Source organism: Macaca nemestrina, chromosome 16, assembly GCF_043159975.1.
Source record: "Macaca nemestrina isolate mMacNem1 chromosome 16, mMacNem.hap1, whole genome shotgun sequence".
NCBI lineage: Eukaryota > Metazoa > Chordata > Mammalia > Primates > Cercopithecidae > Macaca > Macaca nemestrina.
In genome coordinates this window covers 45,569,437-45,641,525 of record NC_092140.1, presented here as the reverse complement: position 1 = coordinate 45,641,525, position 72,089 = coordinate 45,569,437, and the positions used below count along the sequence as shown (strand labels likewise).

At 35.0% G+C, this 72,089-nt stretch overlaps 1 long non-coding RNA gene across 1 annotated transcript; it reads left to right on the top strand.

Moving 5' to 3' along the window:
* The first annotated feature begins 21,787 nt into the window (after window positions 1–21,787).
* On the top strand, window positions 21,788–50,319 carry LOC139359219 (uncharacterized). Its single transcript, XR_011615134.1, has 3 exons — window positions 21,788–21,852; window positions 35,865–35,905; window positions 49,638–50,319. It is a non-coding gene; the product is annotated as an uncharacterized lncRNA (long non-coding RNA).
* Window positions 50,320–72,089: the final 21,770 nt, after the last annotated feature.

The following is a 72,089-nucleotide window of genomic DNA, read 5'->3' as shown; positions in this document are numbered from 1 at the left end:
GCAAGGAGCTCAGATGTCTTGCTGGCCTGCAGTGTGTAAGTGCATCCCCTTCTGGAGAGCTGCTGAGGACTGCTGGTCACATGTATTCTGAATTGTATTTGCAGGGTTCTTGGATGAAAATATTTTACTCTTAGGCATTGTATCTAGGATAGGTTCTCCAAAATGTCACCCTTTTTTCAGGCACGTTTCCTTCTTCTAACTGAATCTCAAGTAAATTCTTATGTATTAAAGTCTTCCTGCTTGGAATTAAATTCTTGTGGCTCTGATGAGTTTCCTATGCTGGGGTCACCATTTGGAGGAGCTTCACATGTAGGGTGGAGATGTTGTCATGGTTGTCACCTGTGGCACTACTCCTCCCACAGGCTCCTCACCTCACCTCATTGTCATCATCTAAATTCTCCAGCCCCACCTGCTCCAGCTCCATTGTGGCCTCTACAGCCAGTGCCACAGCTACAGCTGGTGTGCTGCTGGGTTGCTTAATTTTGAGAAAGAAAACAAGCAAACAAACCTCAACAACTTCAAGATATTTCCTTCTGGAGTACACAGATATTTAAAAAGGCACAAATATTTATGCATGACAGTTACTTTAACAATTCTTTCTAGAAATAATCTAAATCTTTCTTAATCAATAGATGTTTTCATTTTGAGTCAATGAACCTGAATGTATTTAAATAAACAGTTCCAGGCTGGGTGTGTTGGCTCACACCTGTAATCCCGGCTCTTTGGGAGGCCAAGCCAGGTGGATCGTTTGTGTCCAGGAGTTCAAGACCAGTCTGGGCAACATGGCAAAATCCCATCTCTACAACAGATACACAACTTAGTGGGGTATGGTGGCACATGCCAGTAGTCCCAGCTACTCGGGAGGCTGAGATGGGAGGATCCCTTGAGTCCAGAAGGTGGAGGTGGCAGTGAGCCAAGATCTTAGTACTGCAGGCCAGCCTGGGTGACAGAGCAAGACCTTGTCTCCAAAATAAAATAAAATTAAAATAAATATAGTTGATATCTGGAGGATTAATTAATCCATAAAGCTTTTGAACAACCTAAGTCATATTAGAAACTATAGATCTGTACACAACAAGAATGGTTATTGAGAAATATTCATGCCACACACTCTACCTGAGCTATCAAGCAGAAATTCACTTAAGTGTTACTCTCTAATAAGTTCCTTTTCTTTAAATTATTTATTTTAAATCATTTTTTGAATAATTGTAGTAAATTTCTAAGAACTCTGATAAACTCTTTGCTAGATAGGCATACATTGTTGATACCATTGTCTTCAATTTTTCTGACATGATTTATCAGTGAGATTAGGCAATATTCCATTTCTGGAGTATTTCAGATATTAAGCTTAATACAATTTCATTTTTTTAAGTTGCATAAGCAAATTCTATGAGAACATTTTCTCACAGTGCTAGTATCCAGAATTATAACAGCTATTAAACAGTGGCATATTTCTTGCAACAAATGGCACCTATCACATAGTAGCCTTCATGCCTTCTAACCTTCTGGCCTTCCCAGAGTGTTTTAAACTGCAATTAAATTATATTCCAATTCTGTGCTTTTTTTTGGAAAACTAGTTTATTAGATACTCTTCAGTTATGACATTTTTTTTTTTTCATTTGTAGTGACTGCCTTAATTTGGATAAATGCTGAATAATCATTAGACAAAGATACTCAGGATATAATGATTTGTACAAAATGTATTTCTTTTTATTTAATAATATAGAGCAGAAGCCAGCAAAGTTTTTCTCTAAAGGACATATGGTTTCTGTTACAGATATTCAGCTCTGCTGTTGTAGCATGAAAATAGCAGTAGATAATAAGTAAATAAATGAACATGGCTGTGTTCCAATAACACTTTATTTACAAAAACAGGCAGCAGGCAAGATTATGCTTGCAGGCTGTAGTTTGCCGACTTGATGTAGAGGGAAGCAGGCCAGGGCTGACAGGGCAGCTCTGTCATTCTCAACACAAGGCTGTTGTGATTTCTCCAGACATCACCAGTCCCAGCAAATCACTCAAGTATTATCTGCAGCAGGGAAGGGAGAAAGAGAGCATCTAGGGCAATCATCTATAAAGACAAGACGGCAATGTTCTTTTCTTTCTTCCCCCTGGTGCATATTTAGCCAGTGATCCAAAGGAATGAAACTCTAACTGGGTACTCAAAGGCATGAGGAAAGATCCAGGATTCTATAACTAAAAGAATGAATTGGAGAATGGATGCTGGGAGGCTGTTATCAGGTTTTACGTCACTCCACATCTCCTCACCTTGAGCACACTTATTCTTCCTCTAAGGGAGACAATCCAAAATCTCATTCAGTCAATGCATCTGGTTGGAATTCTGGAATGCCTGCACAAGGCTAAGTTTTCTCTCTTGCACATGAATGCGGCTCTTTGAAATCCAGCTACTGTAACTTTACTATAACTTACTAAGTTATCTTGCTTCTCTTCTAACTCAATATTTAAAAAGAAGTAGGAACAGGATAACTGCAATGAATGCTCTCATTATAGACTAAAAAAATAGGAAACACACAGCCAGTTATAAAATATTGCTTGTCAGGGATTTTGAATATTTCCTGAAATAGTTAAACAGAGCCTGAAAAATTGTGGGGTCAAGGACAAGAGTACAAAAGGAAGACCACATATCTATTTATATATAATTATTTTACAGTTTTACCATGCAATTATTTAAAAGTTATATATAGTGCTAATTGTTAAATAAAATATGTCCCACGGCTCTAACTTGAAAAATACACAACAAAATGTTTAAAAATGCAAATCAATAACCTTTGTAATGTTGAAGGTCAGTTACTTGTTAGAACTGCAAAGTGTAAGTACAGTATTAGTGTACAAGTTTGGGTGTTCTGTTAATGGATCATTGGTGTTTGGATGACAATCTAATAGAAATATTTTCTGTTGGCAGTGTGCTTTGTTAGACAACTCTTCTTGAGTCACTTCAGATTGTAGTTTTGGATTAAAATCAAGTTGAGAAAAAACATCCCTCTGCTCAGTCAGTAGCAACTGGAATTATTAATAAAATTTATAGAGCCATATTTATATATAGAATTGTAACACGACTTTTCCATATGTTTAAATTATGTCTCGACATTGCAGAAAAATTTCAAAAATACTTTGAATTTATCATATAAATTATTTTTTCTTATATAAAGATTCTTAAATGAACATCGAGAGCCATGCTATATTTCTTGTATTATTTTTCATTCAAAATATTCACTGCTAAGATATTTTAAAGAAAAATGAAAACAATAATATGTTGCTTAATTTCTTTTATGCCCTCTTCAATGAAGACTACGTCTTGAATTATTGTGGTCCTACAAATAATCTTTATGTAACTTTTGAAGGTTTATTTGCATATGAATCTTTTCACTTTTGTATTTTTATTTCCTTGTTTTAAGCTCTCTATATTATATTGAGCCATCACGCTTGTTGAATACTTTACATATGCTTTCTTTTGATTTAGCTAAACTAGTTTTTCTAAATTATTAAATAGCAGTTAAAAGTAGAATAGTGAAACATAAATATATTTTTTAATCTTTTGCTAGTAATATTCACAATAAGCAAGAGTTCAAAGATATAACTTGAATATTCAAAATTAATTTTAATATTTGTCATTGGCTAAAATTTCCTTTTTATGTGAGTGTTTTATTATTTTTTTTTTTACATATTCTGTTTAGGAGAGAGAGAGAGATCGATACATGGGGCTTCTGAAGCCCAGGGATCCAGGGCAATGCCCTCCATGACTAGGTCTAAGAGTGCAATTCACAAGTAGCAAAGTTGCTTCTTGGTGGCCTCTTAGGCAGCCCATAGTAATGCTTTATAATAACTCCTCTGTGCATTTTATCATTTGCAATACCTGGATTTTTTCCCACTGTTTGGGTCTTTCTTAGCTATTGCCCTTCATGACCATTATCTAAAGTGGATGTTAAAAAGTATGCTTTTCCTGGAACTTCATAATATTCATAACACACTTCCTGCTGCTGTAGATTTGGAAGACTAAGGCATACTTTAAGAATTAAATAATTGTAGGCTTCTGTTGTCTATACTGTGGTTTCTTTAACAATGTGCTTTCCTAAAAAAAAAAAAAATTACTCTTGAATTATTTGTTTGAATAATCATGTGAAAGAATCAATAGACAAAGATCCTTTCTGGACATAATTCTAACCTACAAAATTTCCAATTTTGTTTGCTGAATTTTCAGGCTATTATATCTGCTGCATCACAACATGCTGCTTAAACACTAAGTAAATGTTACACATTTTAGGATTTTCATTACAGCAACAACAAACTATTAGTTGGAATATGTTCTATGCTGTTGTAATACAAAGAACTTAATCTATAATGGTCTTACAAAAAGTTAATGTTTCTCTTACATGTAACAGTCTAGAGTAAGTAGTTCAGGCCTGATGGAGTGGTCATTCTACACCCAGTACATAATTCTCAAGGTTGTTTCACTTGTTGCCATTTCCCTGCCAGTATAAATAAAGGAAGAAGTGGTCTAAAGGTGGCACTGAATTGTCAATATAATCTGTAGATATGTATTAGCTCAATTTTTAGCCTGGTTTAATTTTTGTGGTTATTTTTGTCGTTATTGTTGCCTGAAAGTGTAAATGCAAAGAATGGCAGATATTTTTTACAATCAAAGAGTGAGCATTAGAAGACGCTGTTTATATTTTTCGGAAAGACAGCACCTTTATCTGCTACACTTTCTATGGCTTCCTCAAGTAAGAAGCTAAAACTCATTTTTCCAGTTTTCCTTGCATCTACAGCTCAGCAATGCAACTTATCCTTCTCGAATTAGATGTATTTGTTCAAGATGCATGTGTAGAATAGTTACAACAGCAGATTTCCCTCAATCATTTCCCTCTTGTGAGTGTGACAAAGTATGATAGAAGTATTCTTCTTTTGAGGCAGTAATGCCCAAGGTGGTAGCAGAATTAGCCCACACCCTGTATCAGTGGTGCAAACTGAGACTCCTGGGTCTCTAGTACTGTCAGCTGAATCTCATCATGTATATTTTTATTTCTGTAAATCACTGGGGAAATATAATTAAAACAAAATGTTCTACTAACCAGAAAATCTCTTGATAAAGATAGTAAAGACAGCAAGCAATTTTATTATTAAATAATCCTTCAACCAGAATGTGTTGCCCATCACAGATAATCGCTAAGAGATTGCAAAAACCGAAAGAAATCTCTTTGTTTTATATTAATAAGCAGATAAAACTTATCACATACATATTGTCAAGATAAATATTACTAGTCCTTAAGGAGGAGGACTTGAACACACCATTGGTCCTACATAATTTATCCTAGATTCACCTGGTATTTGGGGTGTTCATCTATGTTAGTCAATTGGCTTTATACAGAGGAAAAACTAACTTGTATATCTTGATAAAAGGAAGTAGTTTTGCAACTTAGAGCAAGGTTCCCCTTAAAGTTAGGCTCCTACCCTGCTACAGAGACTGGGAGATAAGTGTGCTATCTTCCTTGATACTTACATTTCTATTTCTGAGTCCTTGTAGTTTTCAAATGGAATTATACACATTTCAGAGAGAGGAAAATGTACTTAATAATTAGAAGTTTTCTAAGGTAAATGCTTTAAAAAAATGGAGGGAAAAAAGTGTCTTTTGTTATTTTCAAAAGAGAGAAGTAAGCCTCTTATTTTAAGTCTTTATTTGTTCTTACAATCTGTAGTCTGTGGTCCTAAATCTTTTGTCCTCCCAATTTTTGTGAATTTTCTAACATACAGTAAAATACTTTTTGTTATACATTTCATAATATAACTCAAGTGGGTTCTCTTACTTGCAAATAGTTACCTAACTGACAATCATATATCATCACCTTATTTAATCCTCATAACAACTCTAATGAATACTAGCTTATTTGTAGAAATTATAATATCAAAGATAGTTACATAGCTTACCAGTTTTATAAATACTGAGTAAATTGTTGAACTGTGATGTGAAACCAGCTCCATTTGATTCTAGACCATTGCTCATAATCAAGACATTCTTTCTTACGTGTTTCTTTTCAAAGTATTTGACTAACGACCACTTAGGCAATCAAATTATGCTAAGGCTGTCTCATTTGATCAATTCCCTGTCTTTCATTTAAAAATACCTTGGAGGTAACATTCAGATGACAGTGTGCAAGTTTTAGTTTCCCTGAAAAAGACATGTGTGTGTGTGTGTGTGTGTAGTGGATGTTGATTGTTATTTGGCCTATGAAGCATCCATTCCCATCTTACGTTAAGAGCCTGACAACTTTATCAACTTCATTTGACGTGTTATCTCTCCACAGTTTGATTTAAGTGGGACGGTAAAGAAAGGAGTTTTTATTATAAGGAAGATAAAGAAATGACACTTAACAAAATCTGTAACAATTGGACTTTGTCTCTTGAAATCTGGAGTCCTGACCAGGATATAGATTTAAACATGTATCAGAAAACCTGCCCAATATATCCATGTAACAAACCTGCACAATGTATCTTAAAAACAAACAAACAAACGAAAAAATTAAGGAAACTCGAAAGAAAGAAGACGTAAAGACATAAAAATATATATTTCAAATCAAAACAATTTGGGGGTAGAGAATGGGCCTGACATGGTGGTTCTATAAACCCCAGGAATCAGATTCTTTCTCCTTCTCCTATGCTCTCTCCAGCACATGGCTTCCATTCCCAATAATGTTTTAGGATCAGGGATAGAGCTCCAGGCATCCCATTTGCTTTTCATGTAGTAGCACAGAAAAAGGCGAGGAGGACAACAGATACATGCTAGATAGCTGAGACAGTAGCCTTTAAGAAGTTTTCCAACATTCTTGTTAATAGCATTTCCATTGTTACGGAATTAGCTAGAACATAGTTACAGCACATGGTTCAGTGATTACAATAAAAACAAAGAAGGTTGGGAAATGTTTAATTTAGTTTTAGGTGAAGAATTTCAACACACACACAAAAAAATAAGAGCCTATTACTAAGAATAAAAGAAGAGCTATTGAGTATGAAATTAGAGGGACAATAGTTGAAGATGATCATTTCAGTGGCAACACTTTGCTTAAACTGACAATATTTCCTGTCTTTCATAAGAGATAATTTGGCTCTGTCCTTTTCTATGCCTGGTTCTCCATGTTGCCTGATGATTTCATGAGCTCAATAACTTTCAAATAAATTTATATTCTAATTAAAACAAGATTATAAACTATGTCTAACCCAGGGCAACTTAGGATCCTATACCAAATTTAAAGGAATTTCATCCTGATTGTATGGACATGTGTGGGCTTGCTATATTGCCAAACATTGTGTGGCAGCCAGACATCATAGCAAACAAACAAACAAATTTGGATATACAGTAAAGTTCAGAGGCACACAGATTTACAATTTGAATATGAACACTTAACAACACTTACTAACCTATCAGATACTAGTAACTGACCTTTGGAGAGTAGAGTATTAGCAGTTTATGAAGTAAACATCCTTTAATAAAAGCTTAAAAATGACTTGTATATTTTATATCATTATATAAAATATTAATGCAACATTTGTGGAAAACCTGAGGAGCATGCATCAAAGATTGAAAAATACTGCTTAAAAGATAGTAGAGAATAATTACATTTGAGGAATGGTAGAGATACTTAAATTTTATCAGCAACATCTTAAATTCTTGGTCCTCAATTTCACGGTTACTTTCTTTTTTTTTTTTTTTCTTTTTCTTTTTAATAGAAGGTGAGGTGCTAGAAAAGTATATGATAAAAATTGCACTGCCTCCTAGGGATATTTTCAAGCCATAAAATAAAAATCAGTATAAACATGGACATGGCTTAGTGACTGCAGATATTTTATTTTTCTAGAATAGAATGTTATGATTTTATACTGAAGTCTCTGGCCACAAGTCATGTAAAGAAAACATAAAATCATCCCTTCCAGAAGACTCTATCTGTAACTCTTAATAAAGCAGAGTACGTATGTTTAGACAATAATTTTCCAATTTTTGTTTCAATTTTTAAAAATATATATATGTTAATGCTTTAAATGTTTAAGAAATAATTAATAGTTTAATGGTTCTATGCACTAAAAAAATAAGTACAGCCTTAGTCAAAGAAAAAAAAAAAACTTGTTACCACAATATTTCTTGCATATTCACAGATTGCTTCATCAGTTTTTTCCACACTTACTAATGTCACATTTGCATCAATAGCTGTGAATACTGGGAACTTGTTATATCTGATTAATATTCTGTGGTTACTTTAATTGGATAATATATATGAAAAGATTCTGCTCTTGTTGTCCACATGCTGTAACAGATCTTAAATATGATGGTATATTTCAAAGTACTTTATAGTTTAAAAATGAAATATAATCTATCTAAAGACAACATTTTTTTCCCATTTAAATTATTATACATTCTTACATGATATAAATTTTAATACCTTAGCCTTTAGTAACAACAACAAAAATGCTAAGCAGAAATGCTTATTATACATTGCTGAGTTACATAGTGGATGCAGAAATAACTAACTTTTATGTAGAATTCTCAATAAAAATATTCTGAAACTCAATTTTTAAATGACATCATTGGCTTAACTTCCTTTTGTGAAAAACTTGTGTTAAAATGAAATTATTCTAGAATTATGATGACTATAAATCATTGTCAGTAAGGGACACTTTAAGACAGATAAGAATTGAGTGTATTTAAAAAATTTCCTTGAATATTTGAAATTATGTTTTAAAAATTTTCGAAAAATCATAGAAATTCACACACAGAAAAAATCAACATTATTAAGAAAAAGGCAAAAAAGTTTTAGAAATGTGTGTGTATACATATACATATATATACATATATATAAACACATATATATGTACACACACACACATATATATATAATAGATACAACTGAATATTTCAAATGCAGTTTTCTTGAATGTGTTCAAATTTTTCCTTCCCAAACCTGAAGTGGATTGCATAGGGAATGAATTTCCTCTACCCCTTGTAACTATCCTTACAGATTAGCAGCATACACATTTTGTTCCCACAGAGTCTTTGATTCTATGTACATTAGAGGCACATTCTCCAAGAAAAACTTATGTATATAATAGGTTGAGAGAAGTTTTGATTTAAAATTGGAAAATAGTTCTATTAAAGCAATACTCTTTCTTTAAATAGAGTTTCCTATAGCCCTAAATGTCCTAATAAAATATTTTAATCAACAATTACTAAGTTTTTAGCTAGTATAAAACTGGCAACATGAACCCTTGAATCCAGGTGTGTAATTCAGAAATTAAACCCTTATCACAGTTGGAGTTAAGAACCATTCTGGTGTATTTGATAAATTGCCACTCTCTAACAGGAAGGACAAAGAAACCACTAAAAGTGTGTGCATTCATATATATTAAGTAGCCACCAATGGATTTGAGATATAAGGGGAAAAACTTAAATAATATTTTCACAAAGCTAATCTGAAGATGTGCTAGACGGTGTCATTGGCCTGATTAATGAAAATTTATCCCATATTCTTCATCTAGAATATCAGATTTTTTGGATATACTAAGGACTATCTAAACAATAATATGCCAAGACAATCCTCAGCCAAAAGAACAAAGCTGGGGCATCACGCTACCTAACTTCAAACTATACTAGAAGGCTGCAGTAACCAAAACAGCATGATACTAGTACCAAAACAGAGATATAGACCAATGGAACAGAACAGAGCCTTCAGAAATAATACCACACATCTACAACCAGCTGATCTTTGACAAACCTGACAAAAACAAGAAATGGGGAAAGGATTCCCTATTTAATAAATTGTGCTGGGAAAACTGGCTAGCCATAAGTAGAGAGCTGAAACTGAATCCCTTCCTTACACCTTATACAAAAATTAATTCAAGATGGATTAGAGACTTAAATGTTAGATCTAAAACCATAAAAACCCTGGAAGAAAACCTAGGCAATACCACTCAGGACATAGGCATGGGCAAGGACTTCATGTCTAAAACACCAAAAGCAATGGCAACAAAAGCCAAAATTGACAAATGGGATCTGATTAAACTAAAGAGCTTCTGCACAGCAAAAGAAACTACCATCAGAGTGAACAGGCAACCTACAGCATGGGAAAAAAATGTTTGCCATCTACTTATCTGACAAAAAGCTAATATCCAGAACCTACAAAGAACTCAAACAAATTTACAACAGAAAAACAACCCCATCAAAAAGTGGGCAAAGGATATGAACAGACCCTTCTCAAAAGAAGACATTCATGCAGCCAACAGACACATGAAAAAATGCTCATCATCACTCGCCATCAGAGAAATGCAAATCAAAACCACAATGAGATACCATCTCACACCAGTTAGAATGGCGATCATTAAAAAGTCAGGAAACAACAGGTGCTGGAGAGGTTGTGGAGAAATAGGAACACTTTTACACTGTTGGTGGGACTGTAAACTAGTTCAACCATTATGGAAGACAGTGTGGCGATTCCTCAAGGACCTGGAGCTAGAAATACCATTTGACCCAGCCATTCCATTACTGGGTATATACCCAAAGGATTATAAATCATGCTGCTCTAAAGATACATGCACACGTATGTTTATTGCAGCACTATTCATAATAGCAAGGACTTGGAACCAACCTAAATGTCCATCAATGACAGACTGGATTAAAAAAATGTGGCACACATACACCATGGAATACTATGCAGCCATAAAAAAGGATGAGTTCATGTCCTTTGTAGGGACATGGATGCAGCTGGAAACCATCATTCTTAGCAAACTATCGCAAGAACAGAAAACCAAACACTGCATGTTCTCACTCATAGGTGGGAATTGAACAATGAGAACACTTGGACACAGGAAGGGAAACATTATACACTGGGGCCTGTTGTGGAGTGTGGGGAGGGGGGAAGGATAGAATTATTAGATATACCTAATGTAAATGATGAGCTAATGGGTGCAGCACACAACATGGCACATGTATACATATGTAACAAACCTGCACATTGTGCACATGTACCCTAGAACATAAAGTATATAAAAAAAAAATTTTAAAAATCAAAAAAGCATCTCAATAGTTGTTGTGAACACTGTTGAGAAAATTTAATGCCCACTACTGATTAAAAAAAAAAAAAAAAAACAAAACTCCCAGCAAACTCCCACTAACATCATACTTAATGGAATAACCATATTATATGTCATTGCATAATATTTTCACTGTTTCTTGGAACCATTGTTGTATAGAACATTATTTTTCTTCTGTCTTCTACCAACTTAGCTTCAAAAATCGTCTCTTCCTAAAATATACTACTTCCTTTAGAACCCAGGCAAAGCAGAGGAGGTCCCCATCACCCTATATTTCATGTATCATTAATATATGAGCCGTCAGATATTTAAAATAGCTTTCTGTTAATTCAGTGACAATTTATCAATAATTACTATTCTCTAGTCTCAGATTGCATCCTTAATGTCTGGCACTTATTTCTGTGCAAAGGAGCAAACCTTGAGTTTTCTGCTTTTTAAAATAATTTGCATTTTTATTTATAATGGTTATTGAAACTGTTTTCTTTCTTGAAATTTCTAGATTTCACCAAGATAAAGTCAGCTTGATTACTAATCCGAGAGGTTTAACCTGTTTTCTATTCTACCAGGTTCAATGTATCACATTATATTTTTATTTTTGTCCTTTCTAAGTTCTGGAAGTTGTATGTTCTGAATTGATACTAAAAAAAAAGTTGATGTTTGAAAGTAGAAAAGGAAGTCTTACCTTTTTTGTAAAACAAAACATATATATTCAGCGTCATGATCAGACTTTTGTGTTTAGCAACCAACAACATGGGAGAAAAAAATATATAGGTATGAGAAGCCTTTGTTGGAATGCTTTACACTTTCCACAGAACAGAAACTAAAATAACTTGTTATACAATTTGTCACAAATACAGTCCTTGAGTTTTTTTCCCCATACACATGAGTATTGTCTAAAACATATCTTTTTTGCAGCAGTGAGGTCCTGCCACCACTGGACTTGGCTGACGCCATAAATCTGTTGTAACTTGTAGCTTCCCTCACTTCTCTCCTGCTAAGCTTTGTTTCCTGACAATAATTAAAATCTTCTGCCACTGCCATAGATACTGCTGCTACTGAAACCATCATAGCCACCCTAGTCCCATAGTTTGGCAAAGTATAATATTACCCTCCACCATCCTAGGGGTCAGAGCTTCTGCCTCTAAAGTTTCTGCCCTTCATGTGTCCAAAATTTGAAGATCGGTTATTGTAATTGCCAAAGTCATTGTAGCGTCCACCACCTTCAAAACTTCTCTCACCATTACTAAATCTGTTATAGCCAAGCTCATTGTCACTGTATCCACCATCACCATGGCTGCCACCAAAACCACCTGGACCACTGAAGTTTCCTCAACAACCAAAGTTGTCACACCCACCAAAACCACCTCCACGGCCACTTCAAGAAAAGTGTTAAGAGCCACTTAGACCTCTTTGGATGGATAAAGCACCAACCACCTCTTGATTCCACAGGGCTTTCCTTACTTCACAGTTGTGATCATTCACAGGATTGTATTTCTGAATAACAATATTATCCAAGGAGTTATGGTCATCAAAAGGTACAAGTACAAACCCCTTTTCTTGCCACTACCTTGGTCAGTTACGATTTCAATCACTTCAGTTTTTCCCATCCTGTTCAAAGTAAACTCTTAGGTGATGTTCTTCAATGTCCACCAACAAAGATCTTCTTTTTAAATAAAATTTATCAAAATGAAGAGAAATGAAATATTTATGATTATTAATCTTCCCATTTATAAGCACAATAATTAGATTTTAATAATAAATAATAATAAATAAGAAAATCTAATAATTAGATTTTTCTAATTATTGTCTCATTTATTGTCTTTCTATCTACTTATGTTTTCATAAAGGTCTAATATTTCTAGGTGTTTTCTTTTTTTGCATATTGAATCTTTTTTTCTTCAACTTTTATTTTAAGTTCTGAGGTACATGTAGAGGATGTGCAAGTTTGTTTCACAGGTAAACATTTGCCATGGTGGTTTGCTGTATAGATGAACCCATCACCTACGTATTAATCCCAGAATCCATTAGCTATTCTTGCTGATGTTCTCTTCACCCCCAACAGGCCCCAGTGTGTGTTGTTCCCCTCCATGTGTCCATGTATTCTCATTGTTCAGCTCCCAGATATGAGTGAGACTAATTGGTATTTGGTTTTCTGTCCCTGTGTTAGTTTGCTTGAGAATAATAGATTCTAGCTCCATCCATGTCCCTGCAAAGGACATGATCTCTTTCCTTTTTATGGCTGCATAGTATTCTATGTTGTATGTGTACCACATTTTCTTCATCCGTTCTATCATTGATGAGCATTTGAGTTGATTCCATGTCTTTGCTATTGTGAATAGTGCTGCAATGAACATTTGCATGCATGTATCATTATAATAGAATGACATATTCCTTTGGGTACCTACCCAGTAATGGAATTGCTGGATTGAACGGTATTTCTGCTTCTAGATCACAAAGATCTTTTTTCACAGTTAAGTGGACATTTGGTCTTTGAGAATTTTATCTCAGGGCAGCAGCTCTCTTTGGCCGCACAACTCTTCCATCCACTTTGTGTGACCATGCATTCATGGCTGCATCTGCCTCCTCCATGGTGGCATACGTGATAAACCCAAAGCCCCTGGAGTTTTTCGTGTTTGACTCTCATACTACATCGTCTGTGAGCATTCTGCCTTGCTCAGAATGGCTCCTCAGACTCTCTGATGTAGAACTTCCACAGCTGTCCAGGCTGTTTAGGAGACTCTGACTTAGACATGATGACAGTGGAAAAGAGACAATAATGCTTTCCCAGCGACGTCCACAGGCAGAATGGATATAAAAGGTTTAACTTTTTGGTCATACCTTTTGGATTTTGGTTTTATATACTAAGGGGATCAGTTCCTATCATATTTTCTGACTAGACAGGTTACTATGTTTTTTTTTAAAGTGAACCACATATTAGCAATAATCTATTATTTTTGATTTAAAAAATTATATCTCATAATACCACAGTTACAGGATATTCCTTTGATATATATTTTTGTAGATGCGATTTTCTTTATTAATGATAAAATTGTCTTGAGAGGCTTTTAGACAGCCTTAAATTGGATGTTTATGGTCTATTTGTCTTCTTATAGATTGGATAGATATTGAGGGGAACTAGTTACAAAGGTTGAATTGGAAGTTAGAATATAAATGTAAGACTCTACTTTAAAAACTGAAATTAACATATTTAGTAATATCATAATTGCTGTCAAGTTGAACTGTGGGAAATATTATGATCTGTACTTGGGAATCAAATATTTACTAGTTGTACGAGCATGATAGCTTTCCTTGATTCTTTTAAGCCTTAGTGCTTAATCTAAAAAAACGGGATAAGTAGTATTACAAAATCAGAGTGTTTTGACAATTAGATGATATAATTAATGTAAAATGTGTAGTAGGATTTTAGTGAAGTGTTTTTAATAACAATGGACTATCAGTATTATTACTTTAAAAATAATCTCATAAATCTTGAATTATTCATGTAACTAAATGTAAATACTGTTATTTTAGTGCAACCAAATATAGCATTTCTAAATTAAGTTTGCTGAAAATGCGAAGAGAATAGGATAACATAGAAAGTTGCCCAGAGCAACTTTCATCTCCAGTTTGCAAATCTATGACCAGAAACCTCAGATAATTGGAACTTTACCACCTAGAAGATTTTAACTCTCTATTAAGGCCTTAAGATAATCTAAAGTGTAGGTCAATAAACTGCTGAGCTGTTGTAATTGGACCTTTTAACTGATAATCATTAACTTGGAAGCAAGACAGTCCTTCTTTTATCCAAACAGAGAACAAACAAACAAAAAATCCTCAAAACCAAAATCCAAAAACAGAAATGAAAAACCAAAAACATAAAGAACTGAAGGAAGGGAAACAAGTGTCTGATTTCCATTTTATCCTCCTCCATTAGGTGGCAGTGTGACTGTGGAGTATGAATTCCCACTAACCTTTTGTACATCAGGGAAAATTTCAAATTGTGTCAGTCATTAAAAAATGGCTTTTTTTCAGTGAGGTCTAAGAAATTCACCATTTAAAAAAAATCAGTAGCTGAAAGCATGCATCTCCAATTATGAAATGTTTTCTTACCCCTCAACATAAAATAGCTTAGATAATACTGTGACATATTGTATACCTAACAATTATATACATTACATAAATAGGATCCTTATTTCCCACACACCATATACATGAGCATTTCTACAACACAAAACTTGAAATTATAATTTCACTTATTCGTCAATGAATAGTAGAGAAAAAAATGTGATTTATCTCTTAATCTTTGGTATTCAGAGATTCTTCATCTTTTTTTTTTTTTTTTTCTTTTTTTTTTTTTTCTTTCTAGAGGAGAAAAGCCCTCAAAAGAGTGCTACATTGGCATGGGTATTTTTGTTTGTTTGTTTTTGAGATGGAGTTTTACTCTAGTTGCCCAGGCTGCCATGCAATGGTGCAATCTCGGCTCACCGCAACTTCTGCCTCCTGGGTCAAGCGATTCTCCTGTCTCAGCCTCCCGAGTAGCTGGGATTACAGGCATATACCACCACACCTGGCTAATTTTTTTTTTTTTTTTTTTTTTTTTTTTTTTGAGACGGAGTCTGGCTCTGTCGCCCAGGCTGGAGTGCAGTGGTGCGATCTCGGCTCACTGCAAGCTCCGCCTCCCGGGTTCACGCCATTCTCCTGCCTCAGCCTCCCGAGTAGCTGGGACTACAGGCGCCCACAACCGCGCCCGGCTAATTTTTTTGTATTTTTAGTAGAGACGGGGTTTCACCGTGGTCTCGATCTCCTGACCTTGTGATCCGCCCGCCTCGGCCTCCCAAAGTGCTGGGATTACAGGCGTGAGCCACCGCGCCCGGCCAAATTTTTGTATTTTTAGTAGAGACGGGGTTTCTTCATATTGATCAGGCTGGTCTCGAACTCCCTACCTCAGGTGATCTACTTGCCCCGGCCTCCCAAAGTGCTAGGATTACAGGCGTGAGCCGCCGCGCCCGGCCAGCATGGGTAAAATTTTAATAGTCAGTTGATAATATAAACATACTGAGTGAGGGGTAAAGAAGACCTCCCCAAGAATGGGGAAAGGAAGTGAATGGGAAGCATTCGCTTAGAGTCAAGATACAAATTTATTATTATTATTATTTAATTTTAGTACAAATTCAAATGAGTCTTAAGCTAATGCTGGTGGGGGTATCAGGTGGAAAAGGATGCACAGATATACCTCCTGGGGTATGTGGGTCCAAATCAGGTGCTTTAATAAGGAGTATATAGGCGTATAAATGAAGGAAAATGAATTTCTGGGGAATCCAGAAAGAATGAGGCGGAAAATGAATTAAGGGAAGAAAATGAAAACAAGGCAGTTCACACTGATGTTTAGGTTACCTATAAATATATTTGTTTTAATTGATATTGTCCATTGTATGCTATTGAAACCCTCTTTCCATAGCATAATTAATTAATTAATTTATTTATTTTGAGATGGAGTCTTCTCTGTTGCCCAGGCTTGAGGGCAGTGGCATGATATCACCTCACTGCAACCACCACCTCCTGAGTTCAAGCCATTCTTCTGCCTCAGCCTCCCGAGTAACTGAGATTACAGATGCCTGCCACCCCGCCAGGCTAATTTTGGTACTTTTAGTAGAGACAGGGTTTTGCCATGCTGATCAGGCTGGTCTCGAACTCCAGACTTCATGTGATCTGCCTGCCTCGACCTGCCAAAGTGCTGGGATTACAGGCACAGACTTATTTTCTTGTCTAGAAGTATCTTTATTTTTTCCTACGGCATTCGTCAGCTCCTTAATAGAATATAACTTAATTATTATATTTATTATCCACTGACTACTGTAATTGAAGTGTAAGCATCAAGAAGCAAGAGTTGGAGGCTGAGGCCGGAGAATGGTGTGAACCCGGGAGGCGGAGCTTGCAGTGAGCTGAGATCCGGCCACTGCACTCCAGCCTGGGTGACAGAGCGAGACTCCGTCTCAAAAAAAAAAAAAAAAAAAAGAAGCAGCAAGAGTTTTGCTGTTTTGTTCACTAATATATCTGTAGTTCTAGGAAGGGTGCCTGGCACATTGAATTTGTTTTCTTAAATCTCATGAAAATTAAAAGTATTTTTATGTAAATATAAAGTGACATGGGTAATTGAAAAATAGGTCATTCTAGAGGAAATATTTTCTATAAGAAAAATTTGATTCTCAATTATTTATTGTGAAACAATGTAATTGAAATTATTTCTAATCAGCCCTGGAGAAAAGTCAATACATTTGAAAAATCTACAGAGATACAGGTGTAGACATTATCTAATGATCTCCACACTGTTTTGATTGCTTTTTTAGATTAGTTGAATTTTAAAATTGTTTTTATTTTTAAAACTAGATACAGTATATGGAAGTTTATGACAACATATCATTTTGTTCAAAAAGATTTTTAAGCGTGCTACCTGACACTTTCATTTAGTTTTGAAACATGGTTCTTTTTTTTTTTTTCTTTTATACTCTACCTATTCTTTTACGATATTAGTCTTTTTTGTAAGTCTGTACATATTTCAATTCCTGGCCTGAACTAAAGAAAATAGCTTATGCTGATTAGTCAGTTACTCAACTAGAGCTTGGAGTAGCACTCAAGTCCTTGTTGAACAAATGAATTGCTAAACACTAGAGAGAATGATGCATTCAAAGCACACTGAGCTTGATGAACCTAGAATAAAATGAGGAGAGTAACCACAATTATTAAAGGTCATCAACAGTTCAGCAAATGTGGAAGTTTGTCCCTTTGTTTCACCTTTATAACCTACAGACTTATTTTCACAAAAGGAGTCTCATTAGGTATTTTTAATAGGTGTGTAGAGTCATTAGCCTTCAAAATAAAAACAGTTGATAAAGTTGTCACACATAGAAAATCACTTTAAGAGAGCCATGAGGTTGAGAGTATACAGGTCAATTACTAACCCAATGAACTACATAATCCCTTGGCAATCTTTCCTTTTTAGATATTTAAAGAAACGATCCAAGTCCCAACATCAGGAGACGAAAATCCCTTGGCAATCTTTCCTTTTTAGATATTTAAAGAAACGATCCAAGTCCCAACATCAGGAGACGAAAGTCAGAGGATCATGTAGGGACTTACGGTAAGTGGGAGAGACTGGCTAGAAAAAAAAAATGTAGAACAGATTTTTAAAAATGATAATCCACTTGAAATTTTATTGATATTTTTCTCATCAGATAATACTGTATCAATTTGCAATTTCTGGCACTAAGTGGCTGCCAATAAATGTTTGCTGAACAAATGGGATATGTAAACACATAAGGGGATACAAAAACCAAAAATATTTTAGTTGCTTTTCTTCACAAATTTAATCCAACAGAATTGCACATTTTACTTACTTATGAACAAAATTCTTGAATGTATACAAGTATAGTGAATATATTACTTTCGTTTTATTACTAATATTTCATACTCAGTAGTTATGATTAAATTAATAATATTTTGGTTGTTCTAAGAAATTATTTTCTTCTTTTCAGTTTTAATTCTGTTATGCTTCATATTTCAAATTAATACCATAGATAATCACTTTATACTAAAACTATACTAAAGTATTGTTATAGGATAGTTGCAAAAAATTAACATATAATGTTGTATATTAAATTATCTGTGCACTCATAAAGAAACATAAGTTCCAAATTGGCACACTTAATTATACATAGAGAAATGCATGTTTTTTACTGTACAAAATACAGGCACTATCATTTTAATTCATGGGCTTTTATATCATTCACATATCTGCAAGTTACCGAATTGTTTTCTTAAATCTAATGAAAAGTAAAAGTATTTTTATGCAAATATTAAAAGTCTTAGGTAATTTAAAGATAGATAATTCCAGAGAAAATATTTTCTGAAAGAAAAATGTGATTCTCAATTAATTATTGCAAGCCATATAATTATTTCTAATCAACCTTGGAGAAAAGTCAACACATTTGGAAAGTCTACATATGAGATAAAGGTCCCAGAATGTGTTATTAATTGTTTTACATTGTGGACTCTAAGTTTATGTTAAAAATAAAGATTAACCATGCATGTAATAAAAATCTTTATTACAAACAGCAGGAATCATATGACATAATAATTGTGTTTAAATTATACTTTTCTAAATTTTTTAAACAGAATCCAATTACACTATGGTATAAACCAATGTTATAAGCAAATTAAGTACCTCTTTACAAATAGGCAATATGAATTATAACTGATTATTTTCAGTCATGTGAAAAGTTAGTTTTAGAAAGCTCTGAAAAATATACAAATATTTCACTTGGATACAGATATAATCTATCACTGAGTTATATTAGTGAGCTGGAAAATGTATAAAATGTATGCATTGTTTTCAACATAACTCTATTTTTAGGTACATTTGGTTTTAAGCAGTATGCAGTTTGTAGCTTTGTGTATATGTTCAAGAGCACAAAAATTTATGAGTGAATATGCCTGATGCAAGAAGAAAACAGAAATATATAGATTTATTTCAGTACCATTGATCTGATTATTTTAGTAGTTTCACCTGATAACTAACTTACAGTCTGATGTTTTTATGCCTAATTAAAAAAAAAAAAAAAAAAGAAAAACATTATGAGGTGCATTACTGTCCACTGTATAAGTGCTAAGATGTCTCTTGGGATGATTATGGAGACAGACATGATTGACATGACATAATCACAGAACACTTAGTGTCCTCTAAGGAGGGATGGAATTTTGAGATGCTAATAGTGCCTATCAGTTAAGTTTGATTAACACCTTGATCTCTAACGGATTCATGGAAGACTTCTAAAGGAATAAGGGTAGAAGAACAATCACAGAAAAAAGGAAAATACTGAAGTGTCATTTCACTAAATCTCTATAATATATTTGACAAAAAAAGAGTAAAGCACTCCATACATGTCACAATGTATAATACAAAAAAAAAAGAGATTTTTTATTGTTGTTTTTAGTTGTTTATTTTTGTTTTTGCTCTAGTTTTCAAGACAATATTACTTTACACAAGCATACCTTCAAACACTAGCAGTTTTACTTCAGTTAATTGAGAATTAAAGCACAAACATGTTTTTCATACAGCTAGATGGGCCCTCAAACTTACCATGTCTTAAAATTTTCTACTTTGGTTACACCTTATAACAAGAATTGGACTTTGTATTATCTAAAATTTATGTATTAATATGATACATTTTCTAATTTTTAAAATTTATTTTCTGGTAGCTTTGTTTGTTTGTTTTTAAACAGGATCTTACACTGTCATTGAGGCTGGAGTGTAGTGGCACAATCACAGCCCACTGCTGCCTCAACCTCCCACGCATAAGCCATCCTCTCACCTCAGCCTCCTGAGTAGCTGGAACTACTGGCTCATGCCACCTCGCCCAGCTAATTTCTTAATTTTTGTAGAGACGAGTTTTTGCCATGTTGCCCAGGCTGGCCTCGAACGCCTGGACTCAAGCAATCTGACCACCTTGGCCTCCCAAAGTGTTGGGATTACAGGCGTGAACCACCATGCCTGGCCTTCTTGTGTATTTTTTTTCAAAATATATTAATGATTAAAGTTGCTAATGATATAGGGACTTTAAGGATGATGTTTAAGAGACTCCAAGGTAAAATATGTCTCATTTCTCAGTATCATTTTTTATTACTCCAGTGGTACACTAAGTTTTTAATGTAATTCACAACTAAAGTACATCTAAGAAATATAACGGAAAAAAAAAAATCCACATTGCTCTCGAAAGGGTAACAGAATTAAAGACTATACCTAGAAAGACCCCAATAATTTTTGGTATTCCAATTGGTTAAAATCTTCTGAGATTTGCAGCATGATGAACGGAAGTATATTTTACAAAAGGTTTAAAAATAAATGCTTCTTGACTATCATGTTCAAACCACATCATTAGAAATTTAGGACTTAAGTAGTATTAAATATTTGAAAAATAACACATCATTTTGAATTGACTCATATTAAATAAGCTACTGCATTTTGCCTTTGCTAATCTTTTATGTCTTTTTTCTATATAACTAGATATACATATCTATGTAAACATTATCATCAAAATATATATATATTTAACCAGAAGCTAGGTTATTTTTTAACCAGAATCTAGTTGTTTGACAGATATGTTTTCCCATCAAGTAATAGACATACTGAATAATAAAACATATATTATGACATGTTAAAATGTGTACTGCAAAGAAAAATATACAAGTATTTAATTTCCTTTATAAGAGATACAATAATGGATGTTATGTCTTTGAATACAAACAGAATATGTTCTATCTTTAAAACACACTAATTGATAACTGATATATTTGCATTACTTGATTTAAATTCGTCAAATTATTTTGGTGAAGAGAAGTATGTGTGAAAGAGTAAAAAAGGACCAAATGCAGAAAGGAAAAAAATAATAGGTGCACAGTGTAAAATGTTTACTGTATAAAATTCTATGATATAATTATAGTGATGATGATGAGGAGGAGGAATATTATTCTTTTTACACATTCAGAGCATGTAGAAATGTTAAGTGATTTACCAAATATTATACTTATAATAAGATATAGAGCCAGAGATTGAGCCCAAGATTTTTTATTATTTTCTAATTAACATTGCATAGTTCTGCCTCTTGTTTCTTACCTTAGTGTGCATTTTATACATTTATCAGGAGGACTACAATCATCTGAACCTCATATTTCAGAAGATGCAGAACAGACAAAACAAACTATATGGTACAGTTTTTCTTTTTACAGGTTTATTTTACTGGGGGAGTTGGTAGTTTTACTCTCTCAGATGCTAAGTAGGTGTTTTACATACATTTTGGGATGATATGACATAATACTATACAATGCAATTATAATATGATATAAAATAACAGCTTAACCATTAACGCTTTTTAAATTTAATGATAATGAAACCAATGAGATATGAGAAAACAACTTGTTCATAACTTATGAGAATTTTATTTTATTTCCCTTGTGTCCCCTTCATCAGTTAAAATGGTTGTGCTTTACAACTTTTTCGTTTTGCTTTGGGCTATTTGTAGGCAGTCCTTTTGCAGTGATTAAAGTGCTGGATTTTAGTGAATCCATTAAGGAGAAAGTGTCTAATTATGAGCATTAACGGTAAAGATTATGCGAAGGGCCACGTGTTTCATTGTGAATATAGAAAACTGTTGTGTTAAAGCTGTAATCTGAAATAATAAATGAATATAACATGTAATAGAAAACAAAAAAATATTCAGGGAAGACATGCAGGCTATTATCTCTGAAAACAATAAAGAAATTAGATAGGAAACAAAAAAAGAGTTTTCATTATGCTACTTAGCTTTGAATGCCTGCTAGAGAACAGATATGAGATAGAATAGCTGGCCTCTCACATTTGATCACTTGCCATCTCCCTACAAAGTTTGCCATCTTTCTGATATAGTGTCATTTATTTGTTCCTTACCAATAATGACCTTCCTCCTCTTCTTCCTCTCAGTACCTAATGACGTTCTATTCACTTTTTAGCATGGAATTCAAAAGGCATATTTTTTAAAAATCAGCTTTCATGATACTATATTATTCTCTGAAATACATGAATCTTAATATTTATTATATAAACTACTATAATTAGTAAAACATCTTACTTATAGAACTGTCCCACTGTATTGTAAGCAAATACGTTCTCTAGAATTAGAACTAGAGAAATGAAAATAGAAAAATCACATGAACAAACACTGAAACCAACATATCCAATATATTCTAAGAATCTAGCACAGTACTGGCACAGGCTAAGTATTCACTAAATATTTAGTAAGGAAAAGATAAATATTTGCCACATTTTATGACATTTGAATACCTCTACGCCCAGAGACTAGAGAATCTAGAAGAAATGGATCAATTGTTGGAAACATACAACCTTCCAATATTAAATCAGGAAGAAATTGAAATCCTGAGCCAATAATGAGCTTCAAAATTGAATCAGTAATAAACAGCCTACCAACAAAAGCAAACAAACAAACGAGCAAAAAGACCCTTGGCCAGATAGATTCACACCCGAATTCTACCAGATGTACAAAGGAGAGTTATTACCAATAATACTAAAATTATTCCAAAAAATTGAGTAAGAGTGACTCCTGTCCAACTAATTCTACAAAGCCAGCATCATTCTAGTGCCAAAACCTGGTAGAGACACAACAAAAAAGAAAACTTTAGGTGAATATTCTTGTTGAACATAGACACAAAAATCCTCAACAAAATACTAGCAAACGAGATCCAGCAGCACATCAAAAAGTTATTTTACCATAGTTAAGTAAGTTTTATTTCTGGGATGCAAGGTTGGTTCAACATACATCAATAAATATGATTCATCACATAAACAGAATATTTAAAAACCATATAATCATGACAATAGACACACAAAATGGTTTTAATAAAATTCAATATCCCTTCATGTTAAGAACATTCAGCAAATTAGGCATTGAAAGCACATACCTCAAAATAATAAGAGCCATCTATGAAAAACCCACAGCCAGTATCATACTGAATGGGCAAAAACTGGAAGCATCACCCTGGATAACTAGAACCAGATAAGGATGTCCACTCTGACCACTCCTATTCAACATAGTACAGAAAGTCCTAGCCAGAGCAATCAGACAAGAGAAAGAATAAAATGCATCCAGATAGGGAGAAAGTTAAATTATCTTTTTTTATTTTCAGACAATATGGTAGAATACCTGTAAAACCCTAAATATTTTCCCAAAAGCCTCCTAGAACTGACAAATGACTTCAGTAAAGTTTAGGATACAATAAGCAGTAGCGTTTCTACACATCAATAACATTCAAACTGAGAGCCAAATCAATAACATAATCCCACTTATACTAGCCACACAAAGAATAAAATAACTACGAATAGAGCCAACTAGGGAGGTGAAAGATTTCTACCATGAGAATTACTACACACTGCTGAAGGAAATCAGAGACAACACAAGCAAATGGGAAAACCTGCTCATGGTTAGGAATAATCAATATTGTTAAAATGGCTATACAACTGAAAGCAAATTACAGATTCAATACTATTTCTGTCAAACTGCCAACATCATTTTTCACAGAATTAGAAAAAAAAAAAAAAAACGTTCTTAAATTCATATGGAACCAAAAAATAGCCCACATGGCCAAACAAAGCTAAGCACAAAGAACAAAGTCAGAGGCATCACACTATCCAACTTCAAACAAGGCTACAGTAAGCAAAATGGCATGGTACTGATACAAAAACAGACAAACCAGTGGAATATGACAGAGAACTCATAAATAAAGTCACATATCTAAAACCAACTGATTTTTGACAAAATTGACAAAAGTGAATAATGAAGAAAGGATACCCTATTCAGAAAATGGTGCTGAGATAACTGGCTAGCCATATGCAGAAGTTTGAAACTTACTATTATATAAGACTTAACTCAAGATGGATTAAAGACTTAACTGTAAGACATAAATCTATAAAAATCTTAGAAGAAAGTCTAGGAAATACCTTTCTGGACATCAACCTTGGCAAAGGATTTATGATTAAGTCCCCCAAAACAGTGGGGACTAAATAAATGAAAGAGCTTCTGCACAGCAAAAGAACCTCTCAACAGAGTAAACAGACAGCCTACAGAATGGGAGAATGTATTTGCAAACTGCATCCAACAGAGGTCTAAAATCTAGAATCTGTAGGAATGTAAAGAATACAATAGCAAAAACCATTTGACCTCATTAAATAAAGGACAAAAGACATAAGCAGACACTTCTCAAAAGAAGACACACATGCAACCAAAAAATATATGAAAAATGCTCCATACCACTCATTGGAGAAATGTAAATCAAAATCATTTCATATTAGTCATAAGAGTCATTATTAAAGTGTCAAAAAAATAACAGATGTTGGCAAAATTTCAAAGAAAAAGGAATGCTTATGCACTATTAGTGGGAACATAAATTAGTTCAGCAACTGTGAAAAGCTGTTTGAAAATTTCTCAAAGAACTTATAACTACCATTTGACCCAGCAACTCCATTATTGGGTATATACCCACAGGAAAATAAATCATTCTGCCAAAAAGGCACATGAACTCATATCTTCATGGTATCATTATTCATAACAGCAAATGCAGTGATATCAAGATACCCATCATTTATGGAGTGGATAAGGAAAATATGGTAGAAATACAATATGGAATACTATGGAGTCATAAAAAAGAGCAAAATTATGTCCTTTGCAGCAAATTGGAAGCAGCTGGAGGACATTATCCTAAGTCAATTAATACAGGAACAGAAAACCAAATACTGTATGTTCTCACTTATAAGTGGAGCCAAACATTGAGTACATATGAGCACAACTATGAGAACAACAGACACTGGGGACTACTTGCTGGAAAGGGGAAGAAGTGGGAAAATGGTTGAAAAACTATTGGGTACTGTGCTCACTATCTAGGTGACAAGATCATTAATATAGCAAAACCCAGCAACATACAATTTACCCATGTAACAAATCTCCACACATACCCCCAAATCTAAAATAGAAGTAAAATAATAAAAACAAATCTCATTCAAGTAAAATTAAGATTAAGTTTTTATTTGCATACAAATTTTACTTGATATTGGTGAATATTAAAAAAGAAAATACTTCCTACTAATTATGAAAACATAGCTGAAAGTCTGCAATGTTGTGAAACACATAATAAAATGTTTTTCCTAGAAATGTGTGCAGGCAAATTAGAACTAGAGAAATAAAAATAGAAAAATCTTTTGAATAAACACTAAAAGAGCTCAGTAAGACAGTTGTTTGAAAAAATAACTTATTTCAATTCAGCAAAAGAAAAGATAAAAAATGCAAAAAGAATTTATTAGGCAGAAATTGGGTCAGTTCACAGAGTCCAAGGAAGATTTATATAAGAACATCTATAGAAGCTGATTTGAAAACACAATACATGGAAGGAGGATAGAAGCATGAAAGTATGCTGGATGTTATTTCAGTAATACAGTGAGAAAATGAGCTGCTGGAAGCTGAGATGATAATTAGGGATCAGAATCTGCATATGTTTTGAAAATAAGATATCCTGAAGAAGGCAATGCAAGGTGTGAGAAAGAAAGAAACTATCAAATGATTTCAGGGTTTTGAGACTAATCAATGGACAGTATGGGTTTGCCATTGTATTCATTTCATTTCTGCTTTTATAACAGAGTACTACAGATTGGATAATATAAAAAGAACGGAAGTTTATGCAGCTCAAGATTCTGGAGGCTGGAAAGTCCAAGAGTACAGTGCACAGGCATCTGGAGAGTTTTGTCTCATGATGAAAGGGTAGAAAGTGAAAGTAAGCACATAAGACAGAGAGGTACCAGGGGATGGTACCTCTCTATAACTTACCTGATGCCATAATAACGACATTAAAAAGAGCCTTGATGACAAGTAATCTCTTATTAGGCATCACCTCTCAACACAGTTGCACTGGGGATTAAGTTTCCAATACATGAACTTTGGGGAACAAATAAAAAACATATGTACCCTAGAACTTAAAGTATTAAAAAACAAAAAGAAACAACAACAACAACAAAAATAGCATCCTTTACTTTAGATGTACAAGAATGATAAATGAACAGATTTGAAAGGGATGGAGAATTGATGTTAGATGGTGGACAAAAGTGGTAGTGGACATTTTTTGAAATCTTCTATTTCATTATCTTGAGAAAATAGGAAACAAAGTTGTCACCTGAGAGCAGGATAGAGGAGGAGGTGATTAATGTTTGTGGAAAGGGCATAAAATCATTTTCAAATATGGTAGAGAAGAGAATGGAATAAAGAAATGCAATGTGGCAAGTGTGCAGCATTCAGTGTTCACTTGACATAATACAATTAAAGAAAGAATAGATAAGGTGGTTGAGTGTTTTATACACAGTCATACCTTGGAGATATTGTGGGTTTGGTTCCAGACCGCTGTGATAAAGTTAATATCACAATAAAGCAAGTTGCATGAATATTTGGTTCCCAGTGCATAGAAAAATATGTTTACACTATACCCTTATCTTTTAAGTGCAATAACATTATGTCTAAAGAATCAATGTATATAACTTAATTAACATATACTTTTTACCTAGAAAATTATAATTATCTGAGCCTTCAGTGAGTAGTAATATTATTGCTGTTGGAAGATCTTGCCTCAGTGTTAATAGCCGCAGACTGATAAAGGTGGTATTTGCTTAAGTTTGGAATGCCTGTGACAATTTCCTAAAATAAGAAAACAATGAAGTTTGTCACTTTAATTGATTCTTCTTTTCATGAAAGATTTCTCTGCAGCATGCCATGCTGTTGGATAATATATTATGCACAGTAGCACTTTCTCAAAATTGGAGTCAATCATTTCATACTGTGGAAATGCTTTATCAATAAAATGTATATAATATTCTGATTATTTGTTATCACTTCAAGAATGTTCACAGCATCTTCCCCAGTAGATTTCAATTCAAGAAACTACTTTCTTTGCTCATTGATTAGAAGTAACTTTTATCCATTCAAGTTTGATCATGAGATTACAGCAATTCAGTCACATCTTCAGGTTTCAATTCTAATTCTAGTTCTCTTGCTATTTCCAATACCTCTGCAGTTATTTTCTTCACTTAAATATTGAACCCTTAAAGTCATCCATGAGGATTGTAATCAACTTCTTCCAAACTCCTGTTAACATTCCCATGAATCACAAATATTCCTAATGTTATATAGAATGGTGAATTATTTTCAAAAGTTTTTCAATTCACTTTGCTGATATCTGTCAGAGGAATCACTATCTATGGCAGGTATAGACTTACAAACTCTATTTCTTAAATATTAAGATGCAAAAGTCAAAATTACTTCTTGACTCATGGCATGTAGAATGGATGTTGTGTTGGCAGGCATGAAAATGACATTAATCTCCTTGTACGTCTCCATCAGAGCTCCTGGTAACCAGGTGCATTGTCAATGAACAGTAATATTTTGAAAGGAATATTTCTAGCTGAGCAGGAGATCTCAACAGTGGGCTTAAAATTTCAGTAAACCATGCTGTAAGCAGATATGCTTTCATCTAGGTTTGTTTTGTTTTGTTTTGTTTTTGTGCTATTTACAGAGCACCGGCAGAGTAGATTTAGCATGTTTAAGGGCCTGAGGATTTTCAGAATGGTAAAGGAATGTTGGTAATGTCACCAGTTTCATTAGCTCGTAACAACAGAATTTGCCTGTCTTTGGAGATTTGAAATGAGGCAGTGACTTCATTTTAGCCATGAATGTCCTAGATGCTGTTTGCTTCCAATAGAAGGCTGTTTTGTCTGTATTGAAAATCTGTTGTTTAGTTTAGCCACCTTCATCAATTGTCTTAACTAATTCTTCTGAATAATTTGCTGTAGTTTTTACATAAGCACTTGCTGCTTAACATTGCATTTTATGTTATGGAGATGGCTTGTTTCTTTAAACCTCATGAAATAAGCTCTTCTAGCTTCAAACTTGTATTCTGTAGTTTCTTCACCTCTCCTGGTCTTCTTGAAATTGAAGAGAGTTAGGTACTCTCTCTGTATTAGGCTTTAGGTAAAGGGAATGTTGTGGATAGTTTGATCATCACATGGTTTTTGTTTTCAATTATGTTTATGTGGTGAATCACATTTACTGATTTGCATATGTTGAATCACCCTTGTATCCCACTTGGTCATGATAAATTATCTTTTTCATGTGCTGCCGGATTTGATTTGGTAGTATGTTGTTGTTGTGTCTATGTTCATCAGGGATATTAGCCTGTAGGATTCCTCTTTTGTTATGTCCTTGACAGATTTTAGTATCAGGATGATACTGGTTTTGTTGAATGAGTTAAGGAGCAATCCCTTGATTTTTTGGAATAGTTTCAGCAAGATTGATACCAACTCTTTATACATCTGGTAGAATTTTGCTCTGAATTTGTCTACTCAAGGGCTTTTTTGGGGGGGGCGTTGGTAAATGGTTATTATTGTTTCAATTTAGTAACTCATTATTGGTCTTTTCAGGATTTCCATTTCTTCTTGGTTCAATGTTAAGAGGTTGCATGTTCAATGAAATATCATGATTTCTTTGGGTTTTCTAGTTTGTATGCATAGAAATGTTCGTAGTAGTCTTTGAGGATTTTTTTTTTTTTGTATTTCTGTGCTATCACTTATAATTTTAACTTTGTCATTCCTAATTCTGCTTATTTGAATCTTCTCAGTATTTTCTTGGTTAATCTAACTACCAGTATATAAATCTTGTTTATTCTTTCAATGAACAAACTTTTGTTCTGTTGTTTTTTTGGAAGTTTTATTTTTGGCTTCAATTTTACTTAGTTCAGCTCTGAATTTGTATTTATTTTCTTCTGCTACCTTTGGGTTTGGTTTGTACTTGTTTTTCTAGTTCCTTTAGGTGCAATGTTAGGTTGTTAATTTGAGATATTTCTATATTTTTAATGTAGGCATTAATGCTACATTAACACTGCTTTTGCTGCATTTCAGTAGTTTTGATATGTTGTGTCTCTATTTTTATTTGTTTCAAAAGCTTTTTTTTTATTTCTGTCTTAATTTTGTCATTTATTCAAAAGTCATACAGTAGCAAGTTATCTAGTTTCCATATAGTTGAGGTTTTGAGAGTTCTTCTAGGTATTGACTTCTAATTTTATTCTGTTGTGGTCCAATAATATGCTTGGTATGTTTGTGATTTTTTTTTTTTTTAATTTATTGAGACTTGCTCTATGACCAAGCATGTGGTCCATTGTAGAGTGTTTCTTGTGCAGATGAGAAAAGTGTATATTCTGTGGTAGTTAGGTGGAGTATTCTGTAGATGCCTATTAGATCCAACTGGTCAAGAGTCCAATTAAATTCAGAGTTTCCTTGTTAGTTTTCTGACTTGATGATGTGTCTAGAGACGTCAGCGAGTTGTTTAAGTCCCTCACTATTATTGTATGGATGTTTATCTCTTTTCTTAGTTCTAATAGTATTTGTTTTAGAAATCTTTATACTCCAATGTTGGTCATGTATATTTTTAAGTTGATTAAATCTTGTTCAATTCAAACCTTTATCATTGTAAATGCCCTTCTTTGCCTTTGTTTTTTCTTTTTACTGTTATTGTTTTAAATTCTGTTTTATCTAATATAGCAAATAGCTACAGATGCTCTTTTTTGTTTTCCATTTGTATAATAGATCTTTATCCATCCCTTTATTTTGAGTCTGTGGCTATCATTACACATGAGATTGATCTCTTAAATGCAGCAGAATGTTGGGCCATTAAAAAGAAAATTAAAAAAAAAAGAGAATAAAAAAAAACCACGAATTCACCACTCTATGACTTTAAGTAGAACATTTAGCCCATTTACATTCAATATTAATATTTATATGTGAGATCTTATACCTTTCATAGTGTTGTTAGTTGCTTTGTGGTCTTAATTGTGTAATTGCTATATAGGATTTGTAAGCTTTGTATTTATGTGCATTTATGTTCTTATATGGTGGTATTATTCTATTGTTTCCATGTTTAGAACTGCTTTGAGCACTTCTTGTAAGGCTGGTCCGGTGGTGACAAATTCCATTAGAATTTGCTTGTCTGGGAAAGATTTTATTTTTCCTTTGCCTTTGAAGTTTAGTTTGGCAGTATATGACATTTTTTGCTGACAAGTTTTTTTTCCTTAAAAGGGCTAAAACTACATCCACAATCTGTTTTGGCTTGCAAAGTTTCTGCTGAGAAATATACTGTTTGTCCAATGGTATTTCCTTTAAAGGCAATTTGGCTCTTTTCTCTAGCCTTTATGATATATTTCTATTACACACATCTTGGATAGTCTGATGATTATATGCCTTGAGGATGGTCATTTTGTATAGTATCTTGTGGGTGTTCTTTGAATTTCTTCTGTTGGGATGTTAACCTCTCTAGCAAGGTTAGGGATGTTTTATGACTTATTTCTTCAAATGTTTTCCAAATTGCTTACTATTTTATCTTCTCTTTCAGGAATGCCAGTACAACATAGATTTGGTCATTTTATATAATCCCATATAATTTTCATTTTTATTTATTTATTTTTTCTGACAGAGTTAATTTGTAAGAGTGGTCTTCAAGCTCTGAAATTCATTCTTTTTGGTCTATCCTATTGTTATAGCTTCCACCTGTATTTTGAAAAAATTTTAAGGAAGTACTAAATACCAGAAGTTATATATTTTTTCAAATATAGCTATCTTTGCAATCCACATTTTGAATTTCCTATCTGTCGTTTAAGACTTTTCAGGTTAGTTAGAAAACATTGCTAAAAAAACTAGTGTGATCATCTGGGGGTGTCAACATACTCTGGCTTTTTGTACTGCCAGAGTTCCTATGCTATTCTTTCTCATCTGAGGAAAATGTTGCTTCTTATTTTTGAATTTGCTGTCATTTGGATGGGACTTTTATATGTTTTAAAATTCTTTCTTCCCTTGATGGTATAACTATGATATATGTTGCATATGATTATTTGTCTTCAGGTTTGCATACGTTTAGTTGGCTAAGGATCTGTACTTGTTCTTTGGGTTGTGGATAGCTTTTGTACAGTGTTTTTTCAGATGTTGCTTATTGCAGCAACATATTGGACATACACATGGACATACTATCTCCTATAGGGCTGAATGTATAGAAGTCTCAAGAAGCTTATTCATGGAGTAGCACTAAGCTTTTCTGGCAGTAGGGTTTTTATTTGGGGGTGCAGTTCAGACTGCAGTCCAGTTGATGGTGCTTAGGACTAAGAGCTGGCTTACCCTTAGGCTTATGATAAATGGAAGCACTATTGGGACGGTGGCAGAAAAATATAATTTTGGGTTGCCCTGAGCTCTCAAGGGAAGAAGCCAGGAGCTGGCTTCCTTTCCTGAGCCAGCAGAAATATAATCTGCTTCCCTACTGTGTCCCATCACAGGACTTGTGACTACCGGTTTATAAAGAATCATTCCTTTATTTACCAGCTACAGTGCAGGTGGAGATCATAGATATTCTCTTCTTATGGCTACCACTAAAATGCACATGGAACAGAGCCTCTTCTTCCCGTCCAGAGCAGGAAACTCTGTAAGGTATCCATCCTCCATTGCAGGGATGCTGCTGTTCTGTGTAGAGAAGGGGAATTGGGCCACATCCTTCATATAAGCCCAAGCAGCATGGACTCACTTTCAGCAGGAGTGAAGCCACCACAAAAAGTATGAAAAATGCTTTTTCGAAGTGTAAATGTGCCAGCCTCCAGCAAGAAGAACCACTGTTGTATCTGTACCAGGGTATAGTGAGGAGGTACAAGATGGTTACCCTCTCCATTTTTACTCCTGGGAGTTGGTGCTTTCTCCTTTGTAGATTGGTGGTATGCACACAGTTTCTTTGTTCCTTTTTCCTGGGAGTGGTGCTTTCGCCTTTGTATATTGGTAGTATGCACACATTTTCTTTGTCCCTAAGGGGGTTTTGGCAGGCTTTGTTCTCCCCTCCCTTAGCGGCAGCTTACACAGAGGGTTATATCTTTAGGAGTTTCTCAGGTACTCTGGTACCCACTGGTCCTCTGTGCTTTCCAAGGTGAGAGTGCATTGTGGGGTATGTTTGTGCGGGATCTGGTGGTGTGATGACTCAAAGGCAGACAACCCCTGGGCAGAGCAGTACCCTACTATGAAGGCATAACCAGTATAGCACCAACTATCTCAGTTTGGGTCTGAGAGGAGTGTGGGCACACAACTGGCCACCTGGTTTGTTCTCAGTAATTCCTCAAGTTGCCACCATCAGTGTTAATGCCCTGGGTCACAAGGACACAGGGTTTCTGACCAGTTTAACGGCCATCAGATTTTCACAGTGGTGGAGGCAGCAGAAAAGCACTCCTACCTATCCTTTCTGTGAGGATCTGAGTTTCTCTGGTTTTGATCTCTGGCAGACTCTTTTGGCTTTTCTCTTCTTTGCCCCAGATTTTTCCCATGGTCACTTCTACAATTTCTGGCTGTCTTCCTTCAGTTTTTTTTTTTTTTTTTTTTTCCCCCAGAATTTTCCCATTCACCAGTAACTTTGATCCATTTTTTTAGAGAAGAACTGAAATCTGATGTCTATAGTCAGCCATTGTATTTGTCTGTTCTTACCTGCTAATAAAGACATACCTGAGATGGGGTAATTTATAAAGGAAGGGGTTTTAATTGACTCACAGTTCTGCATGGCTAGAAAGGCCTCCCAATCATGATGGAATGCAAAGGAAAAACAAAGTCACGTCTTACATGGTGCCAAGCAAGAGGGCATGTGCAGGAGAATTCCCCTTTATAAAACCATCAGATCTCATGAGACTTACTCACATCATGAGGACAGCAGGGAAAAAACCTGCCCCCGTGAGCCAATTACCTACCACTGGGTCCTTCCCACTACATGGGGATTATTAAATTTCAAGGTGAGATTTGGATCAGGACACAGAGCCAAACCATATCATTCTGCCCCTAGCTCCTCCAAATATCATGTCCTTAGGTTTCAAAACCGATCATGCCTTCCAACAGTCTCACAAAATCTTACCTAACTCATTCCAGCATTAACCAAAAAGTCCAAAGTCTCATCTGAGACAAGGCAAGTACCTTCTGGCTACAAGTCTGTAAAATTAAAAGCAAGCTGGTTACTTCCTAGATATAATGAGAGTATAGGCATTGGGTAAATCCATCTGTTCCAAATGAGATAAATTGTCCAAAGCAAAGAGGTTATAGGCCCCATGCAAGTCCAAAATTCAATGGGGCAGCCAAATCTTAAAACTCTGAAATGATCTTCTTTGACTCCATGCCTTATATCCAGGTTATGCTGGTGCAAGATTTGGGCTCCCATGACCTCAGGCATCTCTGCCCCTGTGGCTTTGCAGGGTACAGCCCCCCTCCTGCCTGCCTTCATGGACTGGCATTGAGTATCTGCAGATTTTCTAGGTGTACGATGCAAGCTGTCAGTGGATCTACCATTCTGGTATCTGGAGGACGGTGGCCCTCTTCTCACAGTTCCACTATGCAGTGCCCCAGTGGAGACTCTGTGTGGGGGCTCTGACCCCACAGTTTCCTTTTACACTGCCCTGGCAGAGGTTCCCCATGAGGGCCCTTTCCCTATGGCAAACTTATTCCTGGACTTCCAGCTGTTTCCATACATCCTCTGAAATCTAGGAAGAGGTTTCCAAACCTCAGTTCTTGACATCTGTGCACCCACAGGCTCAACATCACAAGGAAACTGCCAAGGCTTGGGGCTTACAGTCTCTGAAGCCACAGCTCCAGCTGGACCTTGGCCCCTTTTAGCCATACTGGAGTGACTGGGATGTACAGCACCACATCCCTAGGCTGCACATAGCAGAGGGGGCCTTGTGCCCAGCACACAAAACTATTTTTTCCTCCTAGGCCTCTAGTCCTGTGATGAGAGGGCCTGCCGGGAAGATCCCTGACATGCCCTGAAGACATTTTCCCTACTGTCATGGGGATTAACATTTGGCTCTTTGTTATTTATGTAAATTTCTGTAGCCAGCTTTTATTTCTAATCAGAAAATGGGGTTTTCTTTTCTATTGCATCCTCAGGCTGCATATTTTCTGAACTTTTATGCTCTGCTTCCATTTTAAACATAAGTTCCAATTTCAACTTATTTTTGTGAATAAATAAAACTGAATGCTCTTAATTGCACCCAAGTCACCTCTTGAACACTTTGCTGCTTAGACATTTATTCTGCCAGATGCCCTAAATCATCTCTGTCAAGTTTGAAGTTCCACGAATCTCTAGGACAGCGACAAAATGCCATCAGTCTCTTTGCTAGAGTATAGCAGGTGTCGCCTTTGCTCCAGTTCCCAACAAATTCCTCATATTCTTGTGAGACCACCTCAACCGGGACCTTCTTGCTCATATCACTATCAGCACTTTGTCAAAACCATTCAACAAGTTTCTAGGAAGTTCCAAACTTTCCCACATCTTCCTGTTTTCTTCTGAGCCCTCCAAACTCTTCCAGCCTCTGCCTGTTACCTGGTTCCAAAGTTGTTTCCACATTTTTGGATATCTTTACATCAGTGCCCCACCACATGGTACCAATTTACTGTATTGGTCTGTTCTCATGCTGCTAGTAAAGACATACCTGAGACTGGGTAATTTGTAAAGGAAAGAGTTTTAACTGACTCACAGTTCCACATGGCTCGGGAGGCCTCACAATCATGGCAGAAGTCAAAGGACGAGCAAAAAGACATCTTACAAGGCGGCAGGCAAGAGGGCATGTGCAGGGGAACTCCCCTTTATAAAACCATTAGATCTTGTGAGATTTATTCACATCACAAGAAAAGCATGAGAAAAATCCACACCCATGCTTCAATTACCTCCCACTGAGTCCCTCTCACAACATGTAGGGTTTATTACAATTCACGGTGAGATTTGGGTGGGGACACCGAGCCAAACCATATCAGCCATAGGATGTCAGAGCTGACAAAGACCAACTTTTAATCTGTACAATTCACTCATGAGAAACTGAAGCTATCAGAGAAGTGACCTTTATGGGGTCATCACTCAGCAGATCGAGCAGTAGGACCTTGGTGCTCTGCCACTCAGCTGGGTTTCTGCCTTCAGGCAGGGCCCTAACTCCCTTCTTCACCAATAAGCTATAACCAGGGTAGAGATCAGTGACCTTTCTAGTTTTTGACTTAAAGTGAGAGATGTGTGATTTTTCCTTTCACTTGAACACTTATAAGCCATTGTAGTGTGATTAATTGGACTAATTTCAATACTGTTGTGTTTCAGGAAATATGGAGTCCTGAAGAGAGGGAGAGAGATGAAAGCAGGTCGGTGGAGCAGTCAGAACACATGCAATATTTATCAATTAGGTTTGCGGTCTTATTGGGGCACAGTTCATGGTGACCCAATATAATTATAATGGTATCACCAAAGATCACCATTACAGATCAACATAAAATATATTATAAGAATGAAATGTTTGAATATTGTAAAAATTACCAAAATGTGACACAGAGATACAAAGCAAGCACATGCTATTTGAAAAATGTCAGAGGTATTTGCTTAGCAGAGGTGTGTTACAAACTTTCAATTTATAAAACAGCAATATTTATGAAATACAATAAAGTGAAGCCAAATGAAATTATTTATGGTGGTATTCCCATTTTGCTGCATTAGTTCAGAGTCAGAGTAGCCTACATTTAGATGTAACTAAAATGCTGATTTTGTCACGCAGGTATGGCAAAGTGAGATGGAGCAAGGAATCTAATAGTATTTAGTAAGGAGTTATTATAATCAGTGATCTTAATATTTATTGTATATAGGAAAGAAGAGAGGTTATCAAAGAAGGAAAAGATATGAAAAATAGCCTCATTGCACAGAAGTCCTGTGTGACAAAAAAAAAAAAAAAATTGTTGGTGTTGGGGCACTAAAGGGTGTAATCCGAAAGAATAAGATATGGGATCAGAACGGATGTAAAAATTTAATATGACTGGAATTTCAAATCTTAGATCCATACTAGTTTTTGAAAATGATTATCCTATGTAAGAGATTTTCAAGAAATACAGTAATAATGAAGTCAAAATATAATTTTTGGGTCTTCTGCAGCAAATTCATCAACATGTCTGAGTTGTCACACATATTGGATGAAGGTAAGCTGTGAGGAAGAAGGGATTCTGCACCTGAATCTGCACATTCCTGAGATTTCATGTTAGACTTCTCCATCAATAGGTGATGAGCCAGAAATTTCTTAACAAGGGATAATTTGATGAGACAATGAAATAAATTTTATTATTTAGAAACAAAAAGGATAATCTTTTTAGGAACCGGAGAAGTAAATTTTTATATTCTTCATTCACTTGGGATAAAAAAGATGAAAAATATTGTCTTCTAGGGAGTACTTCTTTTAAGTTAAAGGTCACAATTTACTCAATAGACAAGGGAATTTCTTCTTCCTTAAAATTCATTTTTTAAGCTTAGAGACCATGAAAAGTTATGATTCATGTTGTTATGGTAGACTGACTTGTGATGTATCTGAATTTCAGCAATACGTGATAGAACTAATACAGAAAAGTACGTTACAAACCTTGAAGTCAGATTGAAAACAGCTGTTATGTGAGGAAAAAAAAAAGTCAAGTATCAAAACTGTGGGGATAAAATCATCTCTACATCATAATTTAATACTAAAAGCTTAATTAGCCTTAGCTCAAACTATTTTTTGCCATTAAAAGGAATTGTGAAAACCGTGATTACTTTTGCACTAAACTATACTTTTGCACTAAACTATAGCATTTGCTAGTTCTCAGACTTTACAGAGATAAAATATGTTTCAAAATTAGTCATATCTATATGTCATGGATTTTCAAGTTAATATTAGTTCACTTGATTTTTGGTAACTAAATAGTATTTCTTTTATGTTGTAAAATCAAAAAAATGAAGTAAAAATAAAGTAACTAGTTTTGGTATAGTCTTTCTGGCTTTTACCTTGGCATCCATCAATTGGCTTTATCCTAAGATTTACAGAATACTGGCTGCATCAGTTCTAGATATCATATCCAGATGTTACATAATTCAGAGGAAGAAGACAAATAGCTTTTCCCCATTACCCCTTCTTGGAAGTGCTGAAAATCTCCCTAGAATCTTTCCCAAGGACTTCTTCTTATATTAATATGATTTTGAGCCAAACATTGACAGAGAGTTAGAGTATCCTGCAAGTGATTTTCCACTAAGAGTGATTTTGCCCTAGAAGGGACATTTGGCAATATCTGGAGACATTGTTTCTTTTTTTTTTTTTTTTGGTTATCACAATTATGACACCGCTACTGGCATCTAGTGGACAGAGGCCAGGGAAGCTGCTAAAAATCCTGTAAAATACAGGTCAGCCCCTGCCCACAGCAAATAAATACCCAGATGAAAAGCATCAATAGTGCCAAGGTCTCAAACTGTGTCTCAAACCGTGTCTTAGCCCATTCAAGACCACCCCTTATGGTAGGGTTGACATCAGCTTCTAGTGAAGCATACAGATGAGTGAGGAATTTATACATTAAGAAAATTTTAATTCCCTCAGGAGGAAGCCAGGGTCATGAAGCCAGATAGACAACAATGCCATTCCCTTCACTCACTGGTAGTAATAGGCACACTTTTACAATTCAGTATGCACTTTTCAGTAGAGAGATGACTTTCTACTTTCAGGGATCTGATCAGAAATTTCACAATGTCTGACCTCAATAATGCCATAGTGCCTATTACTTTTATATGTCAGTGCCTCAATAGTAACATATCTATGACAGGGAAAACATATTCCATTAATATATTAATACAGTGATGTGTATCATATGACTTCAAAGTACATTTTCTAGAGTAGAGTTTTTGTTTAATTCTAGCTTTTATTATAAGAGTAGCCTTACACAATTTCAAAGCCAGAAGGAGAACAGTTTATATAATACTCGAGAGAAAACTATGGTTCAGGGAGGATAAGTAAGTTGTTTTAGATCCCGTAGCTAGAATAATCAAGACAGAACTTTGATCTCAGAGCTGCTAACTCATAACATGCTGCTCAAGTGTGTTAGTTATCTCTTTGAGATACAATGTAAACTGTAGGAAATTAAGAGATGGAGAGAAGAAATTTGCACATTTTACATTTCCGAGTCCTTGAAGATGAATATGTACAGAGGAATGCTGTTAGTCCTTTAATGATGCCAGTGATAGTAGATTTTGCAGAACTAACAAAACAGCTACAATAAATTAGATGCGATATTTCCTACACAGTGAAAGCACATTTAGCAATCATACCTCCCCAGATTACTGTTAAGATATGGAAATATTACTTTTATATGCCAGGTAAATAACCAGTATCCTTTAATTAGACTAGATTAAGAAAAGTGAATTGCTTTGAAAATAGCAATGGAATGGAATGGTGTCTTTCATCAAGAGCAGAATCATGTTAATGTCTTAGGCTGTCTAGTTACCATGACAAATAGGTTGTGGTACATGCACACTTTAATTATTAACACTGAAATCTGCTGAAATTGAAGTATTGCTCTTAGGAAGAGCTATTACCGCTGAAATGACCCATTTAATAGTGACCATGGTATCAAAATATGGATTTAAATTGGTAATTAATATTAGTCAATTTCTGAAAATGTTAACACAGAAGTTCAATAAAAATGCTAACTAGGTCTCAAATACCACAGATAGTATATTGACGTATTAATATGTATTACTTATATTAAATGCTTTGTAGATTTTGACTTGAGAACAAAATAATAAGAAATAATAAGAATGAAAGCATTTCCTAATGAGCTTCCAAAGAGTCGGTAAACCTAGTGGATTATTTTTATTTTTTCAGTTTTTATGCCTAAAATTTGTATAAAAGAATTTTCCATTATCACAACCTACAGAACTCTAATGGATGGAAGTGAGAAAAATTTAAAATAAGATGATAGGATACTCGAGGAATTTTAAACTAATAAGTGGTTGACATGTTGCTCAGTTTATGGGTCACTTGTTCTAAGATCCATATAATAACTAGCTGCCCCACACTTATTCTATTATTTGTAGGCCTCTCCAAAGGAAGAAGACTATGAAGCTCCATTAGATGGCACATAACCAATGAAATTATGAAATAACATTATAAGTGATATTATAATAGAACTAAAAAATGAACAAACAAACAAAGCAAATGTGCCTCTAGCAATATGGTCATAGAATCACCAATATGTGCTATGGAATGTATTAATTGATATCTGTTGCGATTTACTTGTTTAATTGTCTTATCTTAAACTGATACTAACATGGGATGATGTTCTCTGAGCAATTTAACTGATATATCTTAAATATGTTAGAGAAGTTTAAGGGAAAATAGTGTGTTATTTACAATTTTTCTAAAGAGAACTTTAAAACTGTACTCAAATCTGAGAATAAATATATACAATATTATTCTGACCATGAAGAATAGTAAACAAATAAAAATCTGTTTAATGATAATGCTAATCGTTTATGATCACTTAGGTCTCTGAATTTAAATAAAAATGGCAGATAAATTTTAACAGGATTTAGACATCAAATTGTAATGTATTTTTTTCCAATATGAGTGTGAGTCTCTAACTTAATATGTGGTATATAAGTGGAAGGTAGAAATCATTTCAAAGTACTTTGAAGATACACACACACACACATTTAAAAATATTTTTTAAACTATCAGTTTTACTTAATCTCTCAAATCTTTAATATGAACTGGGTGCTGCAAAGCGGCCTCTTGCCATTGTGTTATTCCTGCAGAGCACCTGTGCCTGAATCTGCAGTGCACAAATTTTAGGTGCTTTATTCAGCCAGTACCGATGGCATTTTGTTGTTTAGCCTTCATATTGCAGTTACATTAATACTTTTGTTTGTGGTTAGCAGGTTAGCCTCATTTCAATATGTGGAAACCATTAAAACCACAATGGCAACACACCATGCATGTTTTCCTGTGAGACTTTTTTTTTTTTTTTTTTTTCTGTATACAATGTCTGGGTGAAATTTTATTTTTTTCAAAATAATAACCAATGGTTCCAGCAACATTTATTAAATAATTCATTTCCACACTGATCCTGTATTAAGATTTTCTTTACATGTGGTTTCTGGGCTCTCTGTATTCTGTCCCACTAGTCTGTTTTTCTCTGTACTGTCTTAATTACTATAGCTTATAAGAAGTGCTGCCGTCAGGTAGGGTATATTGTACTGCTTTAATATTGTCTTGGTTATTCTTGGTTCTATTTAGAATTTTAATTGGAATTGCATTCAATCTCTAAATGAATTTAGGGAGACTTTGCATCATTACATTATTAAGTCTTCCTATACATAAACGTATTTTATCTATTAACTTAGATTTTCTTTAATGTTACTCAATAAAGATTTATACTTCTTTGCATATAAGTCTTGTACATATTTTGTTAGATTTATTCCTGGGAGTCTTTTAGTTTTTGTTTCTACTGTAAGCTCTAATTGGTATACTATTTTATATATATATATATATATATATAGCTTTTATAAAACCTTGCTTCAATATTTTACATATACTTTTGTATTTTCTATATGGACAGTCATGTCATCTACAAATAATAAGCTTTGTTTCTCCTTTTTTGATCCTTACTTTTTATTTATTTTCCTTTTCTTACCACACCAATTGGGACCTACAGTACAAGGTTGAATAGAAGTGCTAGTTTTGCTCCTTTGTATTCTTATGGTGAAGTAAATTAATAGTTTTCTTAAGTTAGATCACTCTTTTATTGCTGAGATAAACCCACCTTGGTCATATGTATTTTCAATGCATTATTCATTCTGATTGCTAGTATTTTGTTTTAGATTTTGGCATGTATGTTCATAAGTGAAGTTAGCATATAATTTTCCTTTCTCATAATATCTTTGCCTGGTTTAGCATAGAGGTTATGCTAGCCTTATAAAATGAGTTGGGGGAGATGTAATGCAACAGTTTATATAGTATTGAGATTATCTGTACCTTGCATATCTGATAGAACTCACCTATACAACCAACTACCTAGCGGGTAGGTGGTGGTTGTTTGTTGGTTGATAGATTTTAACCACTGCTTCAATTTAGTTCACAAATGTAAGTCTGTTCAGTTTTCTCCATTTTATCTTGAGTCAATTTTGGTAAATTTTAGCCTTATATAAAATTATCCATTTCATTTAAGTTTTCAAATTTAATGGCATAAAGATGTTCACAAAGTTATCTTACTTTTGTTTCAATATCCTGTCTACTGTTATTTACTTTACATCCATTTTAGTTTTTTTTTTTTTTTAATTTATTTATTATTATTATACTTTAAGTTGTAGGGTACATGTGCATAACGTGCAGGTTTGTTACATATGTATACTTGTGCCATGTTGCTGTGCTGCACCCATCAACTCGTCATTTACATCAGGTATAACTCCCAATGCAATCCCTCCCCCCTCCCCCCTTCCCATGATAGGCCCCTGTGTGTGATGTTCCCCTTCCTGAGTCCAAGTGATCTCATTGTTCAGTTCCCACCTATGAGTGAGAACATGCGGTGTTTGGTTTTCTGTTCTTGTGATAGTTTGCTAAGAATGATGGTTTCCAGCTGCATCCATGTCCCTACAAAGGACACAAACTCATCCTTTTTGATGGCTGCATAGTATTCCATGGTGTATATGTGCCACATTTTCTTAATCCAATCTGTCACTGATGGACATTTGGGTTGATTCCAAGTCTTTGCTATTGTGAATAGTGCTGCAGTAAACATACGTGTGCATGTGTCTTTATAGCAGCATAATTTATAATCCTTTGGGTATATACCCAGTAATGGGATGGCTGGGTCATATGGTACATCTAGTTCTAGATCCTTGAGGAATCGTCATACTGTTTTCCATAATGGTTGAACTAGTTTACAATCCCACCAACAGTGTAAAAGTGTTCCTATTTCTCCACATCCTCTCCAGCACCTGTTGTTTCCTGACTTTTTAATGATCGCCATTCTAACTGGTGTGAGATGGTATCTCATTGTGGTTTTGATTTGCATTTCTCTGATGGCCAGTGATGATGAGCATTTTTTCATGTGTCTGTTGGCTGTATGAATGTCTCTTTTTGAGAAATGTCTGTTCATATCCTTTGCCCGCTTTTTGATGGGGTTGTTTGTTTTTTTCTTGTAAATTTGTTTGAGTTCTTTGTAGGTTCTGGATATTAGCCCTTTGTCAGATGAGTAGATTGCAAAAATTTTCTCCCATTCTGTAGGTTGCCTGTTCACTCTGATGGTAGTTTCTTTTGCTGTGCAGAAGCTCTTTAGTTTAATGAGATCCCATTTGTCAATTTTGGCTTTTGCTGCCGTTGCTTTTGGTGTTTTAGACATGAAGTCTTTGCGCATGCCTATGTTCTGAATGGTACTACCTAGGTTTTCCTCTAGGATTTTTATGGTATTAGGTCTAACATTTAAGTCTCTAATCCATCTTGAATTAATTTTCGTATAAGGAGTAAGGAAAGGATCCAGTTTCAGCTTTCTACTTATGGCTAGCCAATTTTCCCAGCACCATTTATTAAATAGGGAATCCTTTCCCCATTTCTTGTTTCTCTCAGGTTTGTCAAAGATCAGATGGCTGTAGATGTGTGGTATTATTTCTGAGGACTCTGTTCTGTTCCATTGGTCTATATCTCTGTTTTGGTACCAGTACCATGCTGTTTTGGTTACTGTAGCCTTGTAGTATAGTTTGAAGTCAGGTAGCGTGATGCCTCCAGCTTTGTTCTTTTGACTTAGGATTGTCTTGGAGATGCGGGCTCTTTTTTGGTTCCATATGAACTTTAAAGCAGTTTTTTCCAATTCTGTGAAGAAACTCATTGGTAGCTTGATGGGGATGGCATTGAATCTATAAATTACCTTGGGCAGTATGGCCATTTTCACGATATTGATTCTTCCTATCCATGAGCATGGTATGTTCTTCCATTTGTTTGTGTCCTCTTTTATTTCACTGAGCAGTGGTTTGTAGTTCTCCTTGAAGAGGTCCTTTACATCCTTTGTAAGTTGGATTCCTAGGTATTTTATTCTCTTTGAAGCAATTGTGAATGGAAGTTCATTCCTGATTTGGCTCTCTGTTTGTCTGTTACTGATGTATAAGAATGCTTGTGATTTTTGGACATTAATTTTGTATCCTGAGACTTTGCTGAAGTTTCTTATCAGCTTAAGGAGATTTTGGGCTGAGACAATGGGGTTTTCTAAATATACAATCATGTCATCTGCAAAGAGGGACAATTTGACTTCTTCTTTTCCTAACTGAATACCCTTGATTTCTTTCTCTTGCCTGATTGCCCTAGCCAGAACTTCCAACACTATGTTGAATAGGAGTGGTGAGAGAGGGCATCCCTGTCTTGTGCCAGTTTTCAAAGGGAATTTTTCCAGTTTTTGCCCAGGAAATTATCCATTTCTTCTAGATTTTCCAGTTTATTTGCATAGAGGTGTTTATAGTATTCTCTGATGGTACTTTGTATTTCTGTGGGGTCGGTGGTGATATCCCCTTTATCATTTTTTATTGCGTCTATTTGATTCTTCTCTCTTTTCTTCTTTATTAGTCTTGCTAGTGGTCTGTCAATTTTGTTGATCTTTTCAAAAAACCAACTCCTGGATTCATTAATTTTTTGGAGAGTTTTTTGTGTCTCTATCTCCTTCAGTTCTGCTCTGATCTTAGTTATTTCTTGCCTTCTGCTAGCTTTCGAATGTGTTTGCTCTTGTTTCTCTAGTTCTTTTAATTGGGATGTTAGAGTGTCAATTTTAGATCTTTCCTGCTTTCTCTTGTGGGCATTTAGTGCTATAAATTTCCCTCTACACACTGCTTTAAATGTGTCCCAGAGATTCTGGTATGTTGTGTCTTTGTTCTCATTGGTTTCAAAGAACATCTTTATTTTTGCCTTCATTTCATTATGTACCCAGTAGTCATTCAGGAGCAGGTTGTTCAGTTTCCATGTAGTTGAGCGTTTTTGATTGAGTTTCTTAGTCCTGAGTTCTAGTTTGATTGCACTGTGGTCTGAGAGACAGTTTGTTATAATTTCTGTTCTTGTACATTTGCTGAGGAGTGCTTTACTTCCAATTACGTGGTCGATTTTGGAGTAAGTACGATGTGGTGCTGAGAAGAATGTATATTCTGTTGATTTGGGGTGGAGAGTTCTATAGATGTCTATTAGGTCTGCTTGCTGCAGAGATGAGTTCAATTCCTGGATATCCTTGTTAACTTTCTGTCTCGTTGATCTGTCTAATGTTGACAGTGGAGTGTTGAAGTCTCCCATTATTATTGTATGGGAGTCTAAGTCTCTTTGTAAGTCTCTAAGGACTTGCTTGATGAATCTGGGTGCTCCTGTATTGGGTGCATATATATTTAGGATAGTTAGCTCTTCCTGTTGAATTGATCCCTTTACCATTATGTAATGGCCTTCTTTGTCTCTTTTGATCTTTGATGGTTTAAAGTCTGTTTTATCAGAGACTAGTATTGCAACCCCCGCTTTTTTTTGTTCTCCATTTGCTTGGTAAATCTTCCTCCATCCCTTTATTTTGAGCCTATGTATGTCTCTGCGTGTGAGATGGGTCTCCTGAATACAGCAGACTGATGGGTCTTGACTCTTGATCCAGTTTGCCAGTCTGTGTCTTTTAATTGGAGCATTTAGTCCATTTACATTTAAGGTTAAGATTGTTATGTGTGAACTTGATCCTGCCATTATGATATTAACTGGTTATTTTGCTCGTTAGTTGATGCAGTTTCCTCCTAGCCTCGATGGTCTTTACATTTTGGCATGTTTTTGCAATGGCTGGTACCGGTTGTTCGTTTCCATGTTTAGTGCTTCCTTCAGGGTCTCTTGTAAGGCAGGCCTAGTGGTGACAAAATCTCTAAGCATTTGCTTATCTGTAAAGGATTTTATTTCTCCTTCACTTATGAAACTTAGTTTGGCTGGATATGAAATTCTGGGTTGAAAATTCTTTTCTTTAAGAATGTTGAATATTGGCCCCCACTCTCTTCTGGCTTGGAGAGTTTCTGCCGAGAGATCTGCTGTTAGTCTGATGGGCTTCCCTTTGTGGGTAACCCGACCTTTCTCTCTGGCTGCCCTTAAGATTTTTTCCTTCATTTCAACTTTGGTGAATCTGGCAATTATGTGTCTTGGAGTTGCTCTTCTCGAGGAGTATCTTTGTGGCGTTCTCTGTATTTCCTGGATTTGAATGTTGGCCTGCCCTACTAGGTTGGGGAAGTTCTCCTGGATGATATCCTGAAGAGTGTTTTCCAACTTGGTTCCATTTTCCCCCTCACTTTCAGGCACCCCAATCAGACATAGATTTGGTCTTTTTACATAATCCCATACTTCTTGCAGGCTTTGTTCATTTCTTTTTCTTCTTTGTTCTTTTGGTTTCTCTTCTCGCTTCATTTCATTCATTTGATCCTCAATCGCAGATACTCTTTCTTCCAGTTGATCGAGTCGGTTACTGAAGCTTGTGCATTTGTCACATATTTCTCGTGTCATGGTTTTCATATCTTTCATTTCGTTTATGACCTCTCTGCATTAATTACTCTAGCCATCAATTCTTCCACTTTTTTTTCAAGATTTTTAGTTTCTTTGCGCTGGGTACGTTATTCCTCCTTTAGCTCTGAGAAATTTGATGGACTGAAGCCTTCTTCTCTCATCTCGTCAAAGTCATTCTCTGTCCAGCTTTGATCCGTTGCTGGCGATGAGCTGCGCTCCTTTGCCGGGGGAGATGCGCTCTGATCTTTTGAATTTCCAGCTTTTCTGCCCTGCTTTTTACCCATCTTTGTGGTTTTATCTGCCTCTGGTCTTGATGATGGTGATGTACTGATGGGGTTTTGGTGTAGGTGTCCTTCTTGTTTGATAGTTTTCCTTCTAACAGTCAGGACCCTCAGCTGTAGGTCTGTTGGAGATTGCTTGAGGTCCACTCCAGACCCTGTTTGCCTGGGTATCGGCAGCAGAGGCTGCAGAAGATAGAATATTTCTGAACAGCAAGTGTACCTGTCTGATTCTTGCTTTGGAAGCTTCCTCTCAGGGGTGTACTCCACCCTGTGAGGTGTGGGGTGTCAGACTGCCCCTAGTGGGGGATGTCTCCCAGTTAGGCTACTCAGGGGTCAGGGACCCACTTGAGCAGGGAGTCTGTCCCTTCTCAGATCTCAACCTCCGTGTTGGGAGATCCACTGCTCTCTTCAAAGCTGTCAGACAGAGTCGTTTGCGTCTGCAGAGGTTTCGGCTGTGTTTGTTATTGCCCTGTCCCCAGAGGTGGAGTCTACAGAGACAGGCAGGTTTCCTTGAGCTGCTGTGAGCTCCACTCAGTTCGAGCTTCCCAGCAGCTTTGTTTACCTACCTAAGCCTCAGCAATGGCGGGCGCCCCTCCCCCAGCCTCGCTGCTGCCTTGCCGGTAGATCACAGACTGCTGTGCTAGCAATGAGGGAGGCTCCGTGGGTGTGGGACCCTCCCGGCCAGGTGTGGGATATGATCTCCTGGTGTGCCTGTTTGCTTAAAGCGCAGTATTGGGGTGGGAGTTACCCGATTTTCCAGGTGTTGTATGTCTCAGTTCCCCTGGCTAGGAAAAGGGATTCCCTTCCCCCTTGCGCTTCCCAGGTGAGGCAATGCCTCGCCCTGCTTCAGCTCTCGCTGGTTGGGCTGCAGCAGCTGACCAGCACCGATCGTACGGCACTGCCCAGTGAGATGAACCCAGTACCTCAGTTGAAAATGCAGAAATCACCGGTCTTCTGTGTGGCTCGCGCTGGGAGTTGGAGACTGGAGCTGTTCCTATTCGGCCATCTTGCTCCGCCCCTCCTGTGAGACATTCTAAATGTTGATGTTCCCTTTTTCATCTCATCTCATAGCCCTGGCCAAAAAACTAGGTTTTTTTTTTTTTTCTTTTTAAAATATTCTTGTTACAAGCATGGACATCTATGTGGATTGTATAATGTTTAGATTTTTCTGTAACGGCCATCTTCAGATAAAAATAATTAATACAACAATGTTTTAATAATATGTATACATTTTTCTTTTTAAATTATGTGCTGAATGATCCACAAAGTGATATTTGAAATTTAGAATATTCCAAATGAACTTACTTCTGAATTTCAGTTCTTCTTGAAAGATTGGGTAGAAAATTTTGCCTTGTACTACCAAAATAGCTCAAGGACATTGTAATTTAGTCATTTACTGATGTAGGATATGTTTAATATCCCTGAGTATATTAGTATAGTAAGTTTTGTTTAGGAAAACAGATGAAAGAAAACCAATGGGGATGAAAAATGTGTCTTTTAAAATAATAATATATATGCAGTACATTTATATGTGGTATATAAAATAGTCAAAAAGAAAATGCAGAGACCAGAATGATTGTGACTAAGGGCTTGGGAGAAGGGAAAATAGGAAGTTATCATTCAACTGCTACAAAGCTCAAGTTTTCTAGAGATTTGTACATCATCTGGCCTAGAGTTAACAACATGGTATTGTACACTTAAAACTTTTTAAGAGCTGGTAGATCTCATGTTAAGTGTTCCTCCAATAATAATAATAGTAATAATAAAACTAACTGCATCTTCTAGTTTTCAGGATTTGGGAGTTATTCTTCCTTAGATAATTGACTTATTTTATAGAAATATGTTTTGATTACCAAAATAGTCTATGAAAATTATAGTATTCTTTTTCTTTATCAAAAGAAATACACTGTGTCAGTGTAGCAAGAAATAATAATTTTCATAATAAGGTAGGAAGAATTTAAAATTTTCAGAGGCAAACTGCGAGGTAAAATTTAAATAAAGTGAAAGGTAGGACTCTATTTATAGTGTTGCACTGATATCTCCATTTGTTTTCCTTAGCTGGATTGCTTTTTTTCATATTTTAAACTGTTCCTCTTGAAAGCCATCTGGTGTTTGTTTATTTATTTATTTATTTATTTATTTTAATGATAAAAATATGTATACCATAATCTTTCTGTATTATTGAAAGTCTTTATTTGAAACATCATCTTTGGAACATCAAAATCTCGAAGTCTTGAAAAATCTATTATGGGTCTATTCAAACAGATTTGGCAATTTCAATTGCTTTCAGTCATTCTGCCTGGGCTTAAAATGGGCCATTCCTTTTGATGGTTATTTAAATACCAACTTAATAATGGTAACTTTTTTTTTTTTTTTTACCTACTTTATGTCTTATTTTTCTACCTTGTATAAATCACTTACTTGCCAATTAAAAAAAAAAAAAAAAAAAAAACTGAAATAAGCAGTTTTTCTTCCAGTATTCCAGTAATCCTCTACCTGTTGAGTGAAATATCTTTTTACACTGCCCATCAGCGACATCACATTATAATATTATGTTGTTAGTCAATATTATGTTATAAGTCAGTGTTATAATATTGACTGTTATATCCTAGTTAATATCATAAATAAAACACACAAAATAGTCAGTGTATTAATACATCCAGATACAGTAATACTCTGTATCTTTAAGCTGTGAAGGAGCAATGTGTTTTTATTTAAGATTTTTAAAAGTTTATATTTCAGAGCCAGAATATGGTATGCAACATCTCAAAATACAAAATTATTTTTTCTAATAAATTTTGTGTACTGCTTCCGATCTTCAAAAGATACCAGCTTTTAATACATAAATAGACATTTGGCATAAAATTTTACCTTTCTAACATAATACTTTTGAAATAAATTCTCACGTTTTCAATAAATATAATGAATATTCATAAAAAGATAGTGAAATGTGACACTAATAATAAAATATGCAGTGAACCATCTATAAGTAACATCAACTAAGAACAAAGGCAATTAAATTGACTTGAAACACACACTTAGTGACTTGCTCCTACAATACTGTCAGAAGTTTATCCAGGTTATTCACCTGGCATCAGAAAAAAAAGTTTGTTTACCATTGCTTCACAGAAAATTTTTAATGGCCAGAAAACTGCACAGTTACCTTTATTTTGGTGTCTTTTTTTTGCAAAGAGAGCATGAAAACATCATTTTACTTCTGTCATGTGACCATTCTATCTTTCACTGAAGATACTTCTATCTTTCTGTCTTTAGCTGAAGAAAGCAACTTACCTTCAATGTCCCTCCATGCAAGAAAAATAACTGGTCATTCGCAGCACTTTGGGAGGCCGAGGCAGGCAGATGATGAGGTCAGGAGATCGAGAACATCCTGGCTAACACGGTGAAACCCCATCTCTACTAAAAAAAAAAAAAAACAACAAAAATACAAAAAACTAGCCGGGCGAGGTGGCGGGCGCCTGTAGTCCCAGCTACTCGGGAGGCTGAGGCAGGAGAATGGCGTGAACCCGGGAGGTGGAGCTTGCAGTGAGCCGAGATCCGGCCACTGCACTCCAGCCTGGGCGACAGAGCGAGACTCCGTCTCAAATAAATAAATAAATAGTTAAGAATGGCACTCTGTTACATCTTAGGAGATACAGCATTTACAAACAAAGCAAAATTCGACTGAATCTGTTTATTTGAGGTAAGTTCTACAAATTTATTGTGAACACTGAATTAGAAATTAGATGATCCTTGGCTTATGATGGGGTTTCGTGTTGATAAACATATCATTAATTGAAAAAGTCCTATGTTCAAAATGCATTTAAAACATCTAATCTACCAAACATTGTAGCTTAGCCTAACCTACCTTAAATGTGTTCAGAACACACATTAGTCTAAAAGTGGGCAATATCATGTAAAACAAAGCCTATCTTATAATAAATTGTTGAATATGACATGTAACGTATTGCATACTGTACTGAAAGTGAAAAACAATGAGTACTTGAAATATAGTTATTATTCAATGCTTATAGCTTTCAAACAATTGTAAAATCAAAAAATTGTAAGTACAACCACCATATTTCAGGGCCTGTATAGACTGAGTCATTGCTCCAAGGAGGAATACAGAGTTAAATTTCTGCGAGCATCTGGTTCAACATTTCTGTCGACCAATCAACATATAACCTTGTTTTATGTGTGTTTCTGTTAGAAGACACCTTATAATATATATATATATTTTTGATTCATTGACATTGAACTTACGACCAACAGCACTATAACTCATGCTTGAAAGAATTTTATCTAACACATATATTTTATCCATAAGACACAACAGTTTTTTTGTGCCTAGGAACACAAGACAACATTGAGTACTGTATTTGGTGCCACTTTAAACAGTAAAATCACCAAGAAAAAGCAAAACAAAAAAAAATCATAAAACACTGTACTCCATAATTGGAAAATAATGGCATTTATTTACAGTGAGAGAGCTGAAACAAGAAGGCATAGTATTGTCTTGTTCAACCGCAGCAGGGAATGTTCAGGTTGATGACTCAAATTTTCGCCACTCTGCACATGTCCGCAAATGACTGTGAAATCACCATAATTATTGATTTAGGGATTACAATGAATTTTAGCTAATAGATCCTCAAATATAGAATCCATGAATAATGAAGATTTTCTGTGTTTAGTGAAGGGGATGAGATAATACCTGGTAGTGATATGTGTGTATGTATTTAGGATTTCTGCTCATATATCCTGTCTGCTAAGATTACTGTAGAACCTGGTAGTAAAAGCAAAAGATTCATTTTAATAGCAGAAGAGCATAAACCAGATGAATATCTATTACAAAATAAATTGTTCTAAAATATGTAGAAATGGCTGGACAATGCATAAATATGGATTAGGGAAAAATTATTAGCGTGCTTTATTTCTAAAACAAAGATTTTCATAAATTTCAGTTAATGCTATATGTGTATATATATACACATATATAATAGATATTATATATTTATATATTATAATTACATATATAATTATGTAATATATAAGTGTATATATGTTTAAACACAGAATCAAAACATAGCTTGAAAATTATTTACAAAGTGTATTATTTGAAAAGTATTTACTACTGAACCAGAAGGGAATCTTTTTCTTCTTTTTCTGGCATTGAATTTCTGTTTTTATTTCTTCTTCTCTTCCAGCTTTTGGCTTCATAGTTAGACTGGCTCTCTTAACATAGTGGTAACTATGGTCACTAGTAGTTCTAGATTAAATATTTATTATCTTAAATAGGCTATAAAACATGGTATTTATGAATCAGAAATAAGACCCAGTAAATTAGACCCAGCTAATAAAAAATAAGATGAAATAAAGAGACTGACAGTTAAGATACAAAAAAAGATAAGAGCTAGAATGAAAAGTGAATTAGAAATTCAAAATTTACTTGGATGTATGGTATTAACAAAAGAAATGACACTAAGGAACGTTAAAAAACTGATGCCATGGACAGTTTTGAATTTCCCAAATATAAGAAAAAAAAACAAGATGGGAAAAATAAGAAAATATGATAATAGAAGCACTATTCATAATAGACAAAACATGGAAACAACCCAAGTGTCCATTGATAGATGAATAGATGAACAAAATGTGGCATATACATACAAGGGAATATCATTCAGTCTTAAAAATGAAGGATATCTTTTACATGCTACATATATGAACCATGAGAACATTATGCTAAGTGAATTAAGTAGTCACAAAAGGATAAAAATTGATGATTCTACTTATATAAGGTCCCTGGGGAAGTCAGATCCATAGAGGCTGGTGGTGTTTGCCAGAGGTTTGAGTACAGAATTTTTAATGGGTAACAGAGTTTCAATTTTGCAAGATAAAGGTTTCCTGGATGGATGATGATGATAGTTGCACAATGTGAATGTACTTAACACCACTGAATGTACATTTAGAAATGGATGTATATTTCACCACAATTGAACATTTAAAACTATTTTTTAAATGCAATTTTATTCATCACTTGGATGGATTAAAAAACAACAAAAGCAACAGTGAAATACTCTGATAATTTTGACTTGGGTTCTTGCAACTAATGTTTTATATCTTTATTGAGATACATATCCATAGGAAAGATACACTGTTGCTTTGTGTGTCTTTAAATGCTCATGAACAATTTTGTGTTATGTATCTTTCTTCTTACTTTTTTCACTCAATGTTTAGTTTTGTGATCTTTCCAGAGATAAATATGAAAACTTCACTCATCCATTTTAAATATTCTATGTATATATTTTCATTAGATACATAGAAAACATTCATATATCTATTTCTACATTTATGTACATTGAAGTTATAGTGAATAGTATTGCTGTAGACAAACTCATTTATACATCTTTGTGTTCACTTATAAAAGTTATTCTAAATTTTAATGTATCCAGGTTTTGCTGGGGTTTTGTAATTACTGGACTTTGGGCACACTTTATTTTGGTAGATAGTATCACTTTAACTCTCCAAATTGATACCATTGATAAATCATAGCAGTATTTAATGGTTTATCTTTTCCCGTTTCCTTTAAATTTTGTATTTTTGGTAGAAACTAAATGATGTCTCGTTTAGATTAGCATGTCTCCAGTTAGTAGTAAGGATGGTGTATTAATCTGTTTTCATACTGCTGATAAAGACATACCTGAGACTGGACAATTTACAAAAGAAAGAGGTTTAATTCTACATACAGTTCCATATGGCTAAGGAGGCTTCACAATCATGGCAGAAGGCAAGGAGGAACGAGTCACATCTTACGTGTTTGGTGGCAGGCAAAAGGAGGGTTTGTACAGTGAAACTCCCATTTTTTAAAAACCATCAGATCTCATGAGACTCATTCACAATAACAAAAACAGCTTAGGAAAGACCTGCTCCCATAATTCAATCACCTCCCACAAGGTCCCTCCCACAACACGAGAGAATTCAAGATGAGATTTGGGTGAGGACACAGCCAAACCATATTATCCTGCCCCAATCCCTCCCAAATCTCAGGTCCTCACATTTTCAAAACCAATCATGCCTTCCCAGCAGTCCCTCAAAGTCTTAACTGATTTCAGCATTAACTCAAAAGTTCACAGGCCAAACCCTCATCTGAGAGGAGGCAAGTTCCCTCCATCTATAAGCCTGTAAAATCAAAAGCAGGTTAGTTACTTCTAGATATAATGGGGGTACAGGTATTGGGTAATACAGCCATTCCAAAAGGGAGAAATTGGCCAAAACAAAGGGTCTAAGGCCCCATGCAAATCTGAAATCCAGCACGACAGTCACATCTTAAAGCTCCAAAATGATCTCCTTTGACTCCATGTCTCACATCCAGTCATGCTGATGCAAGAGGTGGTTCCCATAGTCTTGGACAGCTCCGCCCCTGTGGCTTTACAGGGTACAGCCTTTCTCCTGGCGGCTTTCAAGGACTCGCATTGAGTGTTTGCGACTTTTTCAGGTGTGCAGTGCAAGCTGTCAGTGGATCTACCATCCTGAGGTCTGGAGAAGGGAGGTCCTCTTCTCACAGCTCTCCTAGGCAGTGCCCTAGAAGAGACTCTGTGTGTGTGTGGGCTCTGACCCTGCATTTCCCATGTGCACTGCCCTAGCAGAGGTTTTCCATCAGCACCCTGCCCCTGCAGGAAATTTTTTCCTGGGCAATCAGGAATTTCCATACATCCTCGGAAATCTAGGCGGAGGTTCCCAAACCTCACTTCTTTACTTCTGTGCACCATCAGGCTCAACACCATGTGGAAGCTGCCAAGGTTTTGGGCTTCTGCCCTCTGAAGCAACAGCCCAAGCTGTAACATGGCCTCTTTTAGTCACAGCTGGAGCAGATGGGACGCAGGGCATGGAGTACCTAGAATGCACATAGCACAGGGACCCTGGGCCCAGCCCACAAAACTATATTTTTCTCCTAGGCCTCTGGGTCTGTGATGGGAGTTGCTGTTCTGAAGACCTCTGACATGCCCTGGAGACATTTCCCCCATTGTCTTAGGGAATAACATTCAGCTTCTTGTTACTTATGCAGATTTCTGTAGCTAGTTTGAATTTCTCCTCAGAAAATGGCATTTATTTTTCTATTGCATTGCCAGGCTGCAAATTTTCCAAACTTTTATGCTTTGCTTCCCTTATAAACCTGAATGCCTTTAACACTTTGCTGCTTAGAAATTTCTTCCGCCAGATATCTAGAATCATCACTCTAAGTTCAAAGTTACAAATATCTCTAGAGCAGAGACAAAATGCCACCAGTCTGCTAAAACATAACAAGGTTACCTTTGCTCCACTTCCCAACAAGTTCCTCATTTCCATCTGAGATCACCTTAGCCTGGATTTTATTGTCCATATTTCTATCAGCAATTTGGTCTAAGCCATTCAACAAGTTCCTAGGAAGTTCCAAACTTTCCCTCAGTTTTGTATCTTATTCTGAGCCCTCCAAGTTGTTCCAACCTCTGCCTGTTATCCAGTTCCAATGTCGCTTCCATATTTTCAGGTGTCTTTTCAGCAGCACCCCACTCCCAGTACCAATTTACTGTATTCGTCCGTTTTCATATTGATGATAAAGATATACTTGAGACTCGACAATTTACAAAAGAAAGAGGTTTAATTAGACTTACAGTTCTATATGGCTAAGGAGGCTTCACAATCATGGCAGAAGGCTAGGAGGAGCAAGTCATGTCTTACGTGGATGGCAGCAGGCAAAAAGAGAGTTTGTGCAAGGAAACTCCCATTTTTTTTTAAACCATCAGATCTCATGAGATTCATTCACAATCATGAGAACAGGGCACGAAAGACCCACCCCCATAATTCAATCACCTCCCCCCAGGTCCCTCCAACAACATGTGGGAATTCAAGATGAGATTTTGGTGGGGACAGAGCCAAACTATAGCAGATGGGAACTTCATATGCTTTTTAGATATTAGGTTTCCCCATTTGCAGATCTATACATCTACCTTTTTTGCATGTATTATATTCTTTCCCCTGCTTACTCCAAGGGGTCTCTTACATTCCATATACCATTTTTATTGTTGGTTATCTAACAAATGTATTTTTCACTTACCTTTGTACTTTTACTACAACAGCTTTTGTTAACCTTTAATTTTTTCATTATGATACAGCTAATTTTTCTTTCAGTTTTTGGTTTGCTATTTCTGTTACTGGGTTAAGAAACAAGTTTTATGTACTATAGTCTCAACCTACATAATCAGTGTTTTATATGTTATAAAGTAAGCTAGCATTTTGCCCTCTTTATGGTGAACCAATTTAACCAAATTAATAATTTCCCTGTTAGTGACATTAATACCAGTATATGCTGTGTTTCTATTTATACAATAATATGTTTTTGGACTCCCTATTTTGTTTCTTCTGTTGATGTGTTTCTACATGGAAAACAATACAGCTTAAACTAACACAGCTTTGTTATATCTTGGGATTTGGTAGGGTGCAATGCCTCATTATGCTTTCTTTTTCCAACCTGCTTTATCTACCTGTGTCCCACTATTTTTTTATACAAACTTTGGAATTATAGATCAATTCTGTAAAAATACCCAATAATATTGTATACAAAATGCATTGCAGAATATTAGAAAATTGCAGAATTTTGCAGAATTTTTAAAATGACATTTGTAAAATGCTAAGTGTTCCAAAGCATTTTACCAGTTTGTACTCTCACTACTAATTGTTTCAAATCTTTGACAACATTTAGAATTTTCAGTCTTTCATTTTAGCCATTTTGATAAGTGCCTACTGGAATTTTGTTTTTGTTTAGATAGCATTTTCCTAAATGCTAAATTTCCTAAATCTAAAAAGTTTGTTTGGCAAGTGTGGTGGCTCACGCCTGTAATCCCAACACTTTGGGAGGCTGAGGCAGGCATATCACCTGAGGTCAGGAGTTCAAGACCAGCCTGGCCAACATGGTGAAACCACGTCTCTATTAAAAATACAAAAATTAGCTGAGTATGGTGGTGCATGCATGTAATCCCTGCTACTTGGGAGGCTGAGGCAGGAGAATCACTTGAACCCAGGAGGTAGAGGTGGCAGTGAGCTGAGATCACACCACTGCACTCCAGCCTGGGTGACAAAAAAAAGACTCTGTCTCAAAAAAAAAGAAAAAAAAAAGTTTGTTTGCATCCCTCCCTTTCTCGATAGTTTTTTCCCCTGTGATTATTATTACAAAATGAACTATTCATAGTTATAGCCTGGTAGTAATTCATTTCTGCTGCACCACAGATTTCTTACTTTCTACCTGGGAATTTCTGCTGCTTCTGCATGGGTAGCTTGCAGGTAGGTCTTCAGACATGATGGCTCTCACATACACCTGGAATTGCATAGGGCTAACACCTCCATGACAACTCTTGGACAGTAGCTGAAAAGACCCAGCAGTTTTTTACTAAGTCTTCAACACCTTAAATAAAAAATTCTGAGGTATATTTTACACAATTCCTAATATCATTCCACTGTGATAACCAGCACAAATAAGCAATTTCAAATTGACATTCTTTTCTTTTTTTGTTGGAATCAACTCAGTCCCTCTACTTCAATTCTCTGGATATCTTCCCAGAACAATTTACCTATATATGACCAGTTGTCTAAGAATTATCTTGTTAAGGTAAGTGAAGCTATGATAGGACTTAATTTTTAAGTTGATACTAATCAATATTGCAAAATCATCTGTCATTTTCTCTAAATACATCATTTCTGTCTCATCTCTGTCCTCTCTGCTTGTGTATTATGTCATATACAATAGTCTGTTTTACACTTTTCTGTATGTGAACTTGTGTCTTACTTTGTCTCTCTGTTTCATTTTGATCTTTTTTTCTGAACTACTTTGTATTTCACTATCTCAACAGCTATTACTAGTGTGCTGCTTAATTTATTTAATAGATTGATATCAAATGTTGTAACTTTCTTTCCTAGATTTTCCTATGATTATTTTTCTAATTTTCAGTTTCCTACTAAACATATCAATCTTGTCATATGTTTTCTTGTGCATATAAGCATAATTATTTAAATTCAATTTGTATAATTTTATAGATCTCCTTTAGATCACTTTTAATTATTCATTGTTTCTTCTGTTTCTTACATGTTGTCTTCTCAAATACTAAGTTATTTTTAATTAAGTTCTGAATATTATATATAAGAAATATAATACATATATGAAAATTTAAAGATTATTTAAGACACAGTTTGATATTTTTGTCCTTCAGAGAAATTTCCCTTTGTGACTGGCAGATGACTTGGGAGCTATTCAGTTAGGTAGCCTTATTCTTATCAGAAATTGATATCATTCAAGCTGGTTTTCAATCTTTTCAGAGATTTATTAATGAATTTTTATCCTTCTGTCTTTGATATAGATATCAACATTTTTTTAACCAAAGTTAAAAGATTTTACCCTTAGTCTGTCAAAACTAGACTCTGATTTTTGACTCATGTGCTTACTGACTTTATAGAAAGCTCTGCTTAGCGTCTCTTTTATCCATCATTTCTGGAATCAGCAATTAGTTAAAATGTTAAAATGACCTCAAATAACAAATTCAAGTCTTGGGCTTTCTTCTTTTTATGTCTTACCCCAAACTCTTCCACAGTCTTTTGTTGTTTTCAATGACTAGCATATCTATTTCCATACTTCTTTCTAGCTTTTCTCAGATAAAAAGCTGATTCAAATTACCTGGTTGACCATCAATAGCTACTGGGATTTTTGAGTTGAGAGAAAGCTTGATCTTACAAATATTAAACAGTATAGATCTGACTGCCACATTAAGAGTAGATTCTATATGGCAAGAATAGAAAAGCATAGAAATTTAGGAAGCTTTTGCAATACTATAGAAAATATTCTATATAATATAGAAAACAAATATTTTCTACACAAGGATGAATTAAAAGATGTTAAAAAGTTTCTCAATTACAGGCATATTTAGAATTTATAGTAAAAGTGTTTGCTTAAGTGCTTAGACATGAGTTATAAGAGAAAGGAACAACTCCATTGATAACTTTTGGCATGAGGAATTGGAAGAAAAATGGAGCAAGTTTTAGGACAAACAGTCATGGAGGAAAAAAAGATCTGTTTACTCTGGTTTTGAACATGTTAAGACTGAGATATTTATTAGAACACCAAAGTGCGGATGTAAACTAGACAATTGAATAAGAATTTGCACTTTAGAAGGAGGCCCTTTCCTAATATAATCAAGGGAGCTATCAGTGGACAAATGATACTTCGTTGGGTCACTCTATAAAATCATTAAGAAAGTATGTTAGTCTGGGTTTTCTAGAGAAACATAACCAATAGAATATCAGTAGGTATGTAGATAAATAGATAGTTAGATAAGTATATAGACAGATAGTCTAAGTAATTGTCTCACACGGATGAGAATTTCCAAGATCTGTATTTGGAAAACTGGATACCCTGTAGAGACCTGTAGAGAGGTAGTTCCAGTACGAGTCAAAAAGCCTGAGAGCTAGGGGAGACAACAATGTAAATTGCAGTCTGAATCTGAGTCAAAAGCGGAGGACTGATGTTCCAGCACAAAGAGAAACAGAGTAATTTCTTCCCTACTCATCCACTTGATTTCATGCAGTCCTTCAACTAAATTCTCTGGTGAACCCAGACTGGATGAGGTCTACACACTTTAAACAGGGCAATCTGTTTTATTCAGTCTACCCAAACACATGTTAAACTGATCCAGAAACTCTCACAGACACACTTAGAATAATGTTTAACCAAATTTCTGAGCACCCCATAGTTCAGTCACATTGCCACATGAAATTAACTATTACATGAAGTGAAGATACATTTTTCAAAATGTTCATAGATTTAGTCCTTCAGTTGGCACTGTTAACAGTTCAAGCAAATTAAAAAAATAATCGGAAAACATATTTGAGGCCGGGCGCACTGGCTCATGCCTCTAATTACAGCACTTGGGGAGGTTGAGGCCGGTGGATAACCTGCGGTCGGGGTTCAAGACCAGCCTGGCCAACATGGCAAAACCCCATCTCTACTAAAAATACAAAAATTAGCTGGGTGTGATGGTAGGTGCCTTTAATCCCAGCTACTCAGGAGGCTGAGGCAGGAGAATCGCTTGAACCCAAGAGGTGGAGGTTGCAGTGAGCTGAGATCGCGCCACTGCACTACAGCCTGGATGACCAGTGAAATTCTGTCTCAAAAATAAAAACAAACAAAAAACCCCTCATATTTGAATCAATGTGTAATGAGGCCTAACCAGGAGGATATGATGTCCTGAAAGGTAAACAAAGAAATTCCAAAAAGGAGAATGTGATCAAGTGTATCAAATGCTACCGATAATTTGAGATAAGAGCAAATATTGACCATCAGATTTTTTGATATGAATGTCCTTGTTAATTTTAACATTTGTTTTGATATAAGTAATGTAGTTTTAAAAAGCCTTTTTTTTGCTTTGCCTTTCCTTTGAAGATGATATAAATAGCAGCATGATTCAGGAAATTGCTTTTATGACTCTGTAAAAGAGAAAGCAAGGTCATCAACTGTGAGGAGAGTAGAGAATGTATAAAGAGGTAGAGGGAAGTATGGTGCCACAGTCTAGGAAAGGAGGAGACTGGCTCAAACAGAAGAAATATAGTGCGATGACCTGTTAACATTAAAGGCTCACTTGAGAATACTGATCATGAGATTAAAATAAGGCAAGTCAGCACAGAAGCCTGTTCTCCAGTGTTATTCAGATGTATGTAGACAGACATGGAATAGGCTAAGAGCTGGCTTTCCCTAAGATTGCAGTTTACCACTATTAAAGAAGAACAAAACAGTTGAAGGGATATGTATAGGAGCGTTATTCGTGAAAGATAAGGAAATTTAAGGTGGACAGAGAGAAATGTGAGAAAATATCATTAATCAGTAACATAATGTTTGAATTATATGAACATATTATTGCATCTGCATATATAGTTATATATGCACATTTATTCTCTATTTGGTTGTTCATTGTAAAACACATTGCTTCCTGTTTTAATGTTTAAAACAATATGACTTAAAATAGTTATTTTTAATCAACATGTTTTGTTTTTTAATTTTTATTCATCTTTGCAGCTTAATTTTTCTGAAACAGTCTAGTAAGCATTGAGTTTGAGAAAAGAAGAGAAAGACAAGAAAAGAGAGTGTTGCCTTTTATTTTCTACAAAGATTGCAAGAAAGAAGATAGATGAATTTCTAGAATATAACATCAAGATATTGTGATTATGTTTTATAATCAGTCCAGGGTGTCTTGGAAAAATAACACAGCTTTGCACTGGATTTTGTAGCTCTCAGAGATTATAATAAGCTGCCTGTAAATCTTTTGGCATTTGCAAACCTAGCCTAATAGTACTAACGTTTCTTCAGGCAAGAGATGTAATTTTTTTCTTCCCCCCTTTTTAGCACTCTCCAACCTGTAGTTTTGTCAATTTGCTTTAGTTCACATTAATTATCTGAATAACAGGAGTGTGTCACTTTATAATCTGCCGTCACTGTAGTGTTCATCAATAAAGCCCTCTTCAAGTCTCCAGTAAGTTCTTAAAGCTATGCGAGTATTTAAAGTCAATAATTATTTATATTTACAGAGCATGTAGGTCAGCAGTTTAAGGAAAAACAAATAGTATATGGCAATGTCTAAACAGTAAAGATATTCAGTATATTAACTTCCATAATGGTAAATGACAAATCTATTCAGTTTGAAGCTTTCATTTATTCTAGATGCCATAAATCACGCTTGTCTAACTCGTGAACCCCTGGCTCCATGTGGCCCGGATGGCTTTGAATGCAGCCCAACACAAATTCATCAACTTTCTTAAAATGTTATGAGTTTTTTTTGTTTTGTTTTGTTTTTTTTGCAATCTTTTAAAGCTTATCAGCTGTCATTAGTGTTAGTGCGTTTTATGTGTGGCTCAAGACTATTCTTTCTCCAGTGTGGTCCAGGGGAGCCAAAAGATTGGACACCCCTGCTATAAATGTTTAACACAAGGCATTAACATTAGATAATCATATCAATGCTGCTATAGATGGCAGGACATCAAAGCTGTCATTACAGTTACTAGAGTTGAGATAAGAAAAAAAAGCTATAGCTTTACAATTATATATATGTCCATATATTTTTGTTATACTATATGAAATAGATGATTGAGCTCTGGTCCTAAGTTAACCACTGGTGTTTTCCCCACAATTTTTAGCCATTTACAACACAGTCATGCATTACTGAATCAGTGACTTTTTTTAACCTCTTCACAATCAGTTAGAATTTAAGTGTTTTTTTAGTCTTATTTTTACACAGAAAAGTATAACTGAAAATAAAGTATGTAAGCTATTTATAACCCTAAAAATGGTGATTATTTTTTATAGAAGTACATAAATACCACAAGAAGTCAATTTAACACATTTATGACGTTAGAGCAAGTAAATGATTCATTTACTAATTTTTTAATTTAGAAATTTTTTTTACCCATACCTGGATTATACTTTTGGTTAAGATAACATATAAGACACTACCTTGAAATTTAGGTTTAGCTTCATATAAGATGTAAGCTGCTCAATTTCATCCAAGGTGTTTTATTTAACAACTAGAAGAATTTTAGGGAATTTACTTATGTGAACTAATTTTTTTTTTTTTTTTGTAAAATTACGCATACCTAGACATTCTAATGTGTAAAAAAATTAGAGAGACTAATTCCCACACTGTATTTACTGGATTACAAGGTTAATACAATAAGCTAGAAAAAGCATAGTATAATCTAATACTACATTAATTTTCAGCTAATTATGAACTGATAATAAACTAGAAAATGAAAAGTTAAAAAATTAATTTAAGTATATATAATACATTTCCTGGTTAAGCACAGAAATAAAATATAGACTGTAAAACCTACAGCATTCTTATAAACAGGGAGTAATTATGTAAATGATATCAAAATACAAGCCAGAATTTAAGTTAAAAGAATTTAAATAAATATTTTACATACATATTTAAATGCTTATATTTGTCACTTTACTATTTTTATCACAAATCTTCAAATAGGTGGTATACCTATTTGAAGTATGAATGAATGGGGTACATTTGCCCCACTGTCATGTTTACTAAGCTATATAGACCTAAGAGTTTTTATTCATTCTACAGTTAAAAATTACTTGACATTAATATATGACACCTCTTGTATGTTATTTGTGGTTTGTTGTGTATACTCATGCTTAAATGAATTCTTCAGTATAATAAATGTAGATTTTATACCAAATCAAAAGTTGTAATTAACAAGGACTTCTTTTTTTAGCATGTCAAGTTAAACTTATCAAGTACTGAGAGAGACAGAGAGAGAAATTCTCCTATTATCCATAAGACATAGAGAATATAACTTCTGCATTACAGATAATTATCCAAAATAATTGGAGAAAATGCTTGTTTGGCCAAAAGTTACATATACATATTGGGAAATAGAACAACTTTGTTTAATTATCACTAATGCCTACATACAGAACAATAAACCTTAATGTATATTTCTCAAATATTTTTCAAGTTGAACACTGTAAAGTCAAACATCAACATCATCAGCACTATCACTGTCATCATCAGCACTATTATTGTCATCATCAGCTTGTCTAAAGTTTATTAAACACTTACTTAGATTAATCATATATCCTACTTTTCCAAGATGGTCCCAGTTTATACCTATTGCCCAAGAATAATTAGTAAGAGTGCCCACATTCCATCTTAAATAATACTAATATTATTGACAAATTATGTGATACAGGCCGAGGCAGGCGGACCATCCGAGGTCAGGAGTTCGAGACCAGCCTGGACAATATAGCGAAACCCCGTCTCTACTAAAAATACAAAAAAATGTCCCGGGCGTGATGGCGGGCACCTGTAATCCCAACTACTGAGGAGGCTGAGGCAGGAGAATTGCTTGAACCCAGAAGGCAGAGGTTGCATTGAGCCGACATCATGCCATTGCACTCCAGCCTGGGCAACAAGAGCAAAACTCCGTCTCAAAAATAAATAAATAGGCCGGGCGCGGTGGCTCAAGCCTGTAATCCCAGCACTTTGGGAGGCCGAGACGGGCGGATCACGAGGTCAGGAGATCGAGACCATCCTGGCTAACACGGTGAAACCCCGTCTCTACTAAAAAATACAAAAAACTAGCCGGGCGCGGTGGCGGGCGCCTGTAGTCCCAACTACTCGGGAGGCTGAGGCAGGAGAATGGCGTGAACCCGGGAGGCGGAGCTTGCAGTGAGCTGAGATCCGGCCACTGCACTCCAGCCTGGGCGGCAGAGCGAGACTCCGTCTCAAAAAAAAAAAAAAAAAAAAAAAAAAAAAAAAAAAAAAAAAAAAAAAAAAAAAAAAAAAAAAATAAATAAATAAATAAATAAATAAATAAATATAATTTCATTATATTTCAAATGCATTTAAATGCCGTTGCCTAAAACAATAACTTTGCACATGAAAAAGCAGTTTATTAACGAATACAAGTTCATCCTGTCTTAATGACAGAAACTGGGAATAAAGCCAGATGCTTGGACTCACCTACCCATGCAGTGCACAAGGTAGTTCAGCTCTTCTCACCAGAGTTAATTTGACTATTTTAATTTAAGGTAATTAATTGCATACACCTCACACTGGGTGATAAGTTCCACTTGATAAACAAAGATATATAAAATATTTCTTGGTAATATTTCTTGCAAAATATTTTTGGTAAAAGCACAGGAAATGCATTGGGGCAAAGTGAATCTTGAAATAATCAGGAGTTTTAGCAAGGGAAGGCATGTCAAAAGGGCTAAGGAGAGAATAGCACTCCATGTGCAGGTAGAAAAATACGTATATTTGCAAAGCTTTAATAGTAAGCTGTCTTTGGGGTCAAGAGAATTCAAATTTTAATACAGAATTAACAGTTCTTCACTGTATGCCCTCGCCCTACCTTATTAATTTTTTTTTTTTTTTTTGAGATGGAGTCTCGTTCTGTCGCCCAGGCTGGAGTGTAGTGGCGCGATCTCCACTCATTGCAAGCTCCGCCTGCCGAGTTCACGCCGTTCTCCGGCCTCAGCCTCCTGAGTAGCTGGGACCACAGGCGCCCGCCACGACGCCCTGCTAATTTTTTGTGTTTTTTTTTAGTGGAGGCGGGGTTTCACCATGTTAGCCAGGATGATCTCGATCTCCTGACCTCATGATCCACCCGCCTTGGCCTCCCAAAGTGCTGGGATTACAGACGTTAGCCACCATGCCTGGCCCCCTTTTTTATTTTTTTAAGAATTTCTTTATTCAATTAATAGCTATCTTGCGACCATTAACCCAAAGTTTTGGGAATTGGGCATGGTCTTTCCACTTAAATATCTTACTTCTTGGCAGATTTCATGTCCTCTAATATCCCTCTTAATTTATCTTCAATTTTAATTCCATACCTTTAGCAGCAGTCTTTGATAAGAGTAGCAAAGCCTATGTGTGCTGAAAGAAGTACATGTACGTGTGTGTGACTGTATTAACAAGCATACACATACTTGTGTGAATGTGTGTTTGTGTATATACGTATCTACATGCTTGTATGTGTGTATATGTTTGTATGTACTTGTGTATATCTGTTTTTGCACACACATTCACACATTCACATGTACGCACATGCTCTTTGGACTGGTAAAACTGCCAAACTACAGGTCATTATTTTCTGAAAATTTGTTGCTTTATTGTAGTAATTTGGAGCTTTTATTCTTCCTTATATGATTCATAGAACTCAGCACATTTTCTTGCCTGTACTATATAGCCACATTTATTGCACAAAGAAGTGAACATTTGGGTTTTATAAGTCCAAAGTTTTTATTATAAAATGTATATATTTATCCTTCAAGTTGCTCAGATGAAATTGAGTTTTGAAAAGACTTTTTTTTTCTAAATTTGATCAAGATATGGCATTCTTCTCTTTCTGTATACACACATATAAACAATTTTATATAATAGATATATGATATCATATTTTCATAGTTTAAAAAAGAAATGGTTATTGAATTATCCCAGTGAACATGCTATGATTATTAATTTACTCTGCCTTCTCCATTATAATTGTTATAGCTTTCATTATTTTATCCCATTAGTCTTTCCTGGATATCAATATATTCAATGTAATTGTGAATCCTTCAAGCCTGACCTTCTTGGTTTATTTCTGGAGGCTATGAAGACGCCTTCCCACCTGCATCCTTCTACAATATAAAATAATTGAATTGACTGTATGAATATCCTCTTTTGAGAAGTGTCTATTCATATCCTTTGCCCACTTTTTGAGGGGGTTGTTTGTTTTTTTCTTGTAAATTTGTTTGAGTTCTTTGTAGGTTCTGGATATTAGCCCTTTATCTGATGAGTAGATTGCAAAAATTTTCTCCCATTCTGTAGGTTGCCTATTCACTCTGATGGTAGTTTCTTCTGCTGTGCAGAAGCTCTTTAGTTTAATGAGATCCCATTTGTCAATTTTGGCTTTTGTTGCCGTTGCTTTTGATGTTTTAGACATGAAGTCCTTGCCCATGCCTATGTCCTGAATGGTACTACCTAGGTTTTCTTCTAGGGATTTTATGGTATTAGGTCTAACATTCAAGTCTCTAATCCATCTTGAATTAATTTTCATATAAGGAGTAAGGAAAGGATCCAGTTTCAGCTTTCTACTTATGGCTAGCCAATTTTCCCAGCACCATTTATTAAATAGGGAATCCTTTCCCCATTTCTTGTTTTTCTTAGGTTTATCAAAGATTAGATGGCTGTAGATGTGTGGTATTATTTCTGAGGACTCTGTTCTGTTCCATTGGTCTATATCTCTATTTTGGTACCAGTACCATGCTGTTTTGGTTACTGTAGCCTTGTAGTATAGTTTGAAGTCAGGTAGCGTGATGCCTCCAGCTTTGTTCTTTTGACTTAGGATTGTCTTGGAGATGCGGGCTCTTCTATGGTTCCATAACAGACACATGAAAAAATGCTCATCATCACTGGCCATCAGAGAAATGCAAATCAAAACCACAATGAGATACCATCTCACACCAGTTAGAATGGCAATCATTAAAAAGTCAGGAAACAACAGGTGCTGGAGAGGATGTGGAGAAATAGGAACACTTTTACACTGTTGGTGGGATTGTAAACTGGTTCAACCATTATGGAAAACAGTATGGCGATTCCTCAAGGATCTAGAACTAGAAGTACCATATGACCCAGCCATCCCATTACTGGGTATATACCCAAAGGATTATAAATCATGCTGCTATAAAGACACATGCACACGTATGTTTATTGTGGCGGCACTATTCACAATAGCAAAGACTTGGAATCAACCCAAATGTCCATCAGTGACAGACTGGATTAAGAAAATGTGGCACATATACACCATGGAATACTATGCAGCCATCAAAAAGGATGAGTTTGTGTCCTTTGTAGGGACATGGATGCAGCTGGAAACCATCATTCTCAGCAAACTATCGTAAGAACAGAAAACCAAACACCACATGTTCTCACTCATAGGTGGGAAGTGAACAATGAGATCACTTGGACTCGGGAAGGGGAACATCACACACCGGGGCCTATCATGGGGAGGGGGGAGGGGGGAGGGATTGCACTGGGAGTTATACCTGATGTAAATGACGAGTTGATGGGTGCTGACGAGTTGATGGGTGCAGCACAGCAACATGGCACAAGTGTACATATGTAACAAAGCTGCATGTTATGCACATGTACCCTAGAACTTAAAGTATAATAAATAATAATAATAATAATTGAATTGAAAGTACCCTGATGGAAAAACAGTTAACCTTTTTCTTTGGAAAGGGCTGATACATTTATGTGAGAGGAGCCATTTAGTATGTTTCTATAAATTTACTAAGGACATGTCAAAACACCTTATTTCATAGATCATCTCAAAACTGAAATTAAGAACACTTCAAAAACTGACCTAACACTTGTCATTTTAAGTGTTTCCAGGACTGAATGAACCAACCATTAATAAATTAGTTCCGTTCCTTCTATTAAAACATATATTTGGTCAGAAATTGCTTTAGTTTATTACACTCCCATTATTTCACAATATCTAGTCATTCAAAATAGATTTATAGTATTTCTATAGTAACATACAGTATTGAAAATAGCATTTGTTTCAGAATTTAATTTCATAACTTCTAATGAAATACACTTGAACAAAACAAATGGATCTCAAATTCATAGTGAGATGACATAATCTGATAAGCATTCTTATTTATACAATGTCAGATAGGTGTAATATATTTAATTCTTATCAAGTATTCAGTTTTTAAATATTATCTTCATTCAGTATATTTATACATTAGCCTCTATAAATTGTTTGATTGAGCCTTCCTGAGAATTTCCTCCTTTTGTTGTACAATATGTGGTAAAAATTCGTTTATACCTTCATCTTTCTTTTCCTTGAGAAATATTCCTTTCTTTTCTTTGAGAAATGAGTGAGCTTCCTGCACTCCTTTCTTCTGTATCTTTTCTTATCTTAATGCCAAGCCCCTTCCTTATTTCCAAGCCTCAACCTTCTATTGAAATATTCAAATCCACTGGTTGTGAGAATTGAAGAGAAGTTTTAAAATTATTCAATATCAATCCTCAATCAAATTATGAACAATACCACAGATAGGATTTCACTGGGTCTTTCTGGCCAATTTAATGTGGGCTTAAGTAATGTATAGCACTTCTGTGCCTGGACTTCAAATAACCTTCCTCAGTGATTCTCATTCTCTCTCTCAAGGTGACCTTAGTAAATATATTTTCAAAATGATTGTGTTATGCAATGGAAGTATCCAAGTGACAGAAGAAAACCAAGTCTCTTGCTAACAATGTTAAGAAGGGGTATGAGAGCTTAGTGAGATTAAAATGTTAAGCCTAGTCTTTAGAATTCATCTGTTATGAATTGTTCTACCTGATTTAATTCACCCTAAATCTCTGACGGAAAAAAAAAAAAAATGTAACTTTCTGTTAAAATGACTTTTCCTCTTGGATAGCCTTCATAAAACTAGTTGTGGAAATGGAGACTCTTTCCTCATTGCTGTTTGTAAAACATATCACTTCTTTCTCCTTTAAAACTAGAAGTTTATCTCTAATGTTATTCATTCAACAGTATTCTTCAGACACTTTCAAAAATGGTTGCTCCTTAAATGTAGACATCATTAATCCCCAGTTCACTCCCACAAACATAACTCCAAGATTTTAGGACTTGTTTAACACTTGCTCATTCTAACATCACTGCCATATTTTTTAAAATTTTACTATCTATATAATTGGTTTTTCCAAAAGCCTGATTGCTTACTTTTTTGAACTCTTACATTCTTCCAATGATAAAGTAATATTATGCCATCTTATCTCAACCACTTATTACCATGTAATAGTTTTTAAAATTTTATTTTATTTAGTTATGATAAGGACACAACATGAAATCTACCCTCTTAGATTTTTAAGTGTGTCATACAATATTTTTATCTCTGGCACACTGTTGTACAACAGCTCTCTAGAACTTATTTATTCATCTTAGATAACAGATTTTTTTAATACTCATTGATTAGAAAATCCCCATATCACCATTTTCTCTTTCCCTGGCCGCCATGATTCTATTCCTTGCTGCTGAGAGTTTCACTACTTGAGATGTCTTATATAAGTGGAATTGAAAAGCATTTGACCTTTTGTGACTGGTTTATTTCATCTAGTGTATGATATAGCTCGAATGTTTGTCCCCTACAAATCTCATGTTGAATTGTGATGCTCAGTGTTGGAGGTGAGGTCTGTTGGGAGTTGTTTGGGTAATTGTGAAGGATCCCTCGTGAATGGCTTGGTGCCCTCTCAATGGTAATGAGTGAGTTCTTGCTCTGTTAGTTTATGTAAGAGCTGGTTTTTTAAAGGAGCCTGATACATCCTCCTCTGTCTCTTGCCCTCTTTCTCACCGTGTGACACACCTGCTACCCCTTTACCTTCCACAATGATTGGAAGCTTCTGGAAACCCTAACCAAAAGCAGATGCTGGAGTCCTGCTTCCTGTACAGTTTTCATAAGCATGAACTAAATAAACCCTTCCCTTTTAAAAATAAATTACCCAGTCTCAGGTATTCCTTTATAGCAATGCAAAACAGACTAGTACATTGTCCTCAAAGTTTATCTGTGTTTTTACATTGAAAGATTACCTTCTTTTTAAATGCCAGTAATGTATGTATACATGGCATTATTTTCTTACCCATTCATCTGTCAATGCCATTTAGTTTTTTCCCACCTGTTAGCTATTATTAATCTTGCTAAAATTATATGTAAGTGCTAATATCTTTTTGAGACCTTGATTTCAGTTATTGGGACAAGTATACAGAAATGGAATTTCTGCATCACCTGGTAGTTCCATTTTTAAGTTTTTGAGTAGCATCCATATTCTTTTCTGTAGAGGCGGTACCATTTTACATTCTGACCCATCAGTATAGAAACAGATATTCCAATTTCTTCACATCCTAGCCAACACTTCTTATTGTTTGTTGTGTTTTTGATTTGCATTTCTTTATGATAGTGATATTGAGCATCTTTTTACATTGCTTGGCCATTTGTGTGTCTTCTTTGAAGAAATGTCTATTCAAGTCCTTGGTCCCTAGGCAAAAACTTTGTATAGACATTTCCTCAAAGAAGACAGACATACGTTAGTCTTTTTGCTATTGACTTATATGAGTTCCTTTTAAGCTTTGGATATATGGTTTTCCAGTATTGTATTCCATTCTGAAAGTTGCCTTTTTACTCTGTTGATTGCTTTTTTTGCTGTGTAGAATCTTCTTAGTTGGATGTAGCCTCACTCGTTCTTTATTATTTTTGCCTGTGCTTTTGTGTCATATTCATTAAATCATTGCCAAGATCAAAATCATGAAGATTTTCCCCTCTTGTCTTTTAAAAGTTTTACAACTTTGAGTCTTATATTTATGTCTTTAATACATTTTGAGTTGTTATTGGCTCAGTATCAAATATCAATATCAAAAATTGCCAATATCAACTCAAAATGTATCAAAGGCTTAAATATGAGTCCATTTCATACATTTGAATGTGGATATCTGTTTCTTCAAAAATCATTTGTTGAAGACACTATCCTCTTTCCATTGTACATTCTTAGCACTATTATCAAAGGTCAGTTGAACACATAGATGTGGATTTATTTATAGATTATCTATTTGCTCTATTGTTTATTTGTGCATTTTTGTATCAGTATCAGTATCATACTGTTTTAATTACTGTAACTTTGTCATCAGTATTTGGAAATCAGAAGGTGTGACTCCCAGCTCTGTTTGTTTTTTTAAATCCTGATTTGGCTATTTGGGGTCTTTTGTAGTTCTATATACATTTTAAATTTGTTTTTACTATCATATAAAAATACTATTGGGATTTTGATAGGGATTGCATTGAATCAGTAGATCTCATTGAGTGTTCTGGACAGTTTAACAACATTTAATCTTGCAGTGCATGAGCATGGATGTCTTTTATTTGTTAATGTCTTCTTTAGTTACTTTCATTAGTATTTTATGCTTTCAGTATATATGTCTTTCACAGACTTAGTTAAGTTTATTTCTAAGTAGCTTATTATTTCTGATGCTATTGTAAATGAAACAATTTTCCTAATTCTCTTTTCAGATTGATTTTCATATGTGGATGATATGATTGATTTTTATATGTGGATTTTCTATCCCACAACTTTACTGAATATATTTACTAATTTTAACAATTATTGGGATAGCTGTGTGTGTGTGTGTGTGTGTGTGTGTGTGTGTGTTTGTGTGTATATATGTGTGTTTGGTCTTTAGACATCTTTAAATATAAAATCATGTCATCTGGAAAGAGGAATAATTTTACTCTTTTTTTTTTTTTTTCAAATAGGATGCTTTCATTTTTATTCTTGCCTTATTTATTTGGCCAGGTCTTCTGTTACTATGTTGAAGGGAATTGGGAACAGTGGGCATCTTTTTTCTTATCATAGTGGAAAATCTGTCAGTTTTACATTTTAGAGTATAATGCTAGTCATGGGCTTTTCATACATGGCTTTTATTATGTACAGGTAATGTAACTCTATATCTAATTTGCATAGAGATTTTTATCATGAGAGGGTGTGGAATTTTGTCAAATGCTTATACTAAATTAAGAAGATCATATAATTTTTAACACTAATTCTGTTAATGTGATTTATTGCATTAATTGATTTCATTTATTGAACCATCCTTGTATCCCTGGCATAATCTCTACTTGGCCATAGCTTCTGACCCTTTTAATGTACTGTTGAATTCAGTTTGTGAGTATCTTATTGTGGATTTTTGCATCTGTGATGATTAGGGATACTGGCCTGTACTTTTCTTTTCTTGTGATGTCTTAGTCTGGAGTTGATATCACAGTAATGTTGGCCTTATAAAATGCATTTGAAAGTGTTATTTTCTCTTCATTTTTTGAAATAATTTGAGAAGAATTTGCTTTCATTATTATTTAAATATTTGGTAGAATTAGCCAGTGAAGCCATCTGGTTCTATGTTTTTGTTGTTGTTGCTAAGAGGTCTGTGATTACTGATTAAGTCTCCTTACTATTTATAGGTTAGTTTAAACTTTTTATTTCTGTAGACTTCAGTCCCAGTAGATGGCATGCTTCTAAAAATTTATTTATTTATTCTAGGTTATGCAGGCCATTGGGGCTGTTCATAGTACTCTCTTAAGATTTCTTTGACAACAGTTAT